The 71,379-nt window shown below is 45.7% G+C and overlaps 3 protein-coding genes across 5 annotated transcripts; all 3 read right to left on the bottom strand.

Moving 5' to 3' along the window:
• Positions 1–22,033: 22,033 nt before the first annotated feature.
• Positions 22,034–31,267, bottom strand: LOC123046426 (probable LRR receptor-like serine/threonine-protein kinase At1g56130). 2 transcript variants are annotated; one of them, XM_044469794.1, is made up of 24 exons: positions 30,924–31,267; positions 30,629–30,815; positions 30,430–30,501; positions 28,262–28,333; positions 28,106–28,177; positions 27,647–27,718; positions 27,445–27,516; positions 27,282–27,353; positions 27,072–27,143; positions 26,905–26,976; positions 26,757–26,831; positions 26,568–26,639; positions 26,416–26,481; positions 26,256–26,321; positions 26,111–26,155; positions 25,910–25,974; positions 25,129–25,508; positions 24,839–25,037; positions 24,164–24,325; positions 23,962–24,080; positions 23,500–23,710; positions 23,181–23,412; positions 22,939–23,089; positions 22,034–22,786 (listed from the first exon to the last, which is right to left on the bottom strand). In XM_044469794.1, exons 1-24 carry the CDS (start codon positions 31,075–31,077, stop codon positions 22,388–22,390), a joined length of 3,159 nt encoding a protein of 1,052 aa, XP_044325729.1. In that variant the 5' UTR covers positions 31,078–31,267; the 3' UTR covers positions 22,034–22,387. The 2 variants fall into 2 exon arrangements, with proteins under 2 accessions (XP_044325729.1, XP_044325730.1); XM_044469795.1 differs by lacking the exons at positions 30,430–30,501; positions 30,629–30,815; positions 30,924–31,267 and adding an exon at positions 28,963–30,107.
• Positions 31,268–37,960: 6,693 nt separating this feature from the next.
• LOC123039342 (uncharacterized) lies at positions 37,961–39,022 on the bottom strand. Its single transcript, XM_044462548.1, has 4 exons — positions 38,852–39,022; positions 38,571–38,741; positions 38,252–38,463; positions 37,961–38,111 (listed from the first exon to the last, which is right to left on the bottom strand). The coding sequence occupies exons 1-4, from the start codon at positions 39,020–39,022 to the stop codon at positions 37,961–37,963; spliced, it is 705 nt and encodes a 234-aa protein (XP_044318483.1).
• Positions 39,023–40,202: 1,180 nt separating this feature from the next.
• On the bottom strand, positions 40,203–50,836 carry LOC123046423 (probable LRR receptor-like serine/threonine-protein kinase At1g56130). Of its 2 annotated transcripts, none has more exons than XM_044469791.1 (24): positions 50,661–50,836; positions 47,297–47,483; positions 47,148–47,219; positions 46,706–46,777; positions 46,543–46,614; positions 46,166–46,237; positions 45,973–46,044; positions 45,822–45,890; positions 45,306–45,377; positions 45,138–45,212; positions 44,953–45,027; positions 44,755–44,826; positions 44,596–44,661; positions 44,445–44,504; positions 44,025–44,069; positions 43,859–43,923; positions 43,365–43,744; positions 43,077–43,275; positions 42,283–42,444; positions 42,070–42,188; positions 41,595–41,805; positions 41,277–41,508; positions 41,045–41,192; positions 40,203–40,951 (listed from the first exon to the last, which is right to left on the bottom strand). In XM_044469791.1, the coding sequence occupies exons 1-24, from the start codon at positions 50,755–50,757 to the stop codon at positions 40,598–40,600; spliced, it is 3,048 nt and encodes a 1,015-aa protein (XP_044325726.1). In that variant the 5' UTR covers positions 50,758–50,836; the 3' UTR covers positions 40,203–40,597. The 2 variants fall into 2 exon arrangements, with proteins under 2 accessions (XP_044325726.1, XP_044325725.1); XM_044469790.1 differs by lacking the exon at positions 50,661–50,836 and adding an exon at positions 48,042–48,299.
• Positions 50,837–71,379: the final 20,543 nt, after the last annotated feature.

The following is a 71,379-nucleotide window of genomic DNA, read 5'->3' as shown; positions in this document are numbered from 1 at the left end:
GCCCGAATCTCGGCGGCTACACCCAATGGGTGCACTGGCGCGCCCCCATGGAAGATTGCAGACAAAAAAAGAGTTTTTGTCCGGCTGCCAGCAGCCGGCAGAAGAGAAGAAAGAAGAAAGGGGGCGCTGCCGGACGCCTCGCCGCATGTCCGGCTGTGCCAAGCCGGCTCGGTCGCGTCCCGCTCACCCCCTGGTCGGTCAAGCCCGACCGGTTGGACCCTCCTCGAGCACCCGGAGGCTCGAGGGCTACACCCAGCGGGTGCGCCGGCGCACTCAGCAAGCGCTGAGCCGCGCCAGCTGTCTTCGGCAAACTCCACCTCGACGAAAATCAATGTGAGCTCCTCACCTGCATATTTTTTGCACCGCGAAAGCACGGATAACCTCGAGCGATGCTCGGGGGGATATCTTCACATTTTATTACAGTTGCATCACTGTTCGCCCTGGCGCCAGCCAGAGTTGGCCCGGGGGCTGGCTGCTTGGCCTGAGACGTTAGTTCCCGCAGACAGCTTAGTAGCGTGTGCAGTACCAAAGGCCCACTCTTAGTCACAGACCGCAGAGCGGTTGTCCGGCTAGCAAGAGTGAATGCTGGAGGCCACCCACGTGAAAAACGTCTGGGAAGAAAAATGGTTCGGGCGACCCGGTCATTTCTTTTACGAGTATCTGCTCGGTCGAATCTGCTCCGAGAGTATGAGTACTGTACACTCCACTTCGCGGCCCACTCTCAGCCACAGACCGCAGAGCGGCTGTCCAGCAAGCGAGAGCACAAGCCAAAGAGCGGAGGGAACACGAAAAAGATTGAAGGGGGCTCGGACGAAACCGAGTCGGCACCCTCCGCATAAAACTCACAATGCTAAAAGCAATCATTTGGTATATCTACGTGGAGTAACTTTGTCTTTTGCATGATCATTTTCGGGGGAACCCCCCCCCCCTCCTCGCTCGGAGGCTCAGAGACTACACCCAGCGAGTGCGCTTGCACGCCCCCGCCGGAAGCAAGCAGCACCGGCTGCGGTCCACAGCCGGTTGACATCGACATCTTCTACATCAACACCCGCCAAAAAACCTCCACCCAACTTTGCCAAGTTGTCCGGAGGCTTGGGGGCTACTGTCTGAGTAATCGACCACGGATACCCCGAAGATGGCGAGATAATAAATCAAGACATTGGGGCTAGCAAAGCCCCTCAGTCCGACTGCCCGGCTGCTCCGGCCGGCTCCCCGGCCAGCCGGCTGTCGACTGCAGCCTGACCCGACACCGACAAGACACCGACGAGACGGTCGTACCGCGACATCATCTATAGTGTATCTGTCCTAGGGCACTATTTTATAAAGTGCACCAGGGACAAGGAGGCATGCACGTCACATCCACACCTCTCATGGGCATGGTGCCCCATGCCCCCTTGCCCCCCACGTCACTACCTTAGCTTAGGTAGTAAGCTACCCCCCATGCCTATATAAGGCACACATCCACCCATCCACCCCCTCACGCCACATTCATTTGGCCACAAGGCCACTCACGGCCACAAGCCATGCATATACCAGATCAGATGCACTTGGCACTGATCTCAGATACAGCTCTAGGAGCACTCTGTACCAGATATACCAGATATACTCAGACATGCAGGAGTAGGGGTATTATCTCTCCGGAGGGCCCTGAACCTGGGTAAACTACCGCGTGCTACTCGCATACCCGTTCCCGGGCCTATCAGCAGCAGTCTTACCCTCACACGAAGCCCTTGTGGCATCTGTCGACTCGCACCCTCCCCCCCCCCCCCATGCGAATACCATGACAAGAAGCATAAAATAATTTAAGACCAATTTCAGATTGGCACCAAAAACTTGATTAGTTCGGGTGTGCAGGTTTTTACTGAAGTTTTTTGGTTTTCAAGCCTATGGCACTTTTAACCTATTTGTGTATTTCCAGCATAAATCTTGCAGTTCAATGCCGAACACCTTTAAAGCTTCGGCAATATCAACGCGGGACGGCAACTAGAGCCGAACCCACCAAAAGCCAAGGTACTCCGAGGAGTCCTCGGCAAAACGGTCTCGGATATTGCTTTATATGCATCGGTTTCGAATTGTGTCTTTGGTCAATAGTTGGGTTGCCCGACTCCTGTGCTTGCCTCTTACGTTCCGCTTTGTTCAGCTAGGTGTGCAAACGGAGAACCACTGCGATTGTGCTTCCAGCTCGCATGGTTAAGCGCCTTGGTGGAGAAAGCTAAAAACTGACTGTCACAATAAGCATAAACTGGCCAGCAATCCGATGACTGTGTTAAAACTATAAGATTGATGAAGGTCACCCCGTGTTAAACAATGGGTCGTTCATAACATTGGCCAAAGTGTTAACGGCTTGAACTCGGCTGACGCCCGAACATTAACTGGGGGCTAGTAACTGGCCTCCCAACTTTAAACTCCTATGACTAAGTGAAAGTTATAAAGCCTGCATATCTGATTGCCTCGTTTCCGCTAACACAACCGCCTCAGGGCACTAAGACGTCGGCTAAGAGTTGTTTTGTTATTGCGGAAACACCCTCCGTAGCACCTACTAAGGGATGGAAGCCGATGATGAGCCACTTTGAAATGATAAACAGTCGCAACAGAGTCAAAATAAACATATCATCAACGTTTGTATTCAATATACGAGCACTGCCTTCCGCAATCATCGTTATAAAGCCATAAATATGCATCAATTTGACTTAAGATTTTGGCCAAGCTGGGTTGCCTGGCTCATGTGCTTACCCCCTACATTCCTGATAGTTCGACTAGGGGGTAAAGGGAGCACCTCTCTGATTGTTACTTCCTGGTCATCCGGGTTAGTATCTCAGACTGGGTGAAGCTGAAAGTTAGCTATCTTAAGAATATGATTGGTCGGCAATGACGGAAGTGAAAATTAGGTTCACTAAAAACCACAGAGTTCGGGAACTTTCCCAAAACTAAATACTCAATATTTTCCTCCCACATTGATCGGAGGTGAGCTTTCATGATCATGATCAGCATGACAACCCAAAGAAAGGAACTGATAGTGGGACTATTTTCTTTGGAAGATGTTTCTTACATTAAAAAGTAATATAACATATCTCTCCGCGTACCTTTGTTTATAAAAATGTATGGCCAGATTGCCTTGTTTTCCATAAATCGTTGCCCTTATAAAAGCTTTATAAAGTAGGAAAACACTCCTCGGCTACTGGCCGAGGAGGTTGAAGCCGATGGTCGGTTAGCAAAGTTTGTACAATGCGAATCCGAGCATTAATGATGTAAAGTACTTTGGTACATAGAATCATTACACATACTAGACAAAGTTCATTTACTTCAAGTCGTCTATTAAAAAGTCGAGGGCACAGTCTTGTTGAGACAGCCAAGCAGCCGAAATTTAATTTTCCGGCAAATAGATATCGATCCTTAATTCGGCCACCTGTGCCCACATTAAGGCTCGGGGGCTACTGGGCTTCGCGCTTATCATTTACTACAAATATTAAAGGGGCACATCGATACCATGATCTGGTGTTGCCACCTGACCTGTGGCTTGGGGGCTACTGCATTGCCTATTCAATGCAGAAAATTCAAAGTGCTAAGTGTTCGGCTTGACCGAGCTATGGGCAAACGCATCTTCGGACAATAATAGGTACCATCTGGGACTTATCCGGCATCAAGCTAATATATTACGATGACTTCTCAAAACCCTCTCTCAAGGGTCCGTCCGCCGATCACTATCTCCTCTCAATGTGCATCTCGGATTTTAGGCCGACACACACACCTTGAGGGCTACTAGCTATACATATCATCAGCAAATAAATTACACCAATCAAAAATAAAATCCACAAACAATCAGCCCACAGTCGAGGTGGTGCATTACCTCGGAAGCAACCCGGCATATAGCTCGGATGCAAGTGGCTGGCTCCATAGAGGGCATTTCTGACATTAAGCTCGACTCAACTCCTTCAACTTTTTTGAACCAAGGTGATCTATGACACCTCGGATATAGTCCGGCGTTGGAGCTCGGATACAGTCCGGTGTTGGAGCTTGGATACGGTCCGGCATTGGAGCTTGGATACGGTCCGACGTTGGAGCTCGGATACAGTCCGACATTGGAGCTCGGCTGCAAAACAACACTTTGGATGTAGACCGGTGTTGGAGCTCAGCTACAAAAAGGGGCTCCTCGGATACCCGACGTGTAAACTCTTCGGATTTACTTCGGCGATCCTCAAGATCGAAGATGAGAAGATTTGTTGAACCAGTTTTCAAGACCGATGACCGAAGATGAAGAACAGTTTGGAAGAATCGAGGAGCGTCCCCAACTTGAAGACCGGTTCAGGGGGCTACTGACGGTGTCCTGGACTAGGGGGTACTCACCACGTTGCCTCCCGACCAGCTGGATCGGGCCGAGGAGCCCCATGGCGGTTCACTCATGGGCCACTTCGGGTAGCCCATGCCGCATACAAGGGATATTCCACAAGACTTGGCGCCCAAGACGAGGACTCCTATAAATCCTAGGCCTCCGGTACATTATATAAACCAAGGCCAGGCTAGTCAATAGATGATCTCATATTCATTAGAACAATCTCGTGGTAGATGCATGTACTCTGTACTACCCCCATATGAATACAATCAAAAGCAGGACGTAGGGTATTATCTCTTCGAGAGAGCCCGAACCTGGGTAAAATCATGTGTCCGTGTTACCATCGCTCCAAGACGCCTAGCTTAGGACCCCTACTACGAGATATGCCTGATTTGACACCGACAAGGACCTCACTACTTCATCAGCATCCGCTTCGGTAAAGTTGGTCGAGCTGCTCCGCTGAGGATCAGTCGTTTGACCATTGTAAGCATGCATCAAGTTGGAGCGGCAGCTTAATGGCATTATCCGCCAAGAGATCTAACAACGTGCTAGGTCAATCCCTGTCAATGTGTTGGCCACTAATGTGCCCACCTTTGAGCGAAGGACACTTACTTGTACCCGTTCCTCAGGTGACGGCCAGCCAGGGTAGGCCGCCGAAAGAGAAAGTCGGGCTGGATGGTAACCTGGTAAAGGATTTTCATCCTCTGGCGCAGTGTTTTTACAATAAAACCAAGTCTTATTCCAACCCTTTGGGTGACTCGGCAGCTGAGCAACAGGGAGATTAGTATCCCTTCGCCTCTGGAATGAGACTCCTCCAAGCTCTAGGCTAAGGCCCTTTGCGGTTTCACACTGTTTGTTGACAAAGAAAACTCTCTGAAGAGAGTCACTCGCGGCTCTACTTGTAGATATACCTCACATATGACTTGAAAGTGGCACAAATTCACGATGGAATTAGGGCCAAGATCCTGTGGGTGTAGACCATAAAAGTGGAGGACGTCTCTAAAGAATTTCAAGCCGGGTGGGGGGAAGCCCCTTAACAGATGGTCAGTAAAGATTATGACCTCCCTGTCTTTGGGAGTTGGGGGACACTCGCCCATTGGAACCCGGCAGGTAGCAGCCTCCTTTGCAGACAAGAGTCCCTAGCTTATGTAATCCTGCATAATGACATCCGAGACCTGGGAAGCGACCCAGTTGCAGACATTCGGTTCCTTGGATTTGGATCTTGACATGTTTTAGCCTAAGTATGATTTAAAGCATAAAAAATGTTAGAGGTGATTTACAACTAAACATCGTATGGCAGGTGGTTTAAGAAAACAAGTTGCGAGCTGCCCTATCATCGTGGCCATTGGGACAAGATCAATGATCAGCAATTACGTCACAAATACAAGTGAAAGGATTGATATGGTTGACTAGAGGGGGGGGGGGTGAATAGGCAACTAACAAATTTTAGACTTTTCTTTAACAATTTAAACCTTGCAATGAAATAGGTTGTCTAGATTGTGCAACTACGTGGACAACCTATATGATGCAAAGACAATAAGTACACTAGCAAGCAATAGATACAACTCAAGTAAGCTTGCAAAAGTAAAGGCACAAGATAACCAAGAGTGGAGCCGGTGGAGACAAGGATGTGTTACCGAAGTTCCTTCCTTTTAAGGGGAAGTACGTCTCCGTTAGAGCAGTGTGGAGGCACAATGCTCCCCAAGAAGCCACTAGGGCCACCGTAATCTCCTCACGCCCTCACACAATGAGAGATGTCGTGATTCCACTATTGGTGCCCTTGAAGGCGGCAACTGGACCTTTACAAACAAGATTGGGGCAATCTCCACAACACTTGGAGGCTCCCAACAACACCACGAAGCTTCACCACAATGGAGTATGGCTTCGAGGTGACCTCAACCGTCTAGGGTGTTCAACACCCAAGAGTAACAAGATCCGGTAGGGATAAGTGGGGGGAATCAAATTTCTCTTGGTGGAAGTGTAGATCTGGGCCTTCTCAACCAATCCCGAGCAAATCAACAAGTTTGATTGGCTCGGGAGAGAGATCGGGTGAAAATGGAGCTTGGAGCAACAATGGAGCTTTTGGGGGAAAGAGATAGGTCAACTTTGGGGAAGAAGACCCCTTTATATAGAGGGGGAATCAATCCAACCATTATCCCACTGAGCAGCCCCGCACAGAGCAGTACTACTGCTAGGGAAGGGCGGTACTACCGCTCATACCTAGCGGTACTGCCGCGCTGACAGGGCCCTGACCCCAGGGCGGTACTACCGTGGGGGTAGGCGCGGTACTACCGCTTGGAGCGGTACTACCGCCACTACTACCGCCCTTAGTACCGCAAAACCCGGCACGAAAAACTTCATTCTCGAATCGAGGCGGCAGTAGCCCGGAAGCACTGCGGTACTACGGCTGAAGACCCCAAGCGGTACTACCGTTCGGAGAGCGGTACTACCGCTTGGAGCGGTACTACCGCTCTGGGAGTGGTACTACTGTTGTGGTGCTTCGGCGGTACTTCCGCTATGGATGGCGGTACTACCGCTGGGGCATAGCAAAGCATACTAAGGGGAAAAAGGCAGCTCCAATGAAGCGGAAAGAAAACGATGGGTGTGAAATGGATGTGTACGTGTTGATTTCACCCTAGTCTTACCAAAACGGATCCCCTCTTGATAGTACGGTGACTCCTACGAAACTATTCCACCAACAACGAAATGAAGGAGCTACACCGTCTTGAATAAAACACCGAGGGGAGATAATCGTCTCGTGCCAAAGGATGAATCTCTGAAAGAACTGAACGCACACGATTAGTCCGCACAAGCATTGTCATCAATCACCAAAACATCTTGGGGATAAATATGCCCTTACAATCTCCCCCTTTTTGGTGGACTGATGACAATACATGATTTGCACAATATGAGAGATATAGAACAAGCGCAAAAACCCCAACGTCCTAAAATGTAGATGTGCTCCCCCTAGATGTGTGCTATCTCGATAAGTGCTTTGGACTGCACGGCACACAAACTAGGATCAACGCTCCCCCTACATTTTAGAGACCAAACACCTAAGTGGGGTAAAAGAGAGTAGCAAAGATAACTTAACAGGATAAGCATGCGTCTCATAAGTTAACTTAACAGGATAAGCATTGCAACTCATAAGCTAGATAGTGACATAGATAAAGATACTGGAAAGATAAGGTAGCATATGTCTCACACCATATGACTCGGGCTTAGGTCTCACTGACACAAACCAGACAAAGCAGAAGCGAGGAAAACACAAACACAGAAGACGGAAGACACAAAGCACAAATCCCTAAACTCTCTCCCCCTTTGGCATCGAGACACCAAAAAGGAGAGGGAGTGCTGCTACGGCTCCGGGTGATGGCAAACGAGGGACACACATCAGATCTCAGAGGGATCATCTGTGCCACCATCGTCAGCCGGGAAGTGCTTAGCATCAGAATAAGTCCAAGGGCAGTGCTGCTGAATCCACTCCTCCTCCTCGGTAAGCTGATCCTCAGAACCACTAATCACAATAGCACCCATCTAACGCATGAGCTCCTTGTGGCGACCTCGGGCCTTCTTCTCAGCCACATGAGTCATGTACTGACCATGAGACTCCATGCAGAATAGCTTCTTCACCTTGATCTTGAGCTTCTTGGCCCAAGAGGGCTCTGCCTCATAAGGCACGTAGTCATCATCTTCATCCTCAGCCTCAGCCCCAATCTCCTCCTCAGTCTCCATGGCAGCAGCAGATGAAGGAACTCCAGTCCTAGGGGCCTGAGTGCCCCAGTTATCCTTCTTCCTCAGACGCTTGACATCGTGAGAGACCAACTCTCCAGTCTCCAGCGGCACCTTGGGATAGACACGATCCCAGGCCTTCTCAATGAGCAGCATAGTGAATGGACCATAAATCGGGCACTTGCGCTCAGAGCTGGCAGAAAGCAGCTCGGACCACATAACATGAGAGATATCCAAGGACTCTCCGGTGTTCTGTCCCTTCTCACGCTGGCAGAAGAGAAGCATGTCCACGAGATAGGAGTGAACCTGGTCCAGATTCCCGATACGAGGGAAAAGAGTCTCTCCGAAGATACGGTGAAGGATATCCAGATAGGCAGGCAGCTCATTCGTTTCCTTCTTCGTCTCAGGGTTGATCCTCAAAGTGCAGTAGGGCCATAGAGCTTTCTTGTGAGTGGCATTGGCGCGACGGTGGGGGCGAAAGCCGACAGAAGGCTCAAGACCTGGATCTTCCACCCCAATCAACTCCATGAAAGCTTTCCACTTGACAGAAAGCAACTTGCCATTGGTCATCCAGGTCAGTGTCCTATCCTCATCAGTCCCAAGGTGAACCGTGGCATAGAATTGGGCGACAATATCAGCATCATAGTCCTTGTTGAATTGCATGATCCCGAGAATGTTCAGTTGAGTGCACATCTGAAGAGCTTCGCCAAAGTATTCAGGATCGTTCTCCATATGCTCGGTGTCGATGGAGTGCACATTGACATAGATATCCTTCTTGGCTTTGAGAACATCAAAGAAGATGGCAAACTGGAACCTGTTCCAGAACGAACGGTTGACCAAAGTGGAATCTTGGTCGTCCTCATACGGGTTGCGGCGGCGCCTTGCCCAGAACTCCTTGGGCGGCATTTCTGGCACGGTCTTGCCTGGCTTTGGCTTGACCCTAGGCTTCTTCTACAGTTGAGGAGGAGGTGGAGCACTAGAAGATCCTCCGGCGGGCTCAGTGGTGCGGTAGCGCTTGGACGAGGCACGACCGGGGTTGACACGACGAGCCTGATGCTCAGGAACCTCATCACCTGGAACCACACACAAAAACACGCAAACAACCAGAGAGAACGAGCGTAAGCCACAAAACACGAGCAAAAAGATCACTAAGAGGTAGGAGCATGACGGAAACTGGTAGAGGGGCGGTAGTACCGTGACCCTTCAGCGGTAGTACTGCTCCAAGCGGTAGTACCGCTCTGGAGAACACGGTAGTACCGCTCGAGGCGGGGAAACAACAGTTTCCTACTTCCGTGGTCAGATCCGGTACTACCGTCCTACCAAATTCAAAAATACTCCAACCAAACACTAATCCAAACTGTCTAGAAGCAATCTCCATCCTACTCAAGCCTAGATCTGGCCAAAAATCTAGAGATGCAACTGCTATTGCCCCTAAGAAGCTAGATTGGAAATCTAGACACAAGGAAAAAGAGAACGGGGGCAATACCGGCATCCATGGCAAGAGGAAACGGTGGGGATCGACTCCACTGAAGGAAATGGAGAGGAGCGCCCCGGAGAGGGAGATCCGCCGGAGCCCTCCCACGGCGCCGGTTGCTGAGGAGAGAGGAACAGAGTGAGGGGGCAAGCGAATGGGTATGGGGGAGAAGAAAACTCCCCTTCCCCCGATATAACCCCCGGCCCACGCCTCACGGCGGTAGTACCACGCTGGAGGGCGGTAGTACCGCTAGGAGCGGTAGTACCGCTCGCCACCAGCGGTAGTACCGCTTCAGCAACCACACTGCTCCTAAACCTACGGCTAACGCTCCAAAAAAAACGAAAGCAAGAGCAAGAGAAAGAGAAGACCAACCAGGCAGCACACACACAAACAACGGACCAGAAACCACTCAAACAAGAACAAACACACGAAACAAAGTGAGCTCTGGCCTCTCTCAGGAGAGGACGGTGGCCGGAGCCACATATGTTTGAGTCAATTGGTAAGGCACCGCGAAGAATTATCCTTGGGCCCATGACCAACACTCGTCTTTGAAGCACAAGTACCATAAAAAATGGCTAATGTGAAAGGGTTGATCGATTTATGCATAATGGGGGGAGGGAGAGTTCATTGAGAGAACAACACTCCCCCTATGTCCATGCCTACATCTAAGCTAGACACCAAGTTGAGTGGGGTGGGGTGTGCAAGGGTTCAAGTCACATTGCTCGAATCAATGATATTTAGCTCATGCCTTAACTCGCGAAATCTTGCTTCATCCAAGGGCTTCATGAAAATATCTGCAAGGTTATCATGAGTGTTGACATACTTAAGCTCGATCTCTCCTCGCCTAATGTGATCCCGGATGAAATGATACCGAATCTCAATATGCTTCGTCTTGAAGTGTTGCACCGGGTTGAGAGAAATCTTGATGGCACTTTCGTTGTCACACCAAAGAGGCACTTTGTCACAAATGACACCGTATTCCTTTAAAGTTTGCCTCATCCATAAAAGTTGTGCACAACAACTACCGGCCGCCACATATTCAGCTTCGGTGGACGAGAGAGATACACAACTTTGCTTTTTGGAAGACCAACTCACCAAAGAGCACCCAAGAAACTGGCACCCTCCGGAAGTGGACTTCCTATCCACTTTGTCTCCCGCCCAATCGGAATCCGTAAATCCTTCAAGCTTGAAGTTTGCCCCTCTTGGGTACCATAAGCCAAAGTTTGGGGTATGAGCCAAATATCGAAAGATTCGCTTGACCGCCACATAGTGACTTTCCTTCGGTGCGGCTTGAAACCGTGCACACATCCCCACACTCAACATGATATCCGGTCTAGATGCACAAAGGTAAAGCAAGGAGCCAATCATGGAGCGATATACCTTTTGATCCACCGCTTTACCATTGGGATCAATGTCAAGTTGGCACTTGGTGGGCATTGGAGTAGAGGCCGGCTTGACATCACTTAGCTTGAATCTCTTGAGCATGTCTTGAGTGTATTTGGCTTGGTTGATGAAGGTACCTTCTCTTCTTTGTTTGATATCAAAACCAAGGAAGAACTTCAACTCTCCCATTGAAGACATCTTGAACTTAGAGGTCATGAGAGCGGCAAATTCTTCATTGAAAGCTTTGTTAGGGGAACCAAAGATAATGTCATCAACATATAGTTGGCATACAAACAACTCCCCTTTGACCTTCTTAGTAAAAAGAGTGGGATCGATTAGCCCAACTTCAAATCCACGATCTTGTAACAACTCGGTAAGGTGGTCATACCACGCACGTGGGGCTTGTTTAAGGCCATAGAGTGCCTTATCGAGTTGATATACATGATCCGGAAAGAAGGGATCCTCGAACCCGGGGGGTTGCTTGACATAGACCAACTCATTAATAGGACCATTAAGAAAAGCACTTTTCACATCCATTTGTTGCAACTTAAAGTTGTGATGGGAAGCATAAGCAATCAACAAACGAATGGATTCAAGGCGAGCAACGGGAGCAAAGGTTTCACCGTAGTCGATACCCTCGACTTGGGAGTAGCCTTGTGCTACCAATCTTGCCTTGTTGCGAATGATGTTCCCATGAGCATCTTGCTTGTTCTTGAAGATCCACTTGGTTCCAATGATGTTATGGTTCCCGGAAGGCCTTGGCACCAACCTCCACACCTTGTTGTACTCGAAGTTGTTGAGTTCTTCATGCATGGCATTGAGCCAATCCGAGTCTTCGAGCGCCTCATAGACCTTATGGGGTTCAACACAAGAGACAAACGCGTGATGTTCACAATAGTTTGCTAATTGTCTACGAGTGCTTACCCCCTTTCTTAGGCTTCCAACCACATTCTCCATGAGATGACCTTTGGTGGTGAGTTTGGAAGCAATCTTCGCGGCACGACGCTCCAATTCCTCCTCGGATGTCGAAGGAGGAGGGTTCACTTGATCATCTTGAGCGTCGTCATGAGCTTGTTCTTGATCTTGAGCTTGCTCATGATCTTGAACTTGCTCGAGGGGAGAACTTGACCTTGGGCATCATGTGGAGGTTCACCACCATCTTGAGATTGATCTTGCCCTTGGTCTTGTTCCCGAGGTTGAGGGCCTTCACTTTGTTCTTCGGAAGCGTGTGGGTCTTGAGTAGGTGAAGGCTCCACTAAAGTGGAGCATTGTCCTTCTCCTTCGGCCACAAGGGGTTCCTCAATGGGTAGGATATGACCAATACCCATTCTTCTTATGGCTTGGGGAGGAATTTCATCACCTACATCACAAGTACCACTTTGCTCCACTTGGGAGCCGTTATTTTCGTCAAACTCTACGTTACACGTCTCCTCAATGAGTCCGTTGGACTTGTTGAGAACACGGTAAGCATGAGAGTTTGTAGCATAACCAACAAATATGCCCTCATGAGCTCTAGCCTCGAATTTAGACAAACGAACACCTTTCTTGAGAATGAAACACTTACACCCGAACACCCGGAAGTACTTGAGATTGGGCTTGTTCCCGGTGAGTATCTCATACGGAGTCTTGTTCAAGCCTTTGCGGAGATAGAGCCGATTGGATGCATGACATGTAGTGTTGATGGCTTCGGCCCAAAAGTTGTATGGAGACTTGAACTCCGCCATCATGGTCCTTGCCGCATCCATCAACGTCCGGTTCTTCCTCTCAGCAACACCATTTTGTTGAGGGGTATATGGTGCAGAATATTGATGCTTGATCCCTTCATCACTAAGAAACTCATCCAAGGTGTAGTTCTTGAACTCGGTGCCGTTGTCACTTCTTATTGTCAGGATCTTTGCATTATGTTGACGTTGAGCTTCATTTGCAAAGTCGATGACGGTTTGTTGAGTCTCACTCTTCCTCTTGAAGAAGTATACCCAAGTGTATCTTGAATAATCATCCACAATCACCAAGCAATACTTTCTACCCCCAAGACTATCAAAGGATGGAGGCCCGAAGAGGTCCATGTGCAGGAGCTCCAAGGGTCTCTTCGAGTAGATGATAGTCGTGGGAGGGTGAGCCGTCTCATGAAGCTTTCCTTCGATACAAGCACTGCAAACACGATCTTTGGCAAAACTAACATTCGTTAGTCCATGAACATGGTCCCCCTTGAGAAGACTTTGCAAAGATCTCATATTGACGTGGGCTAAACGGCGATGCCAAAGCCATCCCACATCAACTTTAGCCATTAGGCATGTCGCGGTCTTAGTGGGTTGCTCCGAAAAGTTAATCACATAGAGACCGTTCTCGACATGCCCAACAAAGGCTACTTTAAGAGTCTTGCTCCACAAGAGGGCCACGGTATCAATATCAAAGAAGGTGGCAAAGCCCATGAGTGCGAGTTGACGAACGGAAAGTAAATTGAACACAAGGGACTCAACAAGCATGACTTTCTCGATCGTTAGATCATGAGAAATGACAACCTTGCCAAGACCCAATACCTTAGAATGTGAGGCATCACCCCATTCGACATTGGTGGGCATAGATGGGATCTTGTGCACGTCCACCACCAAGTCCTTGCTCCCGGTCATATGATTTGTTGCTCCACTATCGAGCAACCATGATCCCCCACCGGAAGCAAACACCTACAAGATATCAATGCTTGGTTTTAGGTACCCATTGAGTAATGGGTCCTTTGATGTTAGTAACAAGGGTCTTAGGAACCCAAATAGACCATTCAATGTACTCATAAGAAGAACCAACAAATTTAGCATAAACATGCCCATCGCTAGCACGGCACAACACATAAGAGGGGTTAAAGTCGCCGGCTTTGTTGGGACAGATGGCTTTGCGCTCTTTGGCATCACCACTCTTCGCATTGTTATTCTTCTTCTTAGGAGCACCCTCTCCCTCCTTCACAAAGGTTTGCTTGAGCGGGGGAGGTCGATTGGTCTTGTTATTCTTCTCCTTGTTCTTCTTCTTGTTCTTGGACTTGGGCGTGAACCCAACTCCCTCCTTGCCCACAACTTCCTTTTGATTGCTCAAAAGGTCATTTAGGTTCTTCTCGCCTTGTATGCATGACACAAGACCTTTCTCGAGTTGTTCCTTCAACTTGGCATTCTCCTCCACAAGATGCACATGCTCACAACATGGGTTAGTAGCATTTGCATTATCAATTAAGACCATGTGAGGAAATGTGGCCTTTTCCTTGGTAAGCTTAACTTGGAGTTGAGCATGAGACTCCTTGAGGTTTGCATGAGCACCTTTCAAGACCTTATGGGCCTTGTCAAGTACATCAAACTCCTCCTTGAGTCTAGCATGATCAACCCCAAGTTTAGCCTTCTCGGAAGTTAGAACACGAGACACAACAAGAGCATGATCAAGATCTTTCTTTAATTTGGCATGGTCATCGTTGTGTGACTCCTCAAGAGCCAAACGATGCCCACGCTCTTTCTCAAGATCATTAGATAGATCCGATATCTCATCGGCATAGTCGCGACTATGACCTTCCATCTTAGAGATGGTTTCTTTGTGAGCCTCTATCATGTCATTGGCTTCACCAAGTTGTTCCAAGAGAGCAACGAAGTGCTTCTTGGATTTGCCCTTGAGCTTACTCATGAAGGACTCAAATTCATTAAACTCCTCATTAGACTCCTTACCATTATCCAAGTCATCCGTTGAAGGGGGGTTAGGAATAATGGTGGTTTTGATGTTGGAGGTTACCTTGTTGGTGGCCTTAGCCATGAGGCACTTGGCGGTGATATTCTCGTTAGGTGAATCGAAGAGAGACACCTGGGGAGTTGTGACAATGGCAACGGATGCCATGGCCGTTGTTTCACTATATTCATCATCATCATCACCCTCACGGTATTCTTCTTGAACCACCAACCTGCGAGTAGGAGTCTTCTTGGTGAAGTTGTTCTTGTTGGGGAAGGACTTGGCTTTATCTTTTCGGATGAACTTGCCACCATTATCTTCCCGCTTCTCGTAAGGACAATCCGCAACGAAATGGCTCACATTGCCACAGTTGAAACAAGTTCTAACTTGTTGTTGCCCTTGAGGCCACTTGTGTTGTTCTTGTTGAAGTTGGGTCTTGTATTCTTCTTACTCCAAAATTGTCTTGAGGCAAGAGCCATGTGCTCATGATAATCATACTTCGTGTCCTCGGGGTTGCTCTCCTCATCTTCCTCTTCTTCTTCTTCTTCCACACTAACCTTGGCCTTCAAGGCAAGATTGGGCTTCTTTGCCCTTTGAGAACGGAGCACCGCATTGTCGGCGGTCTTGTCCAAGATGCTCATTGCAACAAACTCATCCAACACTTCACCTGAGGTCATGGAGTGGAAGTCCGGTCTTTGACGAATGACGGAGGACATGGCCTTGTTGTAGGGCATCATGGCCTTGAGGAACTTGCGCTTGATCCAATTGTCATCCGTGTCCTTGCTCCCATGATCTCGGAGTGCGACCGCGAGTTTGGTCACTCTTCGAAAGAGCTCACGAGGTTCTTCATCCTCTTTCATTGCAAACTCATCGGCTTCATCTTGCACCACTTCATAGTTGGAGCGTTGAATGCTAGCACTTCCTCGATAGAGAGACTCAACACATTTCCATGCTTCTTTAGCCATGACATGAGGTCGAAGATGAGGGAGATCTTCGGGAAGGATTGCATCTTGGATGATGAAGAGAGCACTCTCATTGAATTGATTGTCCACTTCTTCTCGAGGGGTGAAGTTGCTTGGGTCATGAGGATAGAAACCTTCTTCAATGATTCTCCAAAGGTTAGTATTCACATGTTTTAAATGACGCTTGAAGCGATAAACCCAAGAATCAAAATCTTCATTTTTCACATATTTAGGAGGAGGACCGGCATGATTCAAGTGAGTAGAGGGGATCGGTCCTCTATACACTGGAGGTTCCACATTGGCAAAGATGCCGGTGCCATTTCTACCACTAGTAGAAGGACTCTTTTCACTGTTAGCTTCCCCCTTGTCGGAGGTAGCATCCGTCACCTTGTTAGTGGGATCACCCACTTTCATCGGCGAGGTAGATAGTTTAAGTCCGTCTAGGAATTCAGAAAACATGCTTTTAACCTCGGCCGTCATGGAGGTTTTCAATGTGTCTAAAGCCACATTGAATTCCTCACGTGAGACCGAGGTTCCCCCTTCGGCCGAAGACGAGATGGGATTCACACCGGAGTGCTCCTCCGCACCGTCGTGGGTGTCAACCATACTCTTCGGACGGCAAAGTCCTTAATAAAGAGACGAGGCTCTGATACCAATTGAAAGGATCGATATGGTTGACTAGAGGGGGGGGGGTGAATAGGCAACTAACAAATTTTAGACTTTTCTTTAACAATTTAAACCTTGCAATGAAATAGGTTGTCTAGATGTGCAACTACGTGGACAACCTATATGATGCAAAGACAATAAGCACACTAGCAAGCAATAGATACAACTCAAGTAAGCTTGCAAAAGTAAAGGCACAAGATAACCAAGAGTGGAGCCGGTGGAGACGAGGATGTGTTACCGAAGTTCCTTCCGTTTAAGGGGAAGTACGTCTCCGTTAGAGCGGTGTGGAGGCACAATGCTCCCTAAGAAGCCACTAGGGCCACCGTAATCTCCTCACGCCCTCACACAATGCGAGATGCCGTGATTCCACTATTGGTGCCCTTGAAGGCGGCAACCGGACCTTTACAAACAAGATTGGGGCAATCTCCACAACACTTGGAGGCTCCCAACAACACCACGAAGCTTCACCACAATGGAGTATGGCTTCGAGGTGACCTCAACCGTCTAGGGTGCTCAACACCCAAGAGTAACAAGATCCGCTAGGGATAAGTGGGGGGATCAAATTTCTCCTGGTGGAAGTGTAGATCTGGGCCTTCTCAACCAATCCCGAGCAAATCAACAAGTTTGATTGGCTCGGGAGAGAGATCGGGCGAAAATGGAGCTTGGAGCAACAATGGAGCTTTTGGGGGAAAGAGATAGGTCAACTTTGGGGAAGAAGACCCCTTTATATAGAGGGGGAATCAATCCAACCGTTATCCCACTGAGCAGCCCCGCACAGAGCGGTACTACCGCTAGGGAAGGGCGGTACTACCGCTCAGGGCGGTACTACCGCTCATACCCAGCGGTACTGCCGCGCTGACAGGGCCCTGACCCCAGGGCGGTACTACCGTGGGGGTAGGCGCGGTACTACCGCTTGGAGCGGTAGTACCGCCACTACTACCGCCCTTAGTACCGCAAAACCCGACACAAAAAACTTCGTTCTCGAATCGAGGCGGCAGTAGCCTGGAAGCACTGCGGTACTACGGCCGAAGACCCCAAGCGGTACTACCGTTCGGAGAGCGGTACTACCGCTTGGAGCGGTACTACCGCTCTGGGAGCGGTACTACTGTTGTGGTGCTTCGGCGGTACTACCGATGTGGATCGTGGTACTACCGCTGGAGCAGAGCAAAGCATACTAAGGGGAAAAAGGCAGCTCCAATGAAGCGGAAAGAAAACGACGGGTGTGAAATGGATGTGTACGTGTTGATTCCACCCTAGTCTTACCAAAACGGATCCCCTCTTGATAGTACGGTGACTCCTAGGAAACTATTCCACCAACAACGAAACGAAGGAGCTACACCGTCTTGAATAAAACACCGAGGGGAGATAACCATCTCGTGCCAAAGGATGAATCTCTGAAAGAACTGAACGCACACGATTAGTCCGCACAAGCATTGTCATCAATCACCAAAACATCTTGGGGATAAATATGCCCTTACAACAAGGGAACCCTGGAAGAGCAGATTTACAGATAAGAATACTAAGTAAACGTCAATTGTTGGGAAACTTTGCAATGTCCAGTCGCCCTAGTCAGAGGGGCAGCTCGTTCTGTGGCGGAGGGTGCCAATATTCACTAAGTGTTGCAACAACAGATTTCAAACAAAGTGGAAAAAAATCACAAATCTGAATATTCAGTTTAAAGGGAAATAAAAGCAATTCTTAATGAGTTCATTTGCAGGAATAGTGGGATAGTATGGTTTGCATCTCCAGACCTAATGAACTATATCAAATCTATTTTCGACTGCGAACAAAGGAGAAAGACTTTCCCCTAGATAAAAGCAGTGGCATGGCCGACCAAAGGCGACCGCGACATTCATGGCGGTGCCGTCAAAGTCAAGAACACGACGAACTAGGTTTGGTTTTTTTTAAATAATCCAAGTCGACGGTGATAAGTACCTGAATTGCGGGGGAGAGACCCTCGTGCGGTCGAGAGCGGCTTGCGATGACACCCCCGGATATGCTTGGACTATGGACTTCGACGAGCTCGGTGGGAGGCGGCAGAGCTTTGGACGTGATGGAGAGAGGAAGGAGAAGAAGCAGAAGCGGCAAAAGAGAAATGAAACCCTGAGGGGGGTATTAAAAAGGAGGTGGAATTGCAAAAGGCAGACGCGAAACATTAGGATCTACAGTGCCAGCGGATGCCTCGATTATCGCGCCTGTCAGATCCACTCATGGTATGGGTGACGTCATGAGTGATTCGTTACGATTTGCTGAATGACATCACAGAATTTTCAAGGGGCGAGTCAAAGAAGACTGAGCGAGTTGGCTTTTAAACCGGCACAATGCGAGAGATTCGCTCAGAGTAATACGATCCAGAAGCTTGAAAAGAACAAGTTCAGATCAGCTTGAGGGCTAATGTTGGGGATATGACCCAGGGATATGACCCGCCCGTCCAGGGTCGGGTAACCAACCGTGACTTACAAGGAGCTAGGTTGTATTCTACTGAAGATCATAAGGAGGAGGAGGAGCCGCCCTCCGCTGGGTCGGCTCATCGCGTGTTGGCCTAGGCCTGTTTGTAAACCGCCATGTATGTGTTTTCTTTACTTAGGGAACAAGTTGTATACTCGTTCTCATCTTGGACTCTCATGTACGACCCCAAGCCTCTACCTATATATAAAGGGGAGCCCCGGGTTGGAGGGGTCGACTGACAATCTCTCGAGCTTTAGGGTTGGCCTAGTGCACCTGAGCCTCGAGATCATAATTGATACACCCAAAACAGGACGTAGCCTTTTACCTCTCCAAGATGGGCCAAACCTGTATAAACCCTCGTGTCCTTCGTGTCCACTTAACCCCTTTGATCTACCACTCGACGTGATGGCCTCGCGACTAAGTCCTATGAGGACATCTGCCGCGGAAATACCATGACATGTCTATTGTTTCTCGATCAAAGCTATTGTATAAGACAAAAGGAAGAGGAAGGAGTGCACAAGGACAATAGGAATGGGAGGCATCAAGAAAGGATACATGCCAAATATTTGCACCTCCGACACTAGAGGTGCAAATAAACAAGGAGGGTTTTCCTTCTCTTCATGCTTACTCTCGGAGCCTACAAATCTAACGAATCAAAAACTCTCAAACAACAAGCTTGAATTGCTAGACAAAGTGTTTCAGCTTTGAGGCATAAATAACAGGTGGTGCACCATATGGAGAACCATAGGGGAGTGCATGGGGCATAATTGTATTGTCAATGATGGTGGGGCCTCATAATCACGGAGCCCTGTCCTATTGTCCTCTACTCATAAATTAGAGCAAGTGAATCCAAATCTCTTTTGCTTACCCTGTTAACCATATCTAAAACTAGTACATAATATCCATATCGGCATGCGCATTTATACAGTATGAAGAAGTGTAGCAATAAGAAGTCATGAGATAAAATAATATGAACCTGGAAAAATTAAACAAGTAAACTTGAAAACAATATAGAACAATGGGGAGGGGGGCACTGAAGTGATAATAAATTTTTACACAAGGTATTTCAGAGCCGATGTACACCATTACAAATGGAAAAATATAATTAGTCCATGATTCTAGAGATATCATAGTAGTAAAACCAAATGTATATATGTCATTTTATCAACAGAGAAAATGTGTATATGGCTAGGGCTATTGTTCTATAAGTAATTTAGTATCCAAATTCTGAAGGTTGTACACAACAATGTACATGGAAGGAGGGAAAATAGGAAAATGTATCTCTAAGGAAATCATTAGCCACAACCCCTATGAGGAAAATACATGAAGGTATAATGATCATATATTAAGTCTAAACTCATTGTAGACATCGGTTCAACATGGATTGCCTAAGCAACATGGTGAACCACCTAGTATTTCAGGGACAACGTTCAGACACAAAGAACGAGATCCTTAGATATCTCTTTACTTCTTCCACCCATCGAAGGACTTCCCAGTTACAACCTTGTACCATGACTTGAAGGATCAAATCACCGTTGCAACACAAACAGCCACCGAGGTTCAAGAGTGGGCCCTTATCTCACACATATAAACAATCTATAAAAAACATCATTTTATGATCGTGTACAAATTCCATTGGATTTTAGAGTTTTTGAATCGGTTGTTCCTTGCTAGCCTGCGTATATATCCATTAGTTTGCTATGTGCATGTGTGAAGTCTTTAGGAACAATTTGCTGATTTAGATCATTTTATAGGGTGGATGCTAAAAACAAGTTGCAATGCATGTGTTGTTACATGTTTTATGAGCTGACTCTCATCTTTGCCACTCTAATTTCTGCTGTGACTCATATCTACAGTGGTTGGCATTGGCGTGTCATTGATACGATTTTCTCTACATCATGAGTTCAGTATAAGGGAACTAGTGAAGAATCTGCATCATTGTATGTATTAAAGCTGTGCGCCTCATCTTAACAAGCCTGAAAGTGTGTTTATTTATGTTTCTACAACTAACTGGCCCTTTTCTAGATATAGCGATGTGTACTTCATGTATGCACTATCTGACAGGTATATTAAATGTCTTGGTGTGTTTCATGGTGCAAGTAGAATCTTACAAATGAAACAATAGTACCAAATTATCATGTAGTATAAAGCAATTTGCCTGTTAAGCCGACATCTTATCTTGTGAATGGATTAAGGCATGCCAGAGAAACAAAGACAAAAAATAGCAATCTAACTATGCAGGGTGTATGAACTTGAACAAAATCATTTTAATACTATGAATCCTTTTTATGTTGTGTGGTCCAAAATGGAGAGGAAGGAGAACCAAAGAACAATAGGCATGGGTGCCAGGGTTAAAAAAATAGGCATGTGTGGCAACATGAAAACTCAAAACAAAGCCTCTGTTAAACAAGGATCTAAGGTCTTTAGCCTTCCATCATGTTCGTGCCCACTGCTCTTAGGCCCTTTTTTCTTTCACTTCCTGTCTCACATTGGACATCTCATATAACATGAATATATTTGCACATATATGTTTTTTTTCTGCCAAAGCAATTTAGCAAACAAAAAGGAAGAGGAAGGAGTGCATAAGAACGATAGGAATGAGAGGCATCGGGAAATACCAAACCAAATTCCCATCACAACACAAGAGATGAAAAACCAATAAGTTAGGCTTTCCTCTATGTTCTCATTCCCACCGCTCTCGGGCCCTCTTTCTTCCTCTTCCTAGCTCACTTTTGAGATCTCACATCGGATATGTGTGCACATATTTTCTTTCTACGCTAAAGCAACCAAGCAAGCCAAAAGAAAAGGAAGGAGTGCTTGAGAACAATAGGAATAGGAGGCATCGGGAAACACCAGGCTGAATTCTCACCTCCTACACTAGAGGTGAAAACAAAGCAAGTTAGGGTTTCCTCCATGTTCCCATTCCCACTGCTCTCAGGCTCTCTTTTCTTCCTCTTCTCGACTAGCCTTCTAGCTAGATCTCAGATTATTTAAGTATGTGCATACATATCTACGATTTGTGAATTTATCTATTGCGCAAGCCAAAGGGAAGAGGGAAGAGTGCTCAAGAACCATAGGAATGGGAGACATCAGAAAAGCACAAAACTGAATATTTGCACCTCCAACACTAGAGGTGAAAACAGAAGAGTAAGCTTTCCTCCATGTTCCCACTCCTAGTGCTCTTGTGCTCTCTCTTTCTTCCTCTTCCGTGCTTACTCTCGGAGACTACAAAATCTGAAGAAAAAGGTATAAGACAACAAGCTTGAATTGCCGGACAAAGTGTTTCAGCTCTGATGTATAAATAGATGTGATGTGCACCTACAGAACCATAGGAAGATCAAGTAATTAAGACACCCCGTGCATAGTATCACTGCAAAGTCAATGACAATGGGGCCCATTGTCCTGTGCTGTACATGTAGAGCATGTGCAAGGAGATCTTCTGCTTACATATACTCCCTCCGTTCGGAATTACTTGTCGTGAAAATGGATGTATTTAGACGTATTTTAGTTCTAGATACATCCATTTCCGAGACAAGTAATTCCGAACGGAGGGAGTATCTGGGAAGCTATTGCATTCATACAGCAGGAAAATAATTTAGCATTCGCGGCAGAAGAAAATAAAAATACTCTCCTTCGCCCATACTACCACCTGACAATGACAACTACGTAACAAACACCTTGGCGCGTGCACGCACCTCACCTGCCCTCGTCGATGATGGAGGTGAACATCGGCGACGGGTTTCCGGTCGCCGGCGTGGCATCCCCACCCGCAGCATGGCCGCCGCCGGAAGACTGCTGCGTGGTCGACGATGACGACAGGCCGGCCTGGCTGCTCGTGCCCGTGTAGCTGCTGCTGCTCCCGGCCTTGACCTGCCACTCCGTGATGTAGCTCGGCTTGATCACCTCCTCCCCGGCCAAGTCGGCGTCTCCCGTGAGCATCGACACCACCCTTGACATGGACGGCCGACGGTGGGGCGATCCCTGGGTGCAGATGAGCGCGACGCGGATCACCCGGAGCACCTCCTCACTATTGAACTTCGAGAGCTTGGGGTCCACGAAGTCCAGGGGGTTGCCGTTCTCGTAAAGATCCCACACCTGAAAACATCCGACAGTTTCAGTGATTGTAGTACAAATTTCAACTGTAGATCTTGCCGACAATACACCAACCAAAGCACAGCTGTCGCTTTACTTTCGAGAACATTTCAAAATATAACTCCCGAATGTACTGTGGCTTTTATTGATCTTACCTTTTCAAATATATAAGTTGTCTCCTCTTCAAGCGTGGTGTGATGGTTTGATTCACCAGCAACAATCTCCAGCGCTACCACGCCGAATGCAAAAACATCAATCTTCTCAGTCATGTGACCTCTCATGGCGTACTCAGGTGCAAGGTAACCACTTTGGAAAAGGAAAGCCAGCCAATCAGTCAGAACATTTACAAACAACTTTGACAAACTCATGAGGGCCACGTCGATGGAGATGCACTTACAATGTGCCTGCAACTTTTGTGCTCACATGAGTCTTCTTGTCATCATAAAGCTTGGCAAGCCCGAAATCCGAGATCTTTGGGTTGAGATCGGCATCTAGCAAGACATTGCTGGCCTTAATGTCCCTGTGCACAATGCGGACGCTCGACTCCTCGTGAAGATAAGCTATACCTCTTGCTATGCCTAAGCATATCTCGAATCGTCTTGGCCAGTCTAGGTTCAAGCCTCCCTTTGCTGAAGATAAACATTGAGGGGCTTTAATTTTTATAAAATTAAGTTTCAACACAGCAGAGTCATAGTCGATCTTGAATGAAATCATACCAAACAGTGCGTGATCAAGGCTTCCATTCTCCAGGCACTCATAAACCAACAGTGGTGTCTTGCTCTCGAGGCAGCAGCCATACAACTTCACGAGATTACGGTGTTGCACCCTTGATATAGTCTCTATTTCTGTAGCAAATTGAACTTTCCCCTGATTAGATGATTCAGAGAGCTGCTTCACTGCCACCACTCTTCCATCACTTAACTTACCCTGCAAGGAAGTTGCACTAATCAATTAAGCTCAGGCTTTGACAAGGTTCTAGCAAATGAATACACTTGAAAATGATTAATTTACGCATATCATCTGACTATGATGTATACTAAGTTCAAGTTCAGATTATGACCAAGCAGTTTCTAAGCATTTACCAAATAGAGATATATAGTTTTTTTTTTTTGAGTAATCACCGGGGGGGAGAGGATCCCCACCTGAATTAGTACAGATATATAGTAAAACAAACAAACCTTGTAAACCGATCCATATCCTCCTGCACCAAGTAGGTTACTGGAATCAAAATTTTCTGTGGCTGATCTTAGCTCACTATAACTGAATACATTTGGTTTTCCAACTATAGTGTACAGCTCTGCACAACAGACAAAAATGATCCTTAGAATAACTCTGTCTACAGCAAAGTAAACAATATTATCCTGGAATATCAAGGAGTACCTTCTAACTCCAATAACATTTTTTTCCTTTTCTGCCTCCATACAAAGACTCCAGCAAGAGCAGCCAGCAAACAAACAGCAACACCAATTACGACTCCAACAATCACACCAGTTTTATTGCTGCTCTTGCTGTCCACAGAGTAATGCACAGTAGGGATGAAATCTGAAAAAAGTTAACTTAGTTTGAGTATGCAAAAACATCGAATGATGCTTAGTTGCATTGCAAGAGGAGCAATTTAATACAGTTATGATTACATCAAATACAAAAGTGAATCATGTAGAATTTCTACCCTCATCATGGATCTTCCAACATTTATGCTAATTTTCAGTTGAAATAGAAGACATTCAACTTGTTTAGACATGAATCAACCAGTGAGCATACACTGGCAGGAACTATACTACAGAGTACCACTTAATCCTTTTAATGGAAACAGTCACAAAAAAGATTGGTTATTAATTTCAAATTGCAAGTATCTTTCACATCAATTTTAGATATTAAATACACCAGTGGTAAAAGTGAAAAACACTAGCACTATCGATACTACAATGACATGTTTCCCTGGCCACTGTGCTATACAAGTACTCCCTCCGTCCCATAATAAGTGACGTGGTTTTAGTTCAAATTTGACTTCAAGATGGCAGTGTAGAACAAATAAGTTCCAGTTCAGGTTCCTACTTGGGGTTGCGCTCAAAGCCGATATTGCAGGCCCATAGTAGCCTTGAGTAGGAATGCAGCAAGTACCCTTGCCAGCCCAGAAGAGATGAATCTCAAGGAAGTTTTTTACCACAGGAACAACATACTGCTTCTTTACAACAACGAAAGATTTCCCTCCTGCAGCCTTTCTTATGTCGAAGTTCTGCTCCCTGCGCTCTCCCTATACAAACACCAATCAAAAGAATGTATTGGTTTCACAGTAGATGAGCTAAAAATATCAGACAACAGAGAAATTTAAGCTCCTAACCTACCTGGAGATAGATATCAAAAACTCTTCTCGCTCTGCTTTTCCAAGCCTGTGGATCAGGGGAGTCAAACTCTGCAAACTGAAGTGTCACTGTATAGTTTCCATTCTCGAGTCCAAGGCCATAGTATCTCAAAGACGATGGTGACATCCTTGCTGTTTGGAACAGTCCAGAATCTAGTGTGTTCTGAAATTGGCGTGAACTGTAGATTATGTAACTTCCATTGGGTGGGTCCATGAATCTTCCACTACTGCTAACACCCCAGATAGGTGCACCCCCAACATAATATGATGCAGCACCAAGATTGGCATTATCAGCCTGATACATGGCATTGTCTGAGCCTGATATGGTTCTACTACCACCACAGTCCACCGCTAAGGAGGAAGCTGCACACAAGTTACAAAACAGTAAGGGCATGTACAATGGTTGATAAGATAGTCTTATCTTAAGTCTTGCATGTAATTTAGAGATGACAAAAAAAATGTCTACAATGGGTCATCTCTTAGCTTTATCTTCAACTAGTTATTCCTAAAAATGTGGTGAGACATATTGTGCTAAGAGATCATCTCTTGTCTTCTCTTAAATAAGAGAAGACTCTTGTCTTCTCTTAAATAAGAGAAGACAAGCCTTTTCTTATGAGTTCTCTCTCCTCCACCTCATCATTTATCCTACGTGGCACTCCTAAGATAGCACCATTGTACATGCCCTAATCTTTACTTGGGAATCTGCAATTAAGGGTCTAAAATTACTGTAGTGTACTAAAAGATGCAAAGAGTTGAAAGCTTACAGTGCGGAGAGCCAAGAGAACAGGGGGTATTTCGCTGAAGACAATTCAACCCAAACGGCAAAACACTGCAAATGGGGAAAAAGGATATTTTTCAATTCCACTTACAAGCTCAGATGGATATATTATTCTTCAAAAAACACACTGAGATGAATATTTGTTCCTACATGATTTTGGCAGGAGTAAATGAAATGCAGCAAGTACCTGTTATTGGAGCTATCGATCACAAAGTCATTTGCCACCAAATTCCTAAGCACAACACACAAAAGATGGGTGAAAATCAGATTTTGTTGCTTAATTCAATCAGACTGGCTGTGTATCTTTAATCAGTAATAATCATGAAGCATACAATTGTAGGTTTTTCTGGGTAACCCAAGAAGGAAAGCTTCCTGAGAGGTGGTTGTATGAAAAATCTCTGAAAATGAACACGACAAATTAGTAAGTAGATCGAGACATATTTTCTTGTAGAGGCCAATATGAAGTGAAAATCAAGGAGCATATGGTCATACAAATTGGCGAGTAGCGGAGATTTCGTGGCTGGTAGACTTCCCGAAAGGCTATTATTGCCAAGAAATCTGATGAAGAGGGATATTTGCAAACATTACAGAAACATGATTCAAAAGAAACATTATGAGAAAACACTAAAAAGTAATGCGCTTACAGATAACTAAGCATAGGAAGATCAAAGATTGACCGAGGCATTTGGCCTGTGATATTGTTAAAACTCAAATCCCTGCACCAATGGAACAAGGAGTATCAGACAACAAAGTACCGTGCTTTTAACTGAAATTATACCATAGTAGAAAGGCTTCCATTTGACTCTGATTTTTCTGATAAGGAGAATGCTTACAGTAAAGTCAGATTTACAAATTTGGAGAAGTCTACTGATGCAAGTGTGTCAGATATCTTGCCGTTCCTCAATACTCTGCAGGTCAAATAGTTTAATCATCAGGATCTTACACTAACATGGGAAGGAAAGTAAAAAGCACGTGTCATACAGTTCACCCAAAGATTTCATGTTTCCGACAAACGCCATTGAAGAGCTTCCATTTACAATATCGCCTATTCTCCTGTTATATTCAGACACTCAATGTGTCTGTCAGTGCCACAAGCTTATCTTTGCAATGAGAACACAGCTAGTGAAACTTAAACTACTAAAACTTACAGGCTTGTCAACTTGATAAGATTAGAAAGACTTCTGGGAATCGGTCCTTGAAAAGAGTTCCCTTGGAGCCTCCTACAAGCTCATACATATTTTGTTAGTAAAGAAGTAATGCAAACCATTTCCATTTATTAATGCCCTTGGCTACCATTTATGCCAAGAAAAAGTTCGAGAAACATTTAATGTTGGTGATTGGTGGAACATATATCTTACAGTTGGGTCATGTTGGTCAAACTCCCAAGAAAATCAGGTATCTGCCCGGTGAAACTATTGTCTGATGCCCACCTGGATGCACGATGACAAGAGTGTCCTAGATTATTGGTTGAAAGTTGAAACCTTAGTATAAATTACACTGATATCTTGGTTTGGAAATTACAAGGTTGAAAGGTTTGTAAGCTGGGACAGCGCCGCTGGTAGAGAACCAGTGAAGTCATTACTATCAATGTACCTACATTCCAAAGACATACATCATTTTCCATTCAAGAAGACTATTATCGATCTGGACAATGCAGAGAACACTGATGATCATGCGGGCATGTGCAAATGGCAATGTAAAAGTGAGTAAATAGATTACTTACAGCTGCTGAAGCTTTGTCAATTTTCCCAGCTCATCTGGAAGTGAGCCGTTAAAATGGTTTGAGCCCAATGCACTGAAAGCACGAGATAAACCAGGTCAACTCTAGAGCAATATTAAAAAGGAAGTGCCACTAAATCATGTTTACAAGTTCAAATGCTGCTCGATATTTGATGAGAAAGATGCTCTGCTTTGTTAGGTTTTCTATTCCAACTGTTTCAATTTGCATGAACAGGAAGACACATGAAAGAATATACTCTATTGCTCTACTTAGACATAGTGTTGCTATGCTGTCTATGCAAACTTTCAATCCCCACAGTATACAATGTCATGCACTTTTGTGCGAGCGGTTATACACCCGAACTCGTACAACTAATACAAGAAATGATCCAAAATTAAACATGATTGGAAGATACTATCAAATAATAAACATTACTCATTGGAGGACAAGATTTGATCTTACAGTGATACGAGATCTGTAAGATTCCAAAGCTCCTTTGGGACAGGTCCGGATAATGCATTGGTGCCCACGGTTCTTGCGACATTAGAGGAAAAGACTGTGAGATCGGCTGAAATCAAGACGAGTAATGCACAAAAAGTGTTGAGTCGAAAGCCTTACATGTACTTCAGCGCAGTCAGTTCTCCGATGAACGCTGGCAAAGGGCCGGTCAAGCTATTTTTCCTGAAGTCCCTGAAATGACAAGATCAGAGACAAACAACGTTAATTACATACTCCCTCCGTCCACGAATAAGTGTACATCTAGCTTTTGTCTTAAGTAAAAGTTTTAAAACTTTGACCAACTTTCTAGGGAAAAGTAGAAGCATTTATGGCACTAAATTAGTACCACTAGATCTGTTTTGAAATGTACTTTGATAATATACCAATTTGATGCCATATATGTTACTACTATTTTTTATAAAGTTGGTCAAAATTTTAAAACTTTGACTTAGAATAAAAGCTAGATGTACACTTATTCGTGGACGGAGGGAGTAGATCTTACACTGAGTTTGGGAGATCCAAAGCTGTACATCTAATCGACAATGTATCGATCTTCGGTGCTCGTCGTAACTGAATCAATACCAATTTGATAAACTGCACAGTATACTATGGTTGTAGAAGTTGACCCGATTTCACCCATGATGGAAACTGGAAATATTTGTGGGGAAAAAAAACTAGGGCGGCAGCTACACCTACACCTGGAACAATCGGCTGTAATAATTCTAGACGCTGCCTGTTATTAGATTTATATTATACTCCTCACTGATAAATTTGTGCTCGATGGAGCTGATCCGCTCCACTGCCATGTGAAGAGAGCATACCTCCGGTGGCGCACTGGGAGCACTCTACTGTCTTTGAAGCTTAAAATCTGAGCAGCAGCGACGGACTCGCCGTTGCGGCGGGCGGGGAGGCAAGCCCACTGCGCCATGGAAGAGAGCCGGAGCGCGCCGGCGCCGATTCCCGGCTAATCTCGCCGGCGTTTTTTTTTTTTTTTTGAGCGAACGACATTTTGGTGGGTTTTTTTTAGGGGGCGACATTTTGGTGGTGGAATGCTGGAATGGAACGATGGATTGAAGGGATAACCAGATGGGCTGAAAACTATACGCGAGAGGGCTGGGCTGAGCTGAAAAAGTCATGGGTCCTTTCAGACCCACTGGACCCCGGCCCGGTAGTTATCTAGAATTATTATGTCTTTCAAGGTCACCATCACATTTCCCAATGAGAATCACTCTAAAAAAATCCCCATGGAGAAAAGACGTATCTTTGCCTGTTGACTTGACTACCACTAAAGTTTAAGCATAGTCTTTGAACTTTTATACCAAAGATTTTTGGTCCATCAACTGACAAAAATATCCGATTTGATATTTTGGCACACTGAAAGTGGTTTCAGCGTAACATAAAGGCAGCTTTCCATGAGTTGCAACAAAGTCGATAGAAAAAGGGAGAAAATAAAAAAAATGAAAAATGAGTTATTTATTTTAAGTTTAGTAATTTGAAGATAAATGGATAAAATAGGTTGTTTCTTTGAAAAACTTAGAAAAAAATTTAGTGTAGTAGTGACTTTACAAATTCCATGGTTTTCCAGATTTACTAACTATAAGGCATCCTAGATTATTTTTTCAGACTGTTATGTGTACTAGTTTTCAGAATTCCTACAATCTTAAGCTTTTTAATGGAATATTTAACAACCCCCTCCCCCTCTATTTAAATTTTTTTATGGTACATGGACTGCCACATGTGCTAAACTTTGTCACGTCATCATCAAAACCTCTTTTGGATGAAATATAGACACTTGAGGGGCAGAAGTTTTTGTTATTCGAGTTCAAGTTGATGGGCTATGTTTATACTCTGACTAGTAATTCGAATTTATATGAAGGTTTAGTCAATGAAAATGTTTTTTACGATGCATGCCACAAACGAGCACTTACCAGGACTTCATATGGATTAGAAGCCTGGGAATCCAAACTCGCTTATCCCCCCCCCCCCCCCCAATAAGAGTTTTAATCTTAAAAATAATCTATAAATTGTATCGATTCTGAATAACATCGAATATTCGTATTTAATCAGCAAGCAAAATTCATATTTAATCCAAGAGTCATCATATATTCATATTTAATCAGAAAGCAAAAATTCATCAACCACATCGCGCATGCTAGTAATATACTCAGTAGTTGAGCTAAGATGTCTAGCTACTCAAGGCGTGGGGTTTTAACTTGGTATAGTAGTATTGCTTGGTGAACAGTGGTTGTTGGTGAGCACTCTTGAGCCTAGAAGTGGATAGCACATACAGTTTGATGAGGTGGGTGAGGTTCCGCAACTCTTCCGGAATGGGGCCAGCCGCGTCCAGCGAGTTTATCTTCCTGCTCCATCCAACCAAGAACAAAATGGTTCATCTTCTCCAACTGATCAGCTGGGCCGCCGGTCAGCAATTCGGGCAGACGAGAAAAATATGGAACGGATGGCGAGAGAGGAAGAGCTGGAGCTTACAGTCTGGTGACGTGGCAGAGGGTGCCGTTCTGGTCGGTGCAGTCGCACTTGATGGCCGGGTTGAAGTTGGGGTTGTCGTCCAGCGGCGTGTCGTCCGTGGCGGCGCCGCTGCAGGGGTTGCCGCTGATGTTCCACGACGCCGGCGCCGCTAGCCCCAGCTTCCCCAGTATCGCGTTCACGGCCGCCGCTGCATTCCACCCCGCCCAGAAACCAACCAACAACCGTCAACCAAACAGAGCTTAACAACCAGAGATGAGCAGCGAATGCGTGCTACTACTACTAATCCACTGCATACCTTCGGTCGGGTCGGTCTGCGGCGGCGGCGGCGGAGCCTGAGCCTGAGCGGCCGCCCTCCAGGAAGAACACAGCAGGGCTGACAGGAGCAGCGGCAAGAGGAGCACGGAGCCATGGCGGAGGCACGAGCTCCACCCTGGACTCGGAAGACCCATCTCCCTCCCTCCCCTCCTCCCCGTCAGATTGCAGTCCTACTGCCTACTGGAAGAAGAGGCGATGAACCAGAGCAATAAAGCAGGCATCCGCTAGAGAATAGAGATATTACTCAGAGGAGCTGTGGGAGGAAACATCAAACAAACATGCAGCCAAGTAGGTGCTGGGCGATTGTTTTTTTTATGGAGGTGGCGGCCCCTACTCACTATAGTACAGTACAGCACTCCTACTAGGGCGATCAAGCTGCATGCACCTGCTCCTACTACAATGCGGCCAAAAGAAGAGCGAGTTATTGGTACTGGTATTTTTTCCTGTTGTTATCTGGTGTGTTGCTGAATTCTATAGATGAATGCATAAATGCGCGGTGCTCGGATGGAATAGTCTATTCTCATATGGCTGGCTTGGACTGGGACCAAGAGGCGTGACAAGAAAAGATTGAGCTCACATGAATGAATCCAACAGAGACTCGTCGTGCTTGGCATTGTCCTGAATTTACATTCTTTTTTCTGCCCCTTGATGGTTGTAGCGCGCAAGTAGGAATATACATGCATCCACATGCACACGGAGCAGGTGGCGAAGCAAATTAGTTGGAATCTCGCATGGACGTTTTATTAAGAGTTAATACCACTATTCATACATAAACTTGTAGGGGTGGAAACAGTTTCATACAAAAACTAAAAAACCCCACAAAACTAGCCCTCCAACTTGTCTGCTGTAACAAATTCATACAAAACCACCCCGAACTGCACACGTGGCATGCCATGTAGGCTCTGTCGGGCCCGGATCACGTTTTTACAAAGAAACCCTCGCGCTTTAGCAATTTCGCAGACAAATCCATCCCTGGACAGTAAAGCACCTGGTCGTCGCCCCCATGCAAAGCCCTTCCAACCTTCTTTCGCCCACGTCCCCTGTTCCTCCTCATCTCTGCTCGCTCCTCCTGCGAGGCGATGCCGCCGTCGGCCTCATCGGCGGCGACACAAGGCGCCATGGAGCCGCGGTGTAGGGAACCCGGCGAGTTCCCTCTTGAATACGGTAAGGACCTGCACCCGGCGCTTCCCCTGTTCCTGCACCGGCGCACTAGGGTTTTTCAGGCCGATCATGGCGATGTAGGGTTGAAAATTGGGTCGATCTGCTCACTAGGGTTGGTTGTGTGCGTCCCCAGGGTTCGTAGGGGAACTAGTTTCCATGAGCTTGTCTAGGGTTTCTTGATGCTGATTTGAGGAATTGGGGGGGGGGGGGTCAATCAAGGGCAATGTGAGGGGATTTGATCTAGGGTTTTGGGTAGCATACAGGAAAGGGGGGGGTCCTTGAGGGGGTCTTTTGATATGATTTTACTGTTTACATATTCAGAGATTATATGCTATTGTTGCACTGAATTGTAGATGCAGTGTACAATGTGATATTTTAGTTCATATTTCAGTGTAAAAATGCTGACTTTCCCTGTTATGCAAAAGTACATGGCTTTTTTTAGATGAAAGTCAGCATTTTTACCATTGATTTGTGATGAAAGGGTTGTCTTTTAGTTGATATTCAGTACATAGTTGTGTTTGAAAATCATGTACAGATTCAGTTAGAGTTTGATCACTGAAACTAAGATTGAGTTGCACTGAATATATCATCTGTCAATTGTTGCAGTGACAAATGGAGAAGCTAGCCAGTTTTTCTCAGTGGAGTTTGAGCACAATGGAATTTTCTTGGGGGAATGCATAGGTGGAGAATTGAAGTTCTCTTACATTGGGTGCAGTCATGAAGCTTTTGACTACTGTCATTCAGACACATGGTCACTGGGGATGATCAAGTATTGCTTGTCAAGGATGGACTATGACCCTACAGACCCTCAAATCAAGGTGTACTGGATTTTGCCAGATAAAGACTATGGTGATGGCCTGCTATGTGTGGACAATCCAGATGTTATAGCTGCTATGGTGAGGTCCAGCAGAGAAGCCAAGACATTGGATTTGTTAGTTGATGAGGAGAACAAGATTCAGACATTATATCCTGAAATCATACTAAAGGGATGCCCAACTGCAGATGGAAATGAGGATGAAGAACAAGGAGAGGATGCAGATCATGATGCAGAGAATGCAGAGGAAGGAGAGGATGCAGTGGCAGATCATGATGCAGAGAATGCAATGGAAGGAGAGGATGCAGAGTCAGATCATGATGCAGATGCAGACAATGCAGATAATGCAGTTGAAAACAATGATGGAGAAGGAGAGTTGAATGAAACTGACTCAGACTTTTATGAGAGTGACTATGATTGTGAAGATGGAGATGATGATTTGTTTGCTCAGAATGTGGACAAATCATTGAATGACAACAATGAAGAAGAGGAAGAGATATTTGAGGAGGAAGATCCACTAGATGATGATGAGCTCAACCTGTCAAAAGATGAGTTGGAGAAGTTGAAATATACATTCAGAACATTCAATGCAGAAATGGACATGAGCAACCCAATCTTTAGGGTTGGGCAAGTATTTGGAGATATGAAAGAGCTAAGGGAAGCAGTCACTGCATACACAGTCAAAAACAGAGTGAAAATCATCAAAGCTAGAAATGAGGCAGAGAGATTCATTGGTGTGTGTCAACCTGATTGCCCTTGGAGGTTGAAAGCATCTAGAGACAATAGAACAGGAAGCATTGTCATCAGAGAGTACAATGGAGAGCACACCTGTCAGAAAACATGGGATTCCAAGTGCTTGACAGTGAAGTACCTGACTGAGATATTTATGGATGAGTTCAGAGACAACAAGAGCATGGACTTGGGTACATTTGGAAGAAAAGTTCAGCAAAAGTTCAAGCTTAATCCAGTGAGAATGAAGCTTGGCAGGGCCAGGAGTGCTGCACTTAAGATCATACATGGTGATGAGAAAGCACAATACAGCCTGTTGTGGGACTATGGACAAGAACTGAGGAGAAGTAATCCAGGGAGCAAATTCATTGTTTGCACAACCAAAGTGAAGGAAATAGGTGATCTGCTTCCAAAAGATCACCTATCTTCACTATATTGGTCCTATGATGCCTGCAAGAGAGGTTTCCTGAGGGGGTGCAGGCCAATTCTATTTGTTGATGGCTGTCACCTGAAGAGCAAATACAAGGGTGTGTTGCTTACAGCTGTTGGGATTGATCCCAATGATTGCATATTTCCAATTGCAATGGGGATGGTGGAGGTGGAGTCAACTTACTCTTGGGAATGGTTTCTCACCACTTTGAAGAATGATTTAAACATCATTAACACCTCCCCTTTCACTATAATGAGTGACAAGCAAAAGGTGTGTTCCATTTGTCCAAACATGCTGCTGTTGCATATTTCCATATGGTGCTGTTGTCTTACATGTTTATGAACTAATTTTGCAGGGTTTGATCAATGCTGTTGAGAAGATATGGCCAGATGCAGAACACAGATTCTGTGTTAGACATCTTTATCAAAACTTCCACCAGAAGTTCAAAGGAGAAACACTGAAGAATATGTTGTGGGCCATTGCTAGGTCAACTAATGTGGACAAGTGGACCTTGAACAGAGAGAAGCTTAGGGCACAGAACTTGGAGGCATATAATTGGTTGGATGGCAAGCCCCCCAACCAGTGGGTGAAAGCATACTTCAGAGATTTCCCCAAGTGTGACATTTTGCTGAACAACATGTCAGAGGTGTACAACAGGTAAACTTCAGTTAGTTCACTTTTCTAGCAAACAAGTTATGTTATGTTTAACACATAAAACTTCAGTTAGTTCTGACAAAACTTTACTATATATCTCTTGCAGCTACATCTTGGATGCAAGAGAATTGTGTGTTATATCAATGCTAGAATGCATAACACATAAAATTACTGTGAGGCATGACAAAAAGTACAAAGAAGCTTCAGAAAAGTGGACTGGACTTATCTGCCCCAAGATTAGGAAGAAACTGGACAAAAATGCAGAGTACTCAGGTAACTGCTTTCCAACACATTCAGGACTTGGAATTTATGGTGTTGAATCAGGCAACAACAAGTATGTTGTGGATATTCCAGCAAGAACTTGTGATTGCAAAAAAATTCAATTGGATGGCATCCCTTGCAATCATGTGATTGCTTGTTGTAGAGCTGATAGGATTGACCCTGAAACATTGGTTCACAAGTGCTATAGCATAGAAAATTATCTAAAGGCATATGGGCACAACATCATGCCTATGAGGGACAGGAAAAGCTGGGAAAAGATGAATGGCATTCCCATCCACCCTCCAGTCTTCACAAAGAAAATGGGCAGGCCAGCAAAGAACAGGAGAAAGACACCAGAAGAGAAGAAGAAGAAAGATGGAACTGTTTACATCAACAAAAAAGGAGTGGCCATGCATTGCTCAGTGTGTGGCAGTGCTGACCACAACAAGAGAGGACATGCCAAGTTTATGAGGCAACAGGAAGCTCAATTAGAAGATGATGATGAAGTAGAAGATCCTTCAATTCTGCAGGTTAAATCAGTGATTTCAGTTAACTGTTTTTCTCTGAATTTGGACTTTGAACAGTGATTTCAGTTAACTGCATTTAAGTTCATTTATGTTACTAACATGAATTGTTTTCTGACTACAGGATATTATGCCAACAAGACTTGATCCTAGGCTTGATCCTATGAATGACAGAAGCAGTATGGTCTACACCATAGGCCAGGAGGTGCACCTTTAATATTACTGTCTTTCATTTTCAGTTAACTGTTTTTCTCTGAATTTGTATCTGCATTTCCTTTTCTCATTTTGTATCTTCCTGACATTTTGTGATCCTGCATAGGAAAGGGCATATGTGAGCACTTGGAATCCTCCTGGGCCACTTCCTGAAGAGTCTGCTTTTGTGGTGCAAGCTAGGGATTCTATCCCTCCCAGAAGAACCACAACCACAGCCACAACAAGTGTGAGGGGAAGAGGAAGAGGAAGGAAGAAAGCTGCAGCAGTACCACATCCAGATGAGCCAGGGTCAAGTGCAACTGGAGGAAGAGGAAGGAAGAAAGGAAAGACAGTGAGATCTGGCACTCCAGAGAGAAGAGGATCTTCTGGGAGTAGAGCAAGAGGCAGAGGAGTGGCTGGGAGAAGAGACAGGAGGGAAGCTAGCTCTTATCCAGCATACAGGCTCATGTTTGGTGAAGATGGAGCAAGGGGGGAGCCAATACCTAATCTCAACTTAACTGAAGAAATTCCAGTTTCTCAGAATGCACCTGGGGTTGACATTTAGATGTCTGTTTAGTTCATCAATGAACTTCATGCTAAACTGTAGAAGTTCATATCTGAAATTGATGCTAACATTTTTCATGTAATACCAATTTTCTGTTGCAATGACAGTTAGACATGTAGTGAACTTCATGGCCATGTACTGAAGAATTAAAAACATCTGAGTTTTGAATACCAGCACATTTGAGTTGTTTGTGCATTACATGAAAAATGTCTGAATGTACTGAATGTGCATTTGCTGAATGTACTAAACTTGGAGGCATTTGCTGAACTGAATTTGGTGAAATCCCACAATTAAAAAAATAAACAAAAAATTGTTTGGCCTGGGTCTTGAACCCAGGACCTGTGGGTAGAGAAGTAGGGTGCAATGCCAGTACGGTAAGAGTAGGAGCTTGTTAGTTGTAGATGCAGAAACTTACTTCTACTCTTGCAGTCGCCAACTCCCACTGTGGACGGTTCACGTTCCCAGTCGCCGCATCAATAAATCCACCGCTCCGCCCACCCACCGCTCCGCCCACCACTCCCCACTCACCACTTCCCACACACCTACCGCATCGCCTCCTCTCCCCACTCACCACCGCCGGCCACCGCCGCCATGGCGAACATCGAGGGCTGGAAGCTCGCACTGGAGGATCTGGCCGGCAACGACCAGTTGTTCCGCGCGCAGATTCGAGAGGTCTGCACCTGGTTCACCACCCCGAAGATGATGCTCATGCATGCGCGCGGGTTGGCCAAGCAGCTGACGGACGGCGAGAACGCCCGTGCCTTCCCCACAGGCTGCAAAGTGCCGCCGCCGATGTTCCTCGTCTGGGCAATGCGTGAGGGCACGCTTAGCATGGATCCGTACCAGCGAGCTAGGTGGTGGATGTACCGCTCCACCACCTCTCTGGCCCCGGTCCCCCTCGACGACGACCCTGCGAACATCGTCGGCGTCGTGCTCGCGCTGCCTGCTCCAGTCAACCCTGCGGACTACGCCTCTGACGACGACCTGAAAGAGACTGTTGTCATCAGTGACGACGACACAGATGCGGACGAGGTTGTGCTCGTTGCGCCGGTCGCCGTTGAGGGTGGCAGAAACATGCCCATCGACGTCGAGCTCCTGCCGGACGTCGAGCTCCTGCCAGAAGAGGTGAAGGTTGAACAAGAAGAAGAGGTGAAGGAGCCAGAGCAAAACAAGAAGAAGGCGCCTCTGAAGAAAGAGGTGAAGAAGGTGCGCCGCTCCATCCGCCTGCAGCAGCTCAAGAACTGAAGAAGATGCAGAAGAGGTGAAGATGCAGAAGAGTAGTTAGGTCTGCTGATCTATATGTTGGCATATAAGTTATCTATTTTGAGCAGTCGATGTTGAACTGCTGTATCTTTGGCAATCTAGTGTTGATCTGCTGTTGAACTGCATGTGCCCATGTTGATCTGCTGTTGAACTGAATGTGCCCATGTTGATCTGCTGTTAATTTGCATGTGCCCAGGTTGTCTGCTTATGTTGTGCCCATGTGCACACATCCTAAAATAGAATGTACTAGGTGCTCACTTTGTGCCAAATATGCCAAGTTGTACTACCTGAAGATCCCTGGTCCCCTTCCAAATGGTTAACTTAACTGAAATTTGCACTGTTAAGTTAACTGAATTTTGCTTAAGTTAACTGAATTTTGCTTAATTTAACTGAATTTTCATGTCAAATAAGAGAATCATTGATTTCAGTTAAGTAAACAAGCCACTGATTTCATGTCAAATAATAGAATTTTCAGTGAAGTAAACAGAACACTGAACATAGCCACTGATTTCATTTCAAGCCACTGATTCCAGTTTGGAATGTTTACAACACTGAACATAGATAATAGGTAGCCACTGATTTCATATAATCAGTACAAGTAGCAACTGATAACAAATAGTTTCACCTCTAACATCACTAGTGCTACACAAAACCTCTTATCACTAGTGCTACAACACCATACAACAGTGCAGAGCAGCAGACCAAACAGGCTAACCAAATTTCCCTCCTATCCCTAGTTCTGATCTCCTTCTGGTGCTTCATGATCATGGCCTTCCTTTCTTCCTTCAGCCTCATAATTTCAGCATCCTTGTCAAACACAAATTTCTGAAGAGCCACATTCTCTTCAGCAAGTTTGCCAATCACCTGCCTAGGTCTCCCCTGCCATTCTTTGTCCACCCACTTCAGATAAGCACATGTATCATAACCCTGCAAAACACACCAATTTGTTCAGTACAACAATGGTCAGATGAACATATAACAATGGTCAGATAAACAACACACTTTTTTAAACAAAAGTTGGGCACTTGACTAACCTCACGAGGACAAACAAGAAATCTACGACCATAGTCATATCCATCAGAGCAAACTCTTCTCGCAGGGTTCAGTAAGTGGCAACAATGGTCACTTTTGTCACTGCCATTGAAAGCAGCATCAGGAGAGGATAGAGGTATACTCCAGTCAAATTCAGGTAGGTTTTCAGTCCCCTACCATGGCCATCAAATCAAATGTTAGCATCAGAAAGCTCGCACTCATCAGGAAAGCCCAAATTCATGGGCATCCGAACCAAATCGGCGAGGGGAAGGGGGACACGCACCTTGCAGAAATCGACATCCATGTAGCGCACCTCTCCGGTGATTTTCGCCCAAGGCTCGCCGTCCTTCGTCATGTCGGCACCGGCGAGGTCACATCCATTGAGCGGGAGAGGGTGGCTTGAGGATGACGACGCCCCTGCTCCACGGCGTCCTGCCTGCTGCTTCCCGCTCATCTCGACAGGGCGACCGAGACGGCTGCCGACGGAGGGGGGAGACGGCTGGCGTCGGAAGGGAAGGCGGAGACGGCTGGCGTCGGAGGGGAAGGCGGAGACGGCTGGCGGCGGACAAGGGCGACGGCAAAGGGGAGGGCGACGGCAAAGGGGAGGGCGACGGCTAGGGATTTATGAATGGGGAATCGATGCAGAGAGAGAGGGCGGGGGCTTTTTGTAAAATACACAGAGTGCGAGGGGGCTTTTGTAAAATTAAAGGCGCAGGCCAAAATCCAGCGTGGCATGCCAAATGTCGCATCCACAGTTGTTTTGTATGAATTTGTTACAGCAGACAAGTTGGAGGGCTAGTTTTGTGGGGTTTTTTAGTTTTTGTATGAAACTGTTCCCACCCCTACAAGTTTATGTATGAATAGTGGTATTAACTCTTTTATTAAGTTAAGTGAATATGGTGGCAGTTGGGGCATTTCGTAGGATTGGAAGGCGGCTAACAAGTAGTAGTAACATCTTCTCGTTAGGTGTGTATTCACATCAGTGTCGAGGGTAATTAATAAGGAGCTTAGTTTGCTAGCGTGGTCGGTCCCTCTCTCTTTGGTTGTGGTGTGCCAACCTTGGCCTGATGCCTGAACATCATGCATGGATCTTACCATGTTAATAGGTTCAAGTCAAAGAAAGCATCAACATTAACCAGGGTGATGTAGCACTCAACTTGTCCAGTTTTAAAATGCTACCTACTCCCTCCGTTCCAAAATAGATGACTCAACTTTGTACTAACTTTAGTACAAAGTTAGTACAAAGTTGAGTCATCTATTTTGGAACGGAGGGAGTAGTTGCTAATTTAAAATGACCACATGGTTTTTAAATAACATAATGACCTTCAACTTTATCAAGCCGATCCAGACATGTTACTCAACACCCAAATGCAATGAACCAGCCAATGCCTAAGGCCGAAGCAACCACCTTAATGCGCTGATATGACTTTGAGCACATCTCTCCGCCAAGAATCAACGGTCAAGATTCAAGATGATATCTGAAACAAGAAGTATATAATTTTCTTCCACCGGACAAAGTTGTAGGAAAATGTTGACGGAGCAACGTCATCACCCCTGCGTCACTGATGTGCCTGGTGTTCAGCTTTATAGCTACCCACGTTTCCTGGAAAAAGAGTCAAGAGACCAAGCGAATCTGAAACCAAGTAGCCATGGATCACCTGCTTATGGTCCAGTCTAAAAGCCAGAAAAAAAATGCGCTGTCATAAAGGAAATCGCAAAAGTCCAATATCGCGACGACCGGACAGACATTCTTGATTCTTCTCAAGCAAGCACGTGGGCAAGAAGAGGCCACGAACCTTCCTCGGACTTCGAAACTTCAAAGTCCAAGCCCAAAATTATTGCAAATCGTACGCGCGTTCAAGCAGACCAAAGAATTCAGAGCTTCACCTACACACGAACTACACATACAACTTTACCTGCTACTCAATACTCATCCTACATACACCTACTGTACTCATCCGTGAAAAGCATGCCTTCTCAGCAAATCTGTACCACAAGAGGTCGATCGACATCAACCGGTCGAATTGTATCAGCGGCCTTCATCGATGACGGAGCTCAGGAACGGCGAGGAGGTTTGGGACGTCGACGAATGGGGCCTTGGCGCAGAGCTTGACTGCCCGCTGACATCGGTGCTCATGTAGGTGGTGTTGCCGCCCTTGATCTGCCACTCCGTGATGTAGCTGGGCTTGGTCACCACGTCGGGCGCCTCGACGTCGCCCGTCAGCATCGCCACCACCCTCGACATGGGGGGGCGCTGGTGGGGCGAGCCCTGGGTGCAGAGCAGCGCCACCTTGATGGCCCGGAGCACCTCCTCGCTGTCGAACTCTTCCAGCCTCGGGTCCACCACGTCCAGCGCGCGGTTGTCCTCGTACAGTTCCCACACCTGAAAACATTCAGATGGTACGCTGGGGTTAACTTGATTTAATGGTGCTTTATTCAGGGGAATCATTTCTTTTTACTTGTTGCAGGAGCTTACCCATTCGAAAATATAAACCTTGTTCTCGTCCTTTGTACTGTAGTTGGGTCTCCCAGCTAAAGTCTCCAATACCACAACGCCGAATGCAAACACGTCGATCTTCTCTGTCATATGGCCTCTCATGGCATACTCAGGTGCAAGATAACCACTTCAAAGAGACAACAAACGACATCAGCATACATATGAAAATACTACGTAAACATAGAGGTCGGCAAGGTGGAAATGCACTTACAATGTACCAGCAACCTTCGTGCTCACGTGTGTCTTCTGGTCATCATAAAGTTTGGCGAGCCCGAAATCCGAGATCTTAGGATTGAGATTGGCATCAAGTAAGATATTGCTGGCCTTGATGTCCCTGTGCACAACACGGATGCTAGATTCTTCATGAAGATAGGAAAGACCTCTTGCAACGCCTAAGCATATCTCAAAACGCGTTGGCCAGTCTAGGCTTGACTTCCCTTTGCCTGCAAATGTAGGTTTAAGTTTTTAGTTGTTTATACTAAGCGTGAATCTGCAGATAAGTAGCTCCATCAATCAAAAGAAGTTGTACCAAACAGAGCATGGTCCAGGCTTCCATTCTCCAGGTACTCATAAACCAGCAGTGGCTTATTGCCCTCAAGGCAGCAACCATACAGCTTCACCAGATTACGGTGTTGCACTCGAGATATAGTTTCTATTTCCGTTGCAAATTCCCTTTTTCCCTGATGAGATTTTTCAGACAGCTGCTTCACTGCCACGAACCTACCATCAGTTAACTTTCCCTGCAAAAAGGCGACATTTTTCAGCAATGAAAGTTTCAGGTGTCGCACTGCCAAACATAATTTGCTCCAGATCGCTGAAATAAACACCCCCTCTTCATTTTTGAAAGTTATTGACAAGTATGTGAAGAAATTGAGATACAAGAAATAATCTGTGTAAGCAGGTCTGTCTTCTGATGTTTACGTGTATTACTAGCTTATCTAAAGTTACTTCCAGAACGAAAACTTTACAGAAAATTCAAGACTGAATGTATGGGATGAACCAACCTTATAAACCGACCCATATCCTCCTTGACCAAGAAGGTTATCAGGACTGAAATTATCAGTAGCTGACCTCAGCTCACCATAACTGAGGACATTAGGTCTTCCCACAATACTGTAGAGCTCTGCAAGACATCACAAAAGATACAATAAGCTTACTTCGACTACTCCTTTGCTCAGTTAGAATCCAATACAATGTGGTCCTAGTATATCCCATACCTTCTTGCTCCAATGATAGTTTTCTCTTTTTCTGCCTCCAAAAAAAGATCGCGGCAAATGCTACCAATCCTAAAACTGCTAGACCAACTATAACTCCGACAATCACGCCTGTTTTACTACCATTCTTCTTTGCCGCAGCATTACGCACTGTAGGGGTGAAATCTGATAAAAAGTTCACTTGTTAGAAACATGTGATGTCAACAGTCAGTATATTTTAAGTGAAGTTAAATGAAAGGTCCGACTATGTGCAAACTGGTTGGTGTATTACATCTTAAATGTCAGGTGATACATGTATGAGATATTTCACTTCTCTAAAATTTTGTTACTGAAATTTAACTCCAAAACTAGCATCCCTGCGTAATTTGTTTAGTATATTTGACTTACTAGTTCTCTTGTGAATGTCTAACAAATGTAATAGGTAATACAGTAGTGGCAATAGACAAATTAATATTTCTATGAAGCCTCTCATTTATTTCGACAAATAATATCCAAATTCCATGGTAATACAGTAGTAGCAAAGCCTGACTAGATGTGTTTCCACATTCCATGGTACTGAACATATAACAAATTAATAATTAGAACTTCTATAACAGTTATGAGTACATCAAGGACTAAATGAAATATGTACAGATCAACCCTCAGTTTCGTATTGACGCTCTAGTATTTCCCTTTGCTATTATTTCAAGCTGCACAGAATTACATTCAGCATAACTTAGTATGTATTTCTGCCAAGTTAATCTGGAGAATATATGGTAGTCAGTATTAAAACCATTATTTCAAGTCAAGGAAAGTACTTGGTGTTGCACTCAAAGCTGAGATCGCAGGCCCGTAGTAGCCTTGAGTAGGAATGCAGCAAGTGCCCTTGCCAGCCCAGAAGAGATGAATCTCAAGAAAGTTCTTCGTGACAGGAACAATGTACTGCTTCCTAACAGCAGTGTAAGATTTCCCGCCTGCCGTCTTCCTTATGTCAAAGTTCTGTTCTTTACGCACACCCTATACCAACAAAATCAAGAATAAAATAATATTGGGCAGGTTATAAGCTAATAGTATTGGTTATCACTTATAAGGGGACAGGAACCTACCTGAACATATATATCGAAAACCCTTCTCCCTGTGCTCTTCCAAGACTGACCGTCTGGGAAGTCAAACTCTGCAAATTGTAGTGTAACTGTATAGTTTCCATTTTCAAGTCCAATACCAAAGTATCTTAAGGATGACGGTGACATCCTTGCATTCCGGAACAGTTCTGTATCGAGTGTATTCAGAAACTGGCGTGAACTGTAGATTATATAACTGCCATTTTGTGCATCCATGAACCTTCCAACATTGCTAACACCCCATGTTTGTGCTCCTGTAACATAAAATGACGCAGGTCCAAGACTTGCATCATCAGATTCGTAGAAAGAATTATCTGAGCCTGATACGGGTCGCCTACTACCAGAGTCCACAGCAAATGAAGAAGCTGCAGGAAGATTAAATCATTTAATACCGGTACTAGTTTAGTAAAGCTGCAGTAGCAGGTTTATAGTTCCTCAAGTAGGCATATGCTTAAATTTTCAAAAGGCAGTAGTCTCACACTGTGGCAAACCAAGAAAACATGGTGTATTACGCTGAAGGCACCCCCACCCCGTAGGTAAGACACTGCAAATGTAACAGAGTGACACTTTGAACCCAAAATAAAAGCCAAAAGAATCTACTAATTATACTTAAGATGTTGAGGACATATTGAAATATGGCCGAACCTGTTGCTGGAACTATCAGCCACGAAATTATTTGTCACCAGATTCCTAAGTAGAAGGAAATTAGGCAAAAAATCAGAATGCATTGTTCGTACTTCATAGCATATTAGGGCTTCTTTGCAATAGTTTAAATAAGAAAAGTTAACTTATGCATAAATTTTGAGCTAGACTGTAAGACTAATGTCTCCTTAGTCCTTTCACACACAGTATGAGCAATAGGCGTCTTAATTTTTTTTATAAATACTTGTACGATAAATACACCAAAACAGCCTTTCAGATTTATCAAATATGATTCTAGCATTTTTCACCTGTACACTATAAACCTAGCAAGTAAGCTCAGGTGCCTAACCTAGACCAAACGTGCCCTTAATTGGGCTATATTTGGTTGAGCAAAAAAGGGAAGTTTCAGAATTTGGAACTTACAATTGTGAATCTTTAGCCCAAGAAGGAACAGTTCCTGAGAGCTGGTTGTAAGAAAAATCTCTATACAAAATAAAAATATGAAAGCACCATTAGAGATTAAATAAACACCTTCCTTATTTATTGTGTAAATAACATTAACCACATTACATACAAATTTTTAAGCGAAGATCCTATTGAGCTTGGGAGATTCCCTGAAAGGCTATTATTCCCAAGAAATCTAGTCACAACAAAATTTATAAACATTAGCTACAAGAATGATGAAAGCCTTCATTTCATAGAAATATGCTTTGCAAGTCAAGATAGTCCATACAAGAACTTTAGTGAGTTCAGATTCAACAAGGTTTGTGGTACTTGGCCTGTGATATTGTTGAAACTCAAATCCCTGTAAACAAAAAAAGAAGCGAAAACGAAGGATGTCATCAGCCAATGTATAATCTATAGTGATGCATTTAAGTATCTTGCACGGAAGGAATTTGGCTGTAGTGTATTATGGAAATAAAATGCTTACAGTAAGTCTAAACTCGTCAACTTTGAAAAGTCAATCGATGAAAGCTTATCAGATATCCTGCAGTTCCTCAAAACCCTGCAAAAAGAGAAAAACATGTTGCATGTTTTAGGATTGACGAACCTCTCGAGTTACATCAAATTGGGACTGTAATCTGACCCACTAAGTGAATAACAAGTTATGCATACAAGGTGCTCAAAGATGTCATGTTATTGACGAATGCCAGTGAAGAAGAACTCCCATTTAATATATCACCGATTCGTCTGCACCATAGAAGTAGATTATTAACTGTCCCTGCTGCAACCTTGACATTTAAGAATGACATTTAGCTCTTATCACCGGCAGTAGGCACTTACAAGCTTGTCAATTGGGCAAGATTGGAAAGAGTAGCTGGAATCGGACCTTCGAAAGAATTGCCTTGAAACCTCCTACAATGTCATGGTTCTAGTTAGTCACTTCAAGGACCATTTATTGACGGATTCAGTAACCAAGTAGTGAAAGAAAGGACATCTCTATTCTTTGGAAAACAAAAGAATGTGAACATATTTAGCTAGAAGTACAACTTACTTCTGGAGAGACGATAGAGTATTCAAAGTGATTCAATGCTTACTCATCACCTTATCTGAAACTAGCACTCATCTAAGCTTTAACTATTTGAAATGACTCTCCCACTTCCACACCAATTTATGTTTTTCACAAACTAAAGCTTGGCTTGTAGCCTTGTAGGTAATCTAAGCAAACTGCACAAATATTCTCTGAAAACTTCCCGAAGAAACAAATATTCTTTGGAATTGTGTAAACGTATTCATATTACTTGCAGTGTTTTTATATTTTTAGAGAATTGCTATAACTGAGATCACTAGCAATCTTACAGCTCTGTTAAACTCCAGCTCCCAATATAATCTGGTATCTGGCCAGTAAAATCATTATCTGATGCCCACCTAAGCAAAAAGCAGAAAAGTACAATAAGATGAGATGGTGTGAAACACTATAATGTCAACAACATATCAATTATAGGCATACAATATTTTCATTTTCGTAAGGCTGGAAAGTGACGCTGGTAGTGGGCCACTAAGGCCAGCACTGTCGATGTACCTGTAAGTGATAAATACAAAAACAGCACAAATTAGACATTGAGATGACACTAGCCCAACCCCCCAAAAAAATCGCTTGGCAGAAGGAAAAAAGGAATGCCCAGAATTCAGTAAATGCATACATTTGTTCAAGTTTGGCCAGGTTTCCCAACTCCGAAGGTAGTGAGCCATTAAATTTGTTTGAGCCAATGCCCCTAAAAGTACACCAAGAATTCCAGGTTAGACAAGTGAACCTGACAACTATAATCTATATTCTAAGAAGTATGGAAGTTATCAGCATAGCTACCCTTCAACCCGAGTTTAACTAAGTCCTCGTCCTCGGTACAAGATGTCAAGAATAGACAACGAATAAAGATCTCACTAACAATTTCAGAGTCCTTTATTGAATCTTGCAAACTTGAGGTCGGTGGCAACCAATTGATATTTATTGTTCTATTGATTAAAGACACGATACAGTTGTATGATGAAATAAATAAATTACTAAAGGTATATTTCTTACAGTGATACAAGATTCGTAAGGTTCCCGAGCTCCTTTGGTAGAGGTCCAGATAACGCATTGATGCCCAAACTCCTAATATATTCAAGAGAGGAAGTGTTAGATTAAATGACAAGAAACAAATCTATTTATTTGATGTAATCATGTTTTGAGTTCCGAATCGTACAAGTACTGCATCTGATCCAGCTTCTCAATGAACGATGGTATAGGCCCTGTTAAGTAATTTTGTGCTAAATTCCTGAAACAACATCAAACAGATACAAGAAATAATTGAATTTAGTGAAATTGGCATATTATACAGAATGCCTTTTTCACGTTAGCACAGCAGAGCTCAAGAAATCATTGCCACTATAAGTATATATAATCGATATTGTGGGCGGTTCCAATGGAATCAGGGATGCTAAAAAACATACTAGAAAATATTGGTAACCATTAACTGAAATTATGTAGCGATCATCTATGAGGGCAATGGCAAAAAGCTAGAATGTGTAAACTTGGGCAAAAGTTGGGTGGCAGAGTTAACCGGCAAACAGCCAACTCTGCCGGCCCCTCGAACATAGTGCTTTGTCCTAGAGACCATTTCACGTTTGAAAGTTGAGAGGGCATACAAATTGGTGAGGCTGGTGAGGTTCCACAGCTCTTCTGGTATCGGGCCGACCGCGTCCAAGGCGTATATTTTCCTGCATTGACGAGCGTCCCATCAGCTATTGGCGCGGTAGGCATTTCATCGAGCAGGCTGGGCGCGGCGGGCACTTACAGCCTTGTGATGCGGCAGACGGAGGCGTTGCCGGTGGAGCAGAGGCACTTGATGGCCGGGTTGAAGTTGGGGTCGTTGTCGATGTCGGTGTCGTCCGTGGCGGCGCCGGTGCAGAGGTTGCCGCTGATGTTCCATGAGGACGACGCCTTCTGGCCGAGCTTGGCGAACACCGCGTTCAGCGCCGCCGCTGCATGCGAGAACAAAAAACCGGGTCAAAAAGACAGAAAAGGAACGCCCACGTGGTCGGTTGGCCGTCCGATGCGGATCCGACGGCCAGGGAGTGGGGGCAAAACCAGGCAGGCGAGACCGGACATGGTTTCTGACTTTTCTGTGCGGGCCAGCCAAAGTCAAACGCCGAAATGAAACACGGGCATCGAGGTGCGGCGATTGACTTTTTTGACCGAGACGCCCGAACGAACATGCTAGTTTGTTGTGACGGCAAGATCTTGCGCCCATTCATGGTCGCAAGGTGGTGGTGGTGGGAAATTAGGGATGAAGAAGCGGAAACCAGGAGGGAAACTCGGCAGTGTTTCCCGGCGGGATTTGCTCAGCGGCAGCAGTTGATCATCAGACAGAGCAAGAAAGAGGCGATAATCGATGGTTCCGACGACAGCAAAAGGGCACGATGAAGAAAATGAAGCAAGAAACTGGCTGGTCAATTCAAGCAAGATGCGATCAGAGTTCATGAACGAAGAGCAGCGTGAGCCTTGGGGTTGAGGAGAAGGACGGAAGAAGGCGTGCTTACCGTCGCCCGCATGGGTCCTCAGGGTCCGCTGAGCATGGGCGGCCGCCGCGAGAAGCAGCAGCGCGAGCGCGAGCGCGGCGCCGTGGCCATGGAGGGGCTGGCTCCCCCGCCTCATCTCCCTCCCTCGCTCGCTCTACGTCTCTAGCTTAGCTCGACGACGTCGACGGCCCCCTTTGTTTGTGACTTGTGAAGGATGGGAGCCGGGACAAAGAAGATAAAAACCTCACCCGGAAAGGGACAGGTGTGCGTGCGTTGGTGCCCCTGGACCTGGACGCATGCGCATGTATGTACGTACAGACGACGGTGATGGGTACATGTAGCCTGCCACTGCCAGGTAGTACAGGCGCACAGCCAACCAGTACAGGGTTGGTAACGGGAAGCAGCAACTTCCTTGATCATCTCCTTCGTTCCCAGTTGCCAAGTGGGACGACTAATTTTTTATCAAAGTTTTGGTTGAAGGGCCACTTGGTCAATTAGAGAATTATAATTATTATTAGACTAGCCACAATAGTGGGTAATAACATAAGTGTGATAACATGCAAAGCTTCATTTATTAGGTTATAGACTCATATTGCATTGGGACATGTGATGTTACAGTAACTAGCTAAGTTACTAGTACTACATCTCTCCTCATTAACTCATTGCCACATAAGCAAATTTGCTGAGTTGGACTCGGTGTTACTACCGAAGTTACTCCCACTATGACTAGTCTTAAGGCCTGTTCGGTATCTCGCCAGTTTCAAAACTCCGCTCCGTGCTAGGAGCTGGTTCCGAGCCACTCCGTAGGATTCCACTGCCGCTCCCTCCGCTCCGGGAGTCGCAGCCTTGGAGCCGAGTGAATCCGAACAGGGCTTTAGTATGCAGTGCCTCGATTCGATGAACACGTTACACGTGTGGCTCCGGTTAGGGAAAGGGGTGTGTCGGATTGGAGTTGGATGGGTGCTCCGCGACCGCCCTACGCCAGCCGCCACCCCCGCATGCGATGCGATGCGAATGCGACGCGCGATCGAGATGGCGATCCACATGCGGCGGTTGCGACGTACGCGAGGAAGCTGCCAAGCTGGACGGAGGCGGACAGCTTTGACACTTCATCCTAGATGTAGCAAAACTCCTTCAGCCCCGCGTGCGCGCGCCGCATAACAGGAAGAGGTCTCACCCTTTGTTTATTTCCTTTTGATTTTGACTTAGAGGCATGCACAATACTATACTCCCTCCGTCCTATAATTTAAGACGTTTTTTGACTCTAATATAGTGTCAAAAGCGTCTTTTTTTTGCGAGGAGTCAAAAAAGTCTTACATTATGGGACGGAGGGAGTAGTTGATAAGACAGTGTATGTTAAGTTCGTCATGTAAGCAGAAGGTAATAAAAAATAATGTATAATTGGTTATCTCTAGTCTTATCTTTGATACCTGGATATCCCTAAAATTATGATGAGACATATTTTGCTAAGACATCATCTCTCGACTAATAAGGGCATATCTTCTCTTATGATTTACCTCTTCCTCGCCTCAACATTTATCCTACGTGTCACTATTAAGATAGAATCATTGTACATGCCCTATCATCCTCATTTGATTTTTCGAGTGTTATGAGTGTCTGTCTTGGACGGCTTCTTTTCTTTCTATACGACATGGAAAGGTGAAACTTGGTTGGCTTATTTTGTGGTTAATAATTGGGACAGTTACCATGTGAAACATATGGTAAGCATTTCAAACTGTTCAAAAAAATTGGGACAGGTGCATGAAGGTACACCGTATTCAAACAAGTTGAAATTAATTTAATATTTCTGAATTTTGAAATCCATCAAATGAACTTCAAATGGGTTGAAATTTTAGATGGAAACCCAATACAATAAGTGTGATTTATGGGCAAAACTGGAACAATTAAGGAGGAAGTGAAAATGTCACTCAAGATAAAAGAAGAAATTTAAAGAGAGTTGAGAGTTGGGTTTAGAATATTGGGAAGTTGGACAATGACTTGCTGAAAGTAAACAAGATGTGAAGTTGAAGTGAAACACAAGGTTGACATGCATAAGAGAAAAAGAAAAGACACATTGCATACGCTTCCAAAACTATAACGCAAATAATAAACAGGTCCTCATATAGGGCTATTGGGTTGGGGCTGTTACAAGTTCATAGTGCCTTGTTTAGGAGCGCCGTACTTCATACCACGGCGTTGGGGTCGGTGGCGCTATACTTTCCTGAGAGCTATGGCACAAAAATGACGACAAGTTCATAAATACAACAAGTTGACAATTACGACAAGTTCGTAGCAAGTCCACTAAAACGCCGGGGTCGAACGAAGAAGCTAGTTTCTTGGAACGACAAGATCTTGCGCCCATTCATGGTCACAAGGTGGTGGTGGTGGGAAATTAGGGATGAAGAAGTGAAAACCAGGAGGCAAAACTAAGCGGCGTTCCCCGGCCAGATTTGCTCAGAGGCAGCAATTGATCATCAGACGTGGCAAAACAAAGGCGATAATCGACAGTTCCGACAACAGAAAAATGGCACCATGAAGAAAATGAAGCAAGAAATTGGCTGGTCGATTCAAGCAAGATGCTATCAGAGCTGAGGAACGAGCTGAGGATTGGAGCCTTGGGGTTGAGGAGAAGGACGGTACCGTCGCCCAGATGGGTCCTCGGGGACCGCTGAGCATGGGCAGCCGCCGTGAGAAGCAGCAGCGGCAGCGTGAGCGCCGCCCCAAGGAGGAGCTTCATCTCCCTTCCTCGCTCTAGCTAGGTCTCTAGCTTAGCTTAGCCTAGTCTAGCTCGACGGCGTGGACGACCCCTTTGTTTGTGAGTTTCTGAAGGATGGGAGCCGGGACAAAGAAGATAAAACCTCACCCCCCCCCCCCCCCCCCCCCCCGAAAAAGGGGCGTGTGTGTGTTGGTGCTCCTGGACGCATGCGCGTGACGAAGATGGGTACATGTAGTACAGGATACAAGGTTACAGGAAGCAGCAACTTGGCAAACCAACCTGTGGTTGGATGGTTAGAGGGACTGTGGTATTCCCAGCCCACCAAGGTTCAAATCCTTGTGCGTGCATTTATTCCTGGATTTATTTTAGGATTTCCGGCAATGCACATTCAGTGGGAGGAGGCGTTCCCGTCGACGATAAGGTGCCTACGGTGACTTCGTAAATTTCAAGATGACATGCCGGCCCATTCTTTCGGAAGTGCTCATAGGGGTAGGGTGTGCATGTGTGCGTTCATACGGGTGAGTGCATACGCGTGTATATGAGCGTTTGTGTCTGTACTGTGTTCAGAAAAAAGGAAGCAGCAACTTGAGCACCTCCCTCATTCCCAACTGCCAAGTGGGAGGACCAACTCAAGGGTCATTTGATCAATTATTACTGTGGTATACACTATGCAATACCTCGACTAGGATTGGACGAACAAGTACGTGTGGATACGGTTAGGAAGAGGGGTATAAGAGCATCTACAGCCGGACCTCTCAAAGCCGCCTCATACGCCCGGGCGGGCTGCCCGATCACTGTCCGGTCATGTTTTTTGGACTCAGACGAACGCCTCAAACGGACCTCAAACTCCCGGACTGACTGGTACCCCCCATATCCAGCCCAAATATGGGGGATATGGGGTGGCCCGGGCACACCCGGGCGCGTCCGCCTGACAAGCCTGGCCCACCATTGCCCCCACGGATGTCCCACAAAACCCCCATCAGCCTCGTCGTCTGAAACCCTAGCTCACCCTCCTCTCTCGCTCCGTCCTCTCCACTCCCCTCACCGATTTCGATCGAATCCGGCGCAATGTCGAGCTCCGGCAGCCGCTCCGACGACGAGGTGGATCTGGAGTATGAGCTTGCTCTCCGCATCGCCTAGGAGCGGTCTAAGGTGGAGACCGGGGGCAGCTCCAGATCTGCAGCCTCGCCGCAGCTTCCCCGTCGGTGCATCTTGGACACCAACGCTGGCCCCTCCCGGACAATGGGCAGCTCCGACGGGCGGCCAGTGTTGGGGAACGTAGCAGAAATTTAAAATTTTCTACGCATCACCAAGATCAATCTATGGAGTAATCTAGCAACGAGGGGAAGGAGAGTGCATCTACATACCCTTGTAGATCGCTAAGTGGAAGCGTTGCAAGAACACGGATGAAGGAGTCGTACTCGTAGCAATTCAGATCGCGGTTGATTCCGATCTAAGCGCCGAACCACGGCGCCTCCGTGTTCAACACACGTGCAGCCCGGTGATGTCTCCCACGCCTTGATCCAGCAAGGGGAGAAGGAGAGGTTGGGGAAGACTCCATCTAACAGCAGCACGACGGCGTGGTGGTGAAGAAGGAGCGTGGTAATCCTGCAGGGCTTCGCCAAGCACCGCGGGAGAGGAGGAGGACTTGGGAGAGGGGAAGGGCTGCGCCAGAACTTGGATGCGGCTGTCCTCCCACCCCCCACATATATATAGGGGCAAGGGAGAGGGGGACCGGCCCCCTCAGATCCAATCTGAGGAGGGGGCGACGGCCAGGGGGGTTGCCTTGCCCCCCAAGGCAAGGGGGCGCCCCCCTTAGGGTTCCCCCCAAAACCTTAGGCGCATGGGCCCTAAGGGGGAAGGCGCCCAACCCACTAAGGGGCTGGTCCCTCTCCACAAACAGCCCAAAGGGCCCTCCAGGGCAGGTGGACCCTCCCGGTGGACCCCCGGAACCCCTTCGGTGGTCCCGGTACAATACCGGGAACCCCCGAATTATTCCGGTGAACGTATGATGACTTCCCATATATAAATCTTTACCTCCGAACCATTCCGGAACTCCTCGTGACATCCGGGATCTCATCCGGGACTCCAAACAACATTCGGTAACCACATACATCTATTCCCTATAACCTTAGCGTCATCGAACCTTAAGTGTGTAGACCCTACGGGTTCGGGAGACACGTAGACATGACCGAGACAACTCTCCGGCCAATAACCAACAACGGGATCTGGATACCCATGTTGGCTCCCACATGTTCCACGGTGATCTCATCGGATGAACCACGATGTCAAGGATTCAATCAATCCCGTATTCAATTCCCTTTGTTTACCGGTATAGTACTTGCCCGAGATTCGATCATTAGTATCTCCATACCTTGTTCAATCTCGTTACCGGCAAGTCTCTTTACTTGTTTTGTAACACATCATCCCCTGATTAACTCCTTGGTCACATTGCGCATATGATGATGTCCTACCGAGTGGGCCCAGAGATACCTCTCCGTCACACGGAGTGATAAATCCCAGTCTCGATTCGTGCCAACCCAACAGACACTTTCGGAGATACCCGTAGTGTACCTTTATAGCCACCCAGTTACGTTGTGACGTTTGGTACACCCAAAGCATTCCTACGGTATCCGGGAGTTGCACAATCTCATGGTCTAAGGAAATGATACTTGACATTAGAAAAGCTTTAGCATACGAACTACACGATCTTTGTGCTAGGCTTAGGATTGGGTCTTGTCCATCACATCATTCTCGTAATGATGTGATCCCGTCAACGACATCCAATGTCCATGGCCAGGAAACTGTAACCATCTATTGATCAACGAGCTAGTCAACTAGAGGCTTACTAGGGACATGGTGTTGTCTATGTACCCACACATGTATCTGAGTTTCCTATCAATACAATTATAGCATGGATAATAAACGTTCATCATGAACAAGGAAATATAATAATAATAACTAATTTATTATTGCCTCTAGAGCATGTTTCCAACAGTCTCCCACTTGCACTAGAGTCAATAATCTAGTTTACATCGCCATGTGATTAACACTCACAGGTCACATCGCCATGTGACCAACATCCAAAGAGTTTACTAGTGTCAATAAACTATTTCACATCATCATGTGATTAAGACTCAATGAGTTCTGGGGTTTGATCATGTTTTGCTTGTGAGAGAGGTTTTTGTTGGAAATATGCCCTAGAGGCAATAATAAAAGTGTTATTATTATATTTCTTTGTTCATGATAATAGTCTTTTATTCATGCTATAACTGTATTATCCGGAAATCGTAATACACGTGTGAATACATAGACCACAATATGTCCCTAGTGAGCCTCTAGTTGACTAGCTCGTTGTGATCAACAGATAGTCATGGTTTCCTGGCTATGGACATTGGATGTCGTTGATAACGGGATCACATCATTAAGAGAATGATGTGATGGACAAGACCCAATCCTAAGCATAGCACAAAGATCGTGTAGTTCGTATGCTAAAGCTTTTCTAATGTCAAGTATCTTTTCCTTAGACCATGAGATCGTGTAACTCCCTGATACCGTAAGAGTGCTTTGGGTGTACCAAACGTCACAACGTAACTGGGTGATTATAAAGGTGCACTACAGGTATCTCCGAAAGTGTCTGTTGGGTTGACACGGATCGAGACTGGGATTTGTCACTCCGTGTAAACGGAGAGGTATCTCTGGGCCCACTCGGTAGGACATCATCATAATGTGCACAATGTGACCAAGGGGTTGATCACGGGATGATGTGTTACGGAACGAGTAAAGAGACTTGCCGGTAACGAGATTGAACAAGGTATCGGTATACCGACGATCGAATCTCGGGCAAGTACAATACCGCTAGACAAAGGGAATTGTATACGGGATCGATTGAGTCCTTGACATCGTGGTTCATCCGATGAGATCATCGTGGAACATGTGGGAGCCAACATGGGTATCCAGATCCCGCTGTTGGTTATTGACCGGAGAACGTCTCGGTCATGTCTACATGTCTCCCGAACCCGTAGGGTCTACACACTTAAGGTTCGATGACGCTAGGGTTATAAAGGAAGCTTGTATGTGGTTACCGAATGTTGTTCGGAGTCCCGGATGAGATCCCGGACGTCACGAGGAGTTCCGGAATGGTCCGGAGGTAAAGATTTATATATGGAAAGTTGTTGTTCGGGTTCCGGAAAAAGTTCGGGTTTTTTCGGTATTGTACCGGGAAGCTTCCAGAAGGTTCCGGAGGATTCTGGAGGGGTCCGGAGGTCCGGAAATTGTTCCACCACGTCCAATACAGCAGCATGGGCTGTAAGGGGGCGCCCTAGCCTTAATGGGCCAGGGGAACCAGCCCCCCAAGGCCCATGCGCATGGGAAGGGGGAAACCCTAAAGGGGGAGGCCTCCACTTGACTTGGGAGGCACTCCTCCCCCCTTGGCCGCCCCCCTTAGATGGGATCTAGGGCTGGCCGCACCCCTTGGGGTGGGAAACCCTAAAGGGGGCGCAGCCCCCCCTTCCCCCTATATATAGTTGAGGTTTGGGGCTGTCATACACATGAGAACTTCTCCCTCTTGGTGCAGCCCTACCTCTCTCCCTACTCCTCCTCTCCCGCGGTGCTTGGCGAAGCCCTGCAGGATTGCCACGCTCCTCCATCACCACCACGCCGTTGTGCTGCTGCTAGATGGAGTCTTCCTCAACCTCTCCCTCTCTCCTTGCTGGATCAAGGCGTGGGAGACGTCACCGGGCTGTACGTGTGTTGAACGCGGAGGTGCCGTCCGTTCGGCACTAGGATCTCCGGTGATTTGGATCACGACGAGTACGACTCCTTCACCCGTTCTCTTGAACGCTTCCGCTTAGCGATCTACAAGGGTATGTAGATGCACTCTCCTTCCCCTCGTTGCTGGTTTCTCCATAGATAGATCTTGGTGACACGTAGGAAAATTTTGAATTTCTGCTACGTTCCCCAACAGTGGCATCATGAGCTAGGTCTATTGCGTAGATTCTTTGCACGAGTAGAACACAAAGTAGTTGTGGGCGTTGATTTTGTTCAATATGCTTACCGTTACTAGTCCAATCTTGTTTCGACGGTATTGTGGGATGAAGCGGCCCGGACCGACCTTACACGTACTCTTACGTGAGACAGGTTCCACCGATTGACATGCACTTGGTGCATAAGGTGGCTAGCGGGTGCCAGTCTCTCCCACTTTAGTCGGAACGGATTCGATGAAAAGGGTCCTTATGAAGGGTAAATAGCAATTGGCATATCACGTTGTGGTTTTGCGTAGGTAAGAAACGTTCTTGCTAGAAACCCATAGCAGCCACGTAAAACATGCAAACAACAATTAGAGGACGTCTAACTTGTTTTTGCAGGGTATGCTATGTGATGTGATATGGCCAAGAAGAATGTGATGAATGATATGTGATGTATGAGATTGATCATGTTCTTGTAATAGGATTCACGACTTGCATGTCGATGAGTATGACAACCGGCAGGAGCCATAGGAGTTGTCTTAATTTATTGTATGACCTGCGTGTCATTGAACAACGCCATGTAATTACTTTACTTTATTGCTAACCGGTAGCCATAGTAGTAGAAGTAATAGTTGGCGAGACAACTTCATGGAGACACGATGATGGAGATCATGATGATGGAGATCATGGTGTCATGCCGGTGACGATGATGATCATGGAGCCCCGAAGATGGAGATCAATGGAGCATATGATATTGGCCATATCATGTCACTACTATATAATTGCATGTGATGTTTATTATGTTTATGCATCTTATTTGCTTAGAACGACGGTAGTAAATAAGATGATCCCTCATAAAATTTCAAGAAGTGTTCCCCCTAACTGTGCACCGTTGCTAAAGTTCGTCGCTTCTAAGCACCACGTGATGATCGGGTGTGATGGATTCTTACGTTCACATACAACGGGTGTAAGACAGATTTACACACGCGAAACACTTAGGGTTAACTTGACGAGCCTAGCATGTACAGACATGGCCTCGGAACACAGAGACCGAAAGGTCGAGCATGAGTCGTATAGTAGATACGATCAACATGAAGATGTTCACCGATGATGACTAGTCCGTCTCACGTGATGATCGGACACGGCCTAGTTGACTCGGATCATGTAATCACTTAGATGACCAGAGGGATGTCTATCTGAGTGGGAGTTCATAAGATGAACTTAATTATCCTGAACATAGTCAAAAGACCTTTTGCAAATTATGTCGTAAGCTCGCGCTTTAGTTCCACTGTTTAGATATGTTCCTAGAGAAAATATAGTTGAAAGTTGATAGTAGCGATTATGCGGATCAGTAGAAAGCTTATGTCCTTAATGCACCGCTCAGTGTGCTGAACCCCAAACGTCGTCTGTGGATGTTGCGAACATCGGACATACACGTTTTGATAACTACGTGATAGTTCAGTTAAACGGTTTAGAGTTGAGGCACCAAAGACGTTTTCGAAACGTCGCGGAACATATGAGATGTTTCGAGGGCTGAAATTGGGATTTCAGGCTCGTGCCCACGTCAAGAGGTATAAGACCTCCGACGATTTTCTTAGCCTGCAAACTAAGGGAGAAAAGCTCAATCGTTGAGCTTGTGCTCAGATTGTCTGAGTGCGACAATCACTTGAATCGAGTGGGAGTTGATCTTCCAGATGAGATAGTGATGTTTCTCCAAAGTCATTGCCACCAAGCTGCTAGAGCTTCGTGATGAACTATAACATATCAGGGATAGATATGATGATCCTTGAGGTATTCACGATGTTTGACACCGCGAAAGTAGAAATCAAGAAGGAGCATCAATTGTTGATGGTTGGTGAAACCACTAGTTTCAAGAAGGGCAAGGGCAAGAAGGGATACTTCATGAAACGGCAAATCAGCTGCTGCTCCAGTGAAGAAACCCAAGGTTGAACCCAAACCCGAGACTAAGTGCTTCTGTGATAAGGGGAATAGTCACTAGAGCGGAATTACCCTAGATACTTGGTAGATGAGAAGGCTGGCAAGGTCGATAGAAGTATATTGGATATACATTATGTTAATGTGTACTTTACTAGTACTCCTAGTAGCACCAGGGTATAAGATACCGGTTCGGTTACTAAGTGTTAGTAACTCGAAATAAAAGCTACGGAATAAACGGAGACTAGCTAAAGGAGAGCTGACGATATGTGTTGGAAGTGTTTCCAAGTTTGATGTGATCAAACATCGTACGCTCCCTCTACCATCAAGATTAGTATTAAACCTGAATAACTGTCATTGTGTGTTTGCGTTGAGCATAGACATGATTGGATTATGTCTATCGCAATACGGTTATTCATTTAAGGAGAATAATAGTTACTCTATTTATGTGAATAATACCTTCAGTGGTCTTGCACCTAAAAATGGTTTATTGAATCTCGATCGTAGTGATACACATTTTCATGCCAAAAGATAGTAATGATAGTACCACTTACTGGTGGCACTGCCATGTAAGTCATATTGGTTTAAAACGCATGAAGAAGCTCCATGTTGATGGATCTTTGGACTCACTCATTTTTGAAAAGTTTGAGACATGCGAACCATGTCTATTGGTGTATATGCATGAAGAAACTCCATGCAGATGGATCGTTTGGACTCACTTGATTTTGAATCACTTGAGATATGAAAATCATACCACATGGGCAAGATGACTGAAAAGCCTCGTTTTCAGTAAAATGGAACAAGATAGCAACTTGTTGGAAGCAACACATTTTGATGTGTGCAGTCCAATGAGTGCTGAGGCATGCAGTGAATATCGTTATGTTCTTACTTCACAGATGATTCGAGTAAATGTTGAGTATATTTACTTGATGAAACACAAGTCTGAATTATTGAATGGTTCAAGTAATTTCAGAGTGAAGTTGAAGATCATTGTGACAAGAGGATAAATTATGATCATAGAGATGAGTATCTGAGTTACGAGTTTTGGCACACAATTAAGACATTGTGGAAATTGTTTCGCAATTAATACCGCCTGGAACACCATAGTGTGATGGTGTGTCCGAACATCATAGTTGCACCCTATTGGATATGGTGCGTACCATGATGTCTCTTATCGAATTACCACTATTGTTCATGGGTTAGGCATTAGAGACAACCACATTCACTTTAAATAGGGCACCACGTAATTCCGTTGAGATGACACCGTATGAATTATGGTTTAGAGAAACCTAAGTTGTCGTTTCTTAAAGGTTTGGGGCTGCGACGCTTATGTGAAAAAGTTTCAGGATTGATAAGCTCGAACCCAAAGCGGATAAAATGCATGTTCATAGGACACCCAAAACAGTTGGGTATACCTCCTAATTCAGATCCGAAAGCAATATGGATTGTTTCTTGAATCGGGTCCTTTCTCGAGGAAAGGTTTCTCTCGAAAGAGTTGAGTGGGAGGATGGTGGAGACTTGATGAGGTTATTGAACCGTCACTTCAACTAGTGTGTAGCAGGGCATAGGAAGTTGTTCCTGTGGCACCTACACCAATTGAAGTAGAAGCTTATGATAGTGATCATGAAGTTTTGGATCAAGTCACTACCGTACCTCGTAGGGTGACAAGGATGCGTACCACTTCAGAGTGGTACAGTAATCCTGTCTTGAAGGTCATGTTGCTAGATAACAATGAACCTACGAGCTATGGAGAAGCGACGGTGGGCTCATATTCCGACAAATGTTTAGAAGACATGAAATCCGAGATAGGATCCATGTATCAGAACAAAGCATGGACTTTGGTGGACTTGCCCGATGATCGGCAAGCCATTGAGATAAATGGATCTTTAAGAAGAAGACGGACGTGGACGGTAATGTCACCGTCTATGAAGCTCGACTTGTGGCGAAGAGTTTTTCACAAGTTCAAAGAGTTGACTACGATGAGATTTTCTCATCCGTAGCGATGCTAAAGTCCGTCGGAATCATGTTAGCATAAGCTGCATTTATGAAATCTGGCAGATGGATGTCAAAACGAGTTTCCTTACCAACTTTCGTAAGGAAAGGTTGTATGTGATACAATCAGAAAGGTTTTGTCGATCCTAAGGATGCTAAAAGGTATGCTAGCTCCAGCAATCCTTCTAAGGACTGGAGTAAGCATCTCGGAGTTGGAATGTGCGCTTTGATGAGATGATCAAAGATTTTGGGTTTATACAAAGTTCATGAGAAACTTGTATTTCCAAAGAAGTGAGTGGGAGCACTATAGATTTTCTGATGATTATATGTTGTTGACATATTGATGATCAGAAATGATGTAGAATTTCTAGAAAGCATATAGGGTTATTTGAAAGGTGTTTTTCAATAGAAAACCTGGAATAAGCTACTTGAACATTGAGCATCAAGATCTATGAGGATGGATCAAAACGCTTAATGGTACTTTCAAATGAGCACATACCTTGACATGATCTTGAAGGTATTCAAGATGGATCAGTCAAAGAAGAAGTTCTTGCCTGAGTTGTAAGGTACGAAGTTAAGACTTAAAGCTCGACCATGGCAGAATAGAGAGAAAGGACGAAGGTCGTCTCCTATGCTTAAGACATAGGCTCTACAGTATGCTATGCTGTGTACCGCACCTGAAGTGTGCCTTGCCATGAGTTAGTCAAGGGGTAGAAGAGTGATCCAAGAATGGATCACAGACAGCGGTCAAAGTTATCCTTAGTAACTAGTGGACTAAGGAATTTTCTTGATTATGGAGGTGGTAAAAGAGTTCGTCGTAAAGGTTACATTGATGCAAGCTTAACACCTATCCGGATAGCTCTAAGTAGAGATACCGGATACGTATAATGGGGCAACAATTTAGAATAGCTCCAAGTGGAACAGTTATTTGGAATGGCTCCAAATAGAACGTGGTAGCTACATCTAGGAGATGACATAGAGATTTGTAAAGCACACACGGATCTGAAAGGTTCAGACCCGTTGACTAAAAAAACCTCTCTCACAAGCAACATGATCAAACCCAAGACTCTTTGGATGTTGGTCACATGGTGATGTGACCTGTCAGTGTTAATCACATGGTGATGTGAACTAGATTATTGACTCTAGTGCAAGTGGGAGACTGTTGGAAATATGCCCTAGAGGCAATAATAAAGGTGTTATTATTATATTTCTTTGTTCATGATAATAGTCTTTTATTCATGCTATAACTGTATTATCCGGAAATCGTAATACACGTGTGAATACATAGACCACAATATGTCCCTAGTGAGCCTCTAGTTGACTAGCTCGTTGTGATCAACAGATAGTCATGGTTTCCTGGCTATGGACATTGGATGTCGTTGATAACGGGATCACATCATTAGGAGAATGATGTGATGGACAAGACCCAATCCTAAGCATAGCACAAAGATCGTGTAGTTCGTTTGCTAGAGCTTTGCCAATGTCAAGTATCTCTTCCTTAGACCATGAGATCGTGTAACTCCCTGATACCGTAAGAGTGCTTTGGGTGTACCAAACGTCACAACGTAACTGGGTGACTATAAAGGTGCATTACAGGTATCTCCGAAAGTGTCTGTTGGGTTGGCACGAATCGAGACTGGGATTTGTCACTCCGTGTAAACGGAGAGGTATCTCTGGGCCCACTCGGTAGGACATCATCATAATGTGCACAATGTGACCAAGGGGTTGATCACGGGATGATGTGTTACGGAACGAGTAAAGAGACTTGCCGGTAACGAGATTGAACAAGGTATCGGTATACCGACGATCGAATCTCGGGCAAGTACAATACCGCTAGACAAAGGGAATTGTATACGGGATCGATTGAGTCCTTGACATCGTGGTTCATCCGATGAGATCATCGTGGAACATGTGGGAGCCAACATGGGTATCCAGATCCCGCTGTTGGTTATTGACCGGAGAACGTCTCGGTCATGTCTACATGTCTCCCGAACCCGTAGGGTCTACACACTTAAGGTTCGATGACGCTAGGGTTATAAAGGAAGTTTGTATGTGGTTACCGAATGTTGTTCGGAGTCCCGGATGAGATCCCGGACGTCACGAGGAGTTCCGGAATGGTCCGGAGGTAAAGATTTATATATGGAAAGTTGTTGTTCGGGTTCCGGAAAAAGTTCGGGTTTTTTCGGTATTGTACCGGGAAGCTTCCAGAAGGTTCCGGAGGATTCTGGAGGGGTCCGAGGTCCGGAAATTGTTCCACCACGTCCAATACAGCAGCATGGGCTGTAAGGGGGCGCCCTAGCCTTAATGGGCCAGGGGAACCAGCCCCCCCAAGGCCCATGCGCATGGGAAGGGGGAAACCCTAAAGGGGGAGGCCTCCACTTGACTTGGGAGGCACTCCTCCCCCTTGGCCGCCCCCCTTAGATGGGATCTAGGGCTGGCCGCACCCCTTGGGGTGGGAAACCCTAAAGGGGGCGCAGCCCCCCTTCCCCCTATATATAGTTGAGGTTTGGGGCTGTCATACACATGAGAACTTCTCCCTCTTGGTGCAGCCCTACCTCTCTCCCTACTCCTCCTCTCCCGCGGTGCTTGGCGAAGCCCTGCAGGATTGCCACGCTCCTCCATCACCACCACGCCGTTGTGCTGCTGCTGGATGGAGTCTTCCTCAACCTCTCCCTCTCTCCTTGCTGGATCAAGGTGTGGGAGACGTCACCGGGCTGTACGTGTGTTGAACGCGGAGGTGCCGTCCGTTCGGCACTAGGATCTCCGGTGATTTGGATCACGACGAGTACGACTCCTTCAACCCGTTCTCTTGAACGCTTCCGCTTAGCAATCTACAAGGGTATGTAGATGCACTCTCCTTCCCCTCGTTGCTGGTTTCTCCATAGATAGATCTTGGTGACACGTAGGAAAATTTTGAATTTCTGCTACGTTCCCCAACAGTTTTTTAGTCAACGGGTCTGCAACATTCAGATCCGTATGTACTTTGCAAATCTCTAGGTCATATTGTAAATGCTGCTTCCATGCTCCACTTGGAGCTATTCCAAATGGTCGCTCCAGTATACGTATCCGGTTTGCTACTCAGAGTCATTCGGATAGGTGTTAAAGCTTGCATCGACGTAACCCTTTACGCCGAACTCTTTATCACCTCCATAATCGAGAAACATGTCCTTATTACTCCAAGGACAATTTTGACCGCTGTCCAATGATCCAATCCTGGATCACTCTTGTACCCCTTTGCCAGACTCGTGGCAAGGCACATATCAGGTGTGGTACCAAGCATGACATATTGTATAGAGCCTATGGCTAAGGCATAGGGGGCGACATTCGTCCATTCTCTTTCTTCTGTCGTGGTCGAGCTTTAAGTCTTAACTTCATACCTTACAACTCAGGCAAGAACTCCTTCTTTGACTGATCCATCTTGAACACCTTCAAGATCATGTCAAGGTATGTGCTCATTTGAAAGTACCATTAAGCGTTTTTGATCTATCCTTATAGATCTTGATGCTCAGTGTTCAAGCAGCTTAATCCAGGTTTTCTATTGAAAAACACTTTTCAAATAACCCTATATGCTTTCCAGAAACTCTACATCATTTCTGATCAACAATAGTCAACAACATATACTCATCAAAAATTCTATAGTGCTCCCACTCACTTCTTTGGAAATACAAGTTTCTCATAAACTTTGTACAAACCCAAAATCTTTGATCATTCCATCAAAGCGCATATTCTGACTCCGAGATGCTTGCTCTAGTCCATGGAAGGATCGCTGGAGCTAGCATACCTTTTAGCATCCTTAGGATCGACAAAACCTTTCTGATTGTATCACATACAATCTTTCCTTACGAAAACTGGTAAGGAAACTCGTTTTGACATCCATCTGCCAGATTTCATAAATGCAACTAATGCTAACATGATTCCGACGGACTTAAACATCACTAGGATGAGAAAATCTCATCGTAGTCAACTCCTTGAACTTGTGAAAAACTCTTCGCCACAAGTCGAGCTTCATAGACAGTGACATTACCGTCCACGTCTATCTTCTTCTTAAAGATCCATTTATCTCAATGGCTTGCCGATCATCGGGCAAGTCCACCAAAGTCCATGCTTTGTTCTGATACATGGATCCTATCTCGGATTTCATGGCTTCTAACCATTTGTCGGAATATGGGCCCACCATCGCTTCTCCATAGCTCGTAGGTTCATTGTTGTCTAGCAACATGACCTTCAAGACAGGATTACTGTACCACTCTGAAGTGGTACGCATCCTTGTCACCCTACGAGGTACGGTAGTGACTTGATCCAAAACTTCATGATCACTATCATAAGCTTCTACTTCAATTGGTGTAGGTGCCACAGGAACAACTTCCTATGCCCTGCTACACACTAGTTGAAGTGACGGTTCAATAACCTCATCAAGTCTCCACCATCCTCCCACTCAACTCTTTCAAGAGAAACCTTTCCTCGAGAAAGGACCCGATTCAAGAAACAATCCATATTGCTTTCGGATCTGAATTAGGAGGTATACCCAACTGTTTTGGGTGTCCTATGAAGATGCATTTGTCCGCTTTGGGTTTGAGCTTTTTCCGGCTGAAGCCTTAAGCATCGCAGCACACAAATATTAAGAAACGACAACTTTGGTTTCCTGCCAAACCAATGTTCATACGACGTCGTCTAAACGGACATAGAGGGTGCCCTATCTAAAGTGAATGTGGTTGTCTCTAATGCCTAACCCATAAATGATAGTGGTAATTCGATAAGAGACATCATGGTATGCACCATATCCAATAGGGTGCAGTTATGATGTTCGGACACACCATCACACTATGGTGTTCCAGGCGGTATTGGTTGTGAAACAATTTTCACAATGTCTTAATTGTATACCAAACTCGCAACTCAAATATTCATCTGTATGATCATATCATAGACATTTTATCCTCTTGTCACGACGATCTTCAACTTCACTCTGAAATTACTTGAACCATTCAATAATTCAGACTTGTGTTTCATCAAGTAAATATACTCAGTATCTACTCAAATCATCTGTGAAGTAAGAACATCACGATATCCACTACGTGCCTCAGCACTCATTGGACTGCACACATCAAAATGTATTACTTCCAACAAGTTGCTTTCTTGTTCCATTTTACTGAAAACGAGGCTTTCAGTCATCTTGCCCATGTGGTATGATTTGCTTGTCTCAAGTGATTCAAAATCAAGTGAGTCCAAACGGTCCATCTGCATGGAGTTTCTTCATGCGTATATACCAATAGACATGGTTCACATGTCTCAATCTTTTCAAAAATGAGTGAGACCAAAGATCGATCAACATGGAGCTTCTTCATGCGTTTTTATACCATTATGACTTACATGGCAGTGCCACAAGTAGGTGGTACTATCATTACTATCTTATATCTTTTGGCATGAACATGTGTATCACTACGATCGAAATTCAATAAACCATTAATTTTAGGTGCAAGACCATTGAAGGTATTATTCAAATAAACTGAGTAACCATTATTCTCTTTAAATGAATAACTGTATTGCGATAGACATAATTCAATCATGTCTATGCTCAATGCAAACACCAAATAACAATTATTTAGGTTTAACACCGATCCCGATGGTAGAGGGAGCGTGCGATGTTTGATCACATCAACCTTGGAAATACTTCCAACACATATCGTCACCTCGCCTTTAGCTAGTCTCCGTTTATTCCGTAGCCTTTTATTTCGAGTTACTAACATTTAGCAACCGAACCGGTATCTATTACCATGGTGCTACTAGGAGTACTAGTAGAGTACACATTAATGTATATCCAATACACTTCTGTCGACCTTGCCTGCCTTCTTATCTACCAAGTATCTAGGGTAATTCTGCTCCAGTGACCATTCCCCTTATTACAGAAGCACTTAGTCTCGGGTTTGGGTTTAACCTTGGGTTTCTTCACTAGAGCAGCAGCTGATTTGCCGTTTCATGAGGTATCCCTTCTTGCCCTTGCCCTTCTCGAAACTAGTGGTTTCACTAACCATCAACAATTTATGCTCCTTCTTGATTTCTACTTTCGCGGTGTCAAACATCGCAAATATTTCAAGGATTATCATATCTATCCCTGATATGTTATAGTTCATCACGAAGCTCTTAGTGGCTTGGTGGCAATGACTTTGGAGAAACATCACTATCTCATCTGGAAGATTAACTTCCACTCGATTCAAGTGATTGTTGTACTCAGACAATCTGAGCACAAGCTCAACGATTGTGCTTTTCTCCCTTAGTTTGCAGGATAAGAAACTCGTCGGAGGTCTTATACCTCTTGACGTGGGCACGAGCCTGAAATCCCAATTTCGTCCCTTGAAACATCTCATATGTTCTGCGACGTTTCAAAATCGTCTTCGGTGCCTCAATTCTAAACCGTTTAACATTACTGGACTATCGCGTAGTTATCAAAACGTGCATGTCAGATGTTCGCAACATCCACAAACGACGTTCGAGGTTCAGCACACTGAGCGGTGCATTAAGGACATAATCTTTCTACGCAGCAATGAGGACAATCCTCAGTTTTTCGGACCCAGTCCGCATAATTGCTACTATCAACTTTCAACTAAATTTTCTCTAGGAACATATCTAAACAGTAGAACTAAAGCGCGAGCCTACGACATAATTTGTAAAGTCCTTTTGACTATGTTCAGGATAATTAAGTTCATCTTATTAACTCCCACTCAGATAGACATCCCTCTAGTCATCTAAGTGATTACATGATCCGAGTCAACTTGGCCGTGTCCGATCATCACGTGAGACGGACTAGTCATGACGGTGAACATCTTCATGTTGATCGCATCTTCTATACGACTCATGTTCGACCTTTCGGTCTTCCGTGTTCCGAGGCCATGTGTGTACATGCTAGGTTCGTCAAGTCAACCTAAGTGTATTGCGTGTGTAAATCTGGCTTACACCCGTTGTATTCGAACGTTAGAATCTATCACACCCGATCATCACGTGGTGCTTCGAAACAATGAACCTTCGCAACGGTGCATAGTTAGGGGGAACACTTTTTCTTGACATTATTGCGAGGGATCATCTTATTTAAGCTACCGTCGTTCTAAGCAAATAAGATGTAAAACATGATAAACATCACATGCAATCAAATAGTGACATGATATGGCCAATATCATATTGCTCCTTTTGATCTCCATCTTTGGGGCACCATGATCATCATCGTCACTGGCATGACACCATGATCTCCATCATCGTGTCTTCATGAAGTTGTCTTGTCATCTATTACTTCTACTACTATGGCTAACGGTTTAGCAATAAAGTAAAGTAATTACATGACGTTTATGTTGACACGCAGGTCATAAATAAATTAACACAACTCCTACTGCTCCTGCCGGTTGTCATACTCATCGACATGCAAGTCGTGATTCCTATTACAAGAACTTGATCAATCTCATACATCACATATCATTCATCACATTCTTTTGGCCATATCACATCACATAGCAAACCCTGCAAAAACAAGTTAGACGTCCTCTAATTGTTGTTTGCATGTTTTCCGTGGCTGCTATGGGTTTCTAGCAAGAACGTTTCTTACCTACGTAAAACCACAACATGATATGTCAATTGCTATTTACCCTTCATAAGGACCCTTTTCATCGAATCCGATCCGACTAAAGTGGGAGAGACTAGCACCCGCTAGCCACCTTATGCAACAAGTGCATGTTAGTAGGTGGAACCTGTCTCACGTAAGTGTACGTGAAAGGTCGGTCCGGGCCGCTTCATCCCACGATGCCGCTGAATCAAGATAAGACTAGTAACGGCAAGTAAATTGACAATATCGACGCCCAGAACTGCTTTGTGTTCTACTCGTGCATAGAAACTACGCATAGACCTAGCTCATGATGCCACTGTTGGGGATCGTAGCAGAAATTTAAAATTTTCTACGCATCACCAAGATCAATCTATGGAGTAATCTAGCAACGAGGGGAAGGAGAGTGCATCTACATACCCTTTTAGACCGCTAAGCGGAAGCGTTGCAAGAACGTGGATGAATGAGTCGTACTCGTAGCGATTCAGATCGTGGTTGATTCCGATCTAAGCGCCGAACCACGGCGCCTCCGCGTTCAACACACGTGCAGCCTGGTGACGTCTCCCACGCCCTGATCCAGCAAGGGGAGAAGGAGAGGTTGGGGAAGACTCCGTCCAATAGCAGCACGACGGCGTGGTGGTGAAGGAGGAGCGTGGCAATCCTGCAGGGCTTCGCCAAGCACCGCGGGAGAGGAGGAGGACTTGGGAGAGGGGAAGGGCTGTGCCAGAACTTGGATGCGGCTGCCCTCCCACCCCCCACATATATATAGGGGCAAGGGAGAGGGGGGCCGGCCCCCTCAGGTCCAATCTGAGGAGGGGGCGGCGGCCAGGGGGGTTGCCTTGCCCCCCAAGGCAAGGGGGCGCCCCCCCTTAGGGTTCCCCCCAAAACCTTAGGCGCATGGCCCCTAAGGGGGAAGGCGCCCAGTCCACTAAGGGGCTGGTCCCTCTCCACAAACAGCCCAAAGGGCCCTCCGGGACAGGTGGACCCTCCCGGTGGACCCCCGAAACCCCTTCGGTGGTCCCGGTACAATACCGGGAACCCCCGAATTATTCCGGTGACCGTATGATGACTTCCCATATATAAATCTTTACCTCCAGACCATTTCGGAACTCCTCGTGATGTCCGGGATCTCATCTGGGACTCCGAACAACATTCAGTAACCACATACATCTATTCCCTATAACCCTAGCGTCACCGAACCTTAAGTGTGTAGACCCTACGGGTTCGAGAGACACGTAGACATGACCGAGACAACTCTCCGGCCAGTAACCAACAGTGGGATCTGGATACCCATGTTGGCTCCCACATGTTCCACGATGGTCTCATCGGATGAACCACGATGTCAAGGATTCAATCAATCCCGTATTCAATTCCCTTTGTCTACCGGTATAGTACTTGCCCGAGATTCGATCGTCAGTATCTCCATACCTTGTTCAATCTCGTTACCGACAAGTCTCTTTACTCGTTCCGTAACACATCATCCCGTGATCAACTCCTTGGTCATATTGCACATATGATGATGTCCTACCGAGTGGGCCCAGAGATACCTCTCCGTCACACAGAGTGACAAATCCCAGTCTCGATTCGTGACAACCCAACAGACACTTTCGGAGATACCCGTAGTGTACATTTATAGCCACCCAGTTACGTTGTGACGTTTGGTACACCCAAAGCATCCCTACGGTATCCGGGAGTTGCACAATCTCATGGTCTAAGGAAATGATACTTGACATTAGAAAAGCTTTAGCATACGAACTACACGATCTTTGTGCTAGGCTTAGGATTGGGTCTTGTCCATCACATCATTCTCGTAATGATGTGATCCCGTTATCAACGGCATCCAATGTCCATGGCCAGGAAACCGTAACCATGTATTGATCAACGAGCTAGTCAACTAGAGGCTTACTAGGGACATGGTGTTGTCTATGTACCCACACATGTATCTGAGTTTCCTATCAATAAAATTATAGCATGGATAATAAACGATTATTATGAACAAGAAAATATAATAATAATAACTAATTTATTATTGCCTCTAGAGAATATTTCCAACAGTCAGCGCAATCGGCGCATCCCCTACGCCGTCCCCTCACCCCGCCGACTGCTGCTTCCCCACGCCGTCCCCTCGCCCCGTCGGCTGTTGCTCCCCCTCATGGGCAGCAGTGGGTGCTTTGTGCCTGCGCCGGCTGGACACGCACGCCGGAGTCGGAGGTGTGCGCCGCCCGCCGCGAGAGGCAGCTGGCAAGGGAGAGGGAGGCCATGGAGAGCTTTGTCTTCCGCCGACGTGGATTACCGGCGGGGCCCGACGAGGACCAGCGGCTCCTCATGTGGGTCTACCGCCGGTCGCTTACGACGGCGGAGACGGACGCTCGCCGGCTCCGCCAGAAGAACGCCAAGGCTTTTCGGCTTGCCATCGAGCAGTCCGAGCGGGAGGCGTTGGAGAAGGCAAAGGAGGCGGCTCAGCTGGCCAAGCTCAGGCGCTAGCAGGACCGGGCCGTCCAGCGCCTCAAGGGCCTCGTCATCGTCGACTCCTCCTCCGACGACGACCAAGGCTCCTCCTCCGAGGAATCAACCGATCCTCCACCAGCCACCGACGGAAGTGGTGAAGTTGATTTTAGTTTTAAGTTTTTGATGTAGTATAAGGTTGTCCGTTGTTTATGTGAACTATTGTGCTATTTCTATGTTCGGAGCTGATCTACGTAGCGTCGCAAGTTGCATGATACAGTATGAATATAGCAGTTCAGATAAAAAATACGGATGTGGACGATGCGATTTAAGAAGTGTCCCGTCACTGTCCACGCACGCATCCGGATGCGTCCGCGGGTATTTGAGGGCCCGAATTTGCCAAGTCCGGCTGCTCTAATATGACATGTCGGACTGGAACTGGATGGCTGCCCCGCGCCCCTACGCAGCCGCCACCCCACCCACCACATGCCACATGCGACCAGCGACCAGACCAGCGACCGAGATGACGATCCACATGCGACCGTTGCGACGCGAGGAAGCTGCCAAGCTGGGAGGAGGCGGACCACTTCCCCCGCGCGCGCCGCAACACGGGAAAAAGGTCTTCTCTTTTTCATTTTTCCTTTGGATGGATTATCTTTGTTTGATTTTCCCTCTGTGTGTTGTGCGTGTCCGTCTTGGACGGGCCCTTTTTCTCTTTCTGAAAAGACGGGGAAAGATGGAACTTTGTTGGCTTAGTGTGCTTACTAATAGGGCCAGGTGCATGCACAGTTTGTACGGACGATGTAGGTACACGCTTGATTTTTTTTTCTTCACAGACGATGGAACCGTACACGCTTGATTTTATTTTTCTTCCGAAAGATTCAGCACGGAGCAGCGGAAAACAACAAGATGCGATTGGATCCTAAGGAAAAAGAAAGAGAAAACGCTAGACCGGCCATTTTGGTTCGGCCAGGAAGTGCTAATTCTTTAGGGGTGTGTTTGGTTGCCCGCATTAGGCCCAACCTGGCCCGCGCGGAAAGAATTTGGCCCGTTTGATTTCCTGTGTTCACTGTGCGGTCCGCATCGCACGAAACTTAAAGTACATCCAGGCCAGGCCCAGGGGAAACACACGAATCGGCAGTAGCCCGCGAGCCTGGCTCGGGCGAGGCAGGGGAGATGGCGCGAACTCGCCCGCGTCGCCGAAAAATCGGGGGAGGATTTCGGCTCACCTCCCGCCGAGTCCACCCCTATTTAGCCCCTCCCTCACCGCCCCAACTCCCGCCACCATTCTCCCTATGTTTGAGCTTTCCTGCCGACGCGCATCGGCACCGACGAGTAGGTACGCGACGCATCTTCATCGGTCAGCGGTCCACGGTGTCGGAGTTCCTTCATCGGCCGGCGTTCATCTTCCACGACCGTCCCCCCTCGTCCTCAAGCTGCAGCCATGGCCTCTATGAGTTCAATTCCCCTTTTTCTCTGTTCCTTCTAGCTAGATCTGAGCTGCAGCTAGGGTTTGATCTAGATGCATGGTTGATTAGTGGTTTGATCTGTGAGCTGATATGACTGGTTGCTATGTTGCGGTTGCAATTTGTGGTAGGGCTAGATGTTCAAGCATGTGGTAGGCTAGATTAGTAGTAGAGTTTGAAGTTGAACCTTGTGCTTGTGTTGAATCATGCTTAGATCTTATTTGTATCTATTGGTTGTCCATTTGTAGCATGTTGT

The sequence above is a fragment of the Triticum aestivum genome, chromosome 2B (assembly GCF_018294505.1).
Source record: "Triticum aestivum cultivar Chinese Spring chromosome 2B, IWGSC CS RefSeq v2.1, whole genome shotgun sequence".
Classification (NCBI taxonomy): domain Eukaryota; kingdom Viridiplantae; phylum Streptophyta; class Magnoliopsida; order Poales; family Poaceae; genus Triticum; species Triticum aestivum.
This window is presented reverse-complemented; position numbering and strand designations above follow the sequence as displayed.

What these genes read in the sequence shown, in the direction of transcription:
- LOC123046426 (XM_044469794.1), bottom strand. Translation starts at nt 31,077, where the DNA reads ATGGGTCTTCCGAGTCCAGGGTGGAGCTCGTGCCTCCGCCATGGCTCC. An exon ending in TTGACCAACATGACCCAACT is followed by an intron (nt 27,144 to 27,281) that starts GTAAGATATATG and finishes ATGAGCTTGTAG; the next exon opens with GAGGCTCCAAGGGAACTCTT. An exon ending in CTTCCTATGCTTAGTTATCT is followed by an intron (nt 26,482 to 26,567) that starts GTAAGCGCATTA and finishes CCTCTTCATCAG; the next exon opens with ATTTCTTGGCAATAATAGCC.
- LOC123039342 (XM_044462548.1), bottom strand. Translation starts at nt 39,022, where the DNA reads ATGAGCGGGAAGCAGCAGGCAGGACGCCGTGGAGCAGGGGCGTCGTCA. An exon ending in TGGATGTCGATTTCTGCAAG is followed by an intron (nt 38,742 to 38,851) that starts GTGCGTGTCCCC and finishes TGGCCATGGTAG; the next exon opens with GGGACTGAAAACCTACCTGA. An exon ending in TTCTTGTTTGTCCTCGTGAG is followed by an intron (nt 38,464 to 38,570) that starts GTTAGTCAAGTG and finishes TGTGTTTTGCAG; the next exon opens with GGTTATGATACATGTGCTTA.
- LOC123046423 (XM_044469790.1), bottom strand. Translation starts at nt 48,156, where the DNA reads ATGAGGCGGGGGAGCCAGCCCCTCCATGGCCACGGCGCCGCGCTCGCG. An exon ending in CTTACGAAAATGAAAATATT is followed by an intron (nt 45,891 to 45,972) that starts GTATGCCTATAA and finishes CTTTTTGCTTAG; the next exon opens with GTGGGCATCAGATAATGATT. An exon ending in CTGAACTCACTAAAGTTCTT is followed by an intron (nt 44,662 to 44,754) that starts GTATGGACTATC and finishes TGTTGTGACTAG; the next exon opens with ATTTCTTGGGAATAATAGCC.